At 39.1% G+C, this 72,089-nt stretch overlaps 2 protein-coding genes and 1 pseudogene across 7 annotated transcripts; 1 reads left to right on the top strand and 2 right to left on the bottom strand.

The window, feature by feature from the left end:
* Nucleotides 1-14,520: 14,520 nt before the first annotated feature.
* LOC120489322 (uncharacterized) lies at nucleotides 14,521-37,600 on the bottom strand. 2 transcript variants are annotated; one of them, XM_089118450.1, is made up of 8 exons: nucleotides 37,380-37,600; nucleotides 36,998-37,131; nucleotides 36,850-36,900; nucleotides 17,642-17,752; nucleotides 17,320-17,436; nucleotides 16,636-16,743; nucleotides 15,472-15,534; nucleotides 14,521-15,265 (listed from the first exon to the last, which is right to left on the bottom strand). In XM_089118450.1, exons 6-8 carry the CDS (start codon nucleotides 16,718-16,720, stop codon nucleotides 14,673-14,675), a joined length of 741 nt encoding a protein of 246 aa, XP_088974576.1. In that variant the 5' UTR covers nucleotides 16,721-16,743; nucleotides 17,320-17,436; nucleotides 17,642-17,752; nucleotides 36,850-36,900; nucleotides 36,998-37,131; nucleotides 37,380-37,600; the 3' UTR covers nucleotides 14,521-14,672. The 2 variants fall into 2 exon arrangements, with proteins under 2 accessions (XP_088974576.1, XP_088974577.1); XM_089118451.1 differs by lacking the exons at nucleotides 36,850-36,900; nucleotides 36,998-37,131; nucleotides 37,380-37,600 and adding an exon at nucleotides 31,859-31,985.
* Nucleotides 37,601-41,858: 4,258 nt separating this feature from the next.
* On the bottom strand, nucleotides 41,859-56,911 carry LOC120481374 (SNW domain-containing protein 1-like). Of its 5 annotated transcripts, XM_039675016.2 has the most exons (23): nucleotides 56,817-56,911; nucleotides 53,838-53,991; nucleotides 53,044-53,205; nucleotides 52,869-52,949; nucleotides 51,635-51,741; nucleotides 50,294-50,398; nucleotides 50,145-50,214; nucleotides 49,923-49,988; nucleotides 49,718-49,816; nucleotides 49,237-49,378; nucleotides 48,860-48,962; nucleotides 48,245-48,398; nucleotides 47,676-47,765; nucleotides 46,437-46,543; nucleotides 45,086-45,190; nucleotides 44,937-45,006; nucleotides 44,716-44,781; nucleotides 44,493-44,609; nucleotides 44,012-44,153; nucleotides 43,635-43,737; nucleotides 43,129-43,246; nucleotides 42,433-42,545; nucleotides 41,859-42,223 (listed from the first exon to the last, which is right to left on the bottom strand). In XM_039675016.2, the coding sequence occupies exons 1-23, from the start codon at nucleotides 56,828-56,830 to the stop codon at nucleotides 42,031-42,033; spliced, it is 2,481 nt and encodes an 826-aa protein (XP_039530950.2). In that variant the 5' UTR covers nucleotides 56,831-56,911; the 3' UTR covers nucleotides 41,859-42,030. The 5 variants fall into 5 exon arrangements, with proteins under 5 accessions (XP_039530950.2, XP_088974578.1, XP_088974579.1 ...); XM_089118452.1 differs by lacking the exon at nucleotides 47,676-47,765; XM_089118453.1 differs by lacking the exons at nucleotides 44,493-44,609; nucleotides 44,716-44,781; nucleotides 44,937-45,006; ... (1 more) ...; nucleotides 46,437-46,543; nucleotides 47,676-47,765.
* A 6,102-nt stretch (nucleotides 56,912-63,013) lies between these two features.
* Nucleotides 63,014-66,138, top strand: LOC120481114 (uncharacterized; annotated as a pseudogene).
* The last annotated feature ends 5,951 nt before the right edge of the window (nucleotides 66,139-72,089 follow it).

The raw sequence follows: 72,089 nt of genomic DNA, 5'->3' as shown, positions 1-72,089 counted from the left end.
AAAGGAAATCAAAGGTCAAAACCACGTCCTTAGTGGTAAACTTGAGGAACACCCAACAAAGTACAAATGTGGGAAACAGTCGTTTCACAAAAGTGGATCCCTACCGTCAGACAATGCAAAGACGCATTACACGCATAAAAAATCCTGTGGAACAATTTTAACTTTGGCGTCATTTAGCGCAACGCTACATGCAACGCACAATTAGCGCATCGTTTTTTAGCGCAACGCTAAAAAAAATGAGCATGCCTGCGACACACGAATGGATTGAAAGTGTTCAAGCATACACGTGTGAACGCAGCATAATGATGTACCTTTATACCAGTGATCTCAAACTCAATTCCTGGAGGGCCACAGCTCTGCACAGTTTAGCTCCAACTCGCACCTCATGTAAGGAAGTTTCTAGTAATCCTGAAGGCCTTGATTAGCTCAATGGATCTCAATGGATCTGGATCAGGTGTGTTTGATTACGTTTGGAGCAAAACTGTGCAGACATGTGGCCCTCCAGGAAGTGAGTTTGAGATCACTGCATACCTTTCTGGGGCTTGAAAGTGGTGAGATTTTCACGGTATGATAATCGTCTCAGAAAATATCACGGTTTCATGGATTCACGGTATACGATATTAAACTATCATTATAATAATAATAATAATATATTTTATTTGTAAAGCACTTTTCATAGTTAAAACAATCCCAAAGTGCTACAGAGTATAAACAAAGATAAAAACCAGGAAGAAAAATTAAAAAGTTAGCAAGAATTAAAAAATGATTGCTTAAAAAGCAGGGTTTTTAGTCCTTTCTTAAAAGAGTCTATGGCTTGAGGAGCCCTTAGGTTTTCTGGAAGGGAATTCCAAAGACGCGGTGCGGCTGAGCAGAAGGCACGATCCCCCATAGTACAGAGCTTAGTTCTCGGTGGTTGAAGAAGGACCTTGTTTCCAGAGCGGAGATGACGTGAAGAGTTTTGCTTTGTGAGTAGTTCCTTTAAGTACGGTGGAGCGTTGCCGTGGATGCATTGATGGGTAAGTAGGATGATTTTATAGTTAATCCTGTATGAGACAGGAAGCCAGTGAAGAGAGTGAAGGATGGGAGTGATATGTTCAATTTTTCTTTTCCTCATTAAGATCCTTGCAGCACTGTTCTGAATGTATTGTAATTTTTGAAGGCTTTTGCCAGGAATCCCAAAGAGGAGAGAGTTGCAGTAGTCCAGCCTCGATGATACAAAAGCATGGACAAGTTTTTCAGCATCTGACAGACCAAGTGTGGGACGGAGTTTAGCAATGTTCCTGAGGTGATAGAAGGAGGTTTTACACAGATGTTTTATGTGGGCGTCAAATGTGAGTTGAGCATCAAATCTTACGCCCAGGTTTAAGACTGTTGATGATAGAGGAATGTTTTGACCAGAGAAGGTAATGTGGGTTATGGGTGATGACTAGGGCTGGGCGATATGGCCAAAAAAAATTATCACGATAATTTTTTTTATATCAGTCGATATCGATAATTATCACGATATATGTCAAATCTTTATTTCTTTCAAGTTTAAAGGCAGATTTTTGTTCCTAAGTGAAAGTTGTATTAGCCAGAGCGTAAATTGTGGTTTCAGAACATATCATGACAAACACTTATGAGGTAGAACATTCAAACTTTTTTCCTTAAAATAAATATCTCAATTAGGGTTGCAACGGTATGAGATTTTCACGGTATGATAATCGTCCAGAAAATATTACGGTTAGGGCTGTAATGTTGAGTGGCTCAATAGCGCGATATGCGGTATTACCGCCATTTATTTATTTATTTATTTAATTTATAAGTATTTGTTGCTATATAAATAAAGTTTACGATGTGGACAAAAACGAGGTCATTTAACCAATAACCGAAACTAAACAGCGTCTATATGCGCACTGAAAACATGATTGAAAGGCTTTCACTCAGCACGCATATTGTTATGACAACGGACTTTGAACCGTTCATTCAACTAACACGTTCAAAGAAGCTGATTCGTTAAAAGAGATGTAATGAAACAAGATGTTAATTATTTTTAACTTTGAGTTCCACTTTTCAAGGCTCAGCTGATCAGCAATGCGTCGCATGGGTAACGTGGAAGCTGATGCTTCACTTATTAGAGACCAATATGGCATTGATTCACTGCGTGACTCTGTGATATTATTTTCTGCGGCTTCCTCGCGCTGTGGGATGCTGACCAGCGCTGCTGCTGACGTGCATTTGTGGAAAATACCCGTGATGTGAAGCTTAAAATGATGATACGACAAATATTTCGCTTTCCTTTGACACGGCAACCTTTTCACGACTTCAAAGACAGACGCAGGTAATCGCACGCGCTCTGCAGATCTCTCTCATTCACTGTGTGAAGCCTCTGTAGGCTACACATCACCAAGATAAACAGTCTTGTTATCATTATGAACTTGTTTAACATTCAATACAAATGCATGAAGTTCAAAACAAGCCTTATAAAAAAACGTGAATATCGCGGTTGCTGCGGTTACGTGCAATCCTCTGCGGTTTACTTGTCAGAAGCGCGGTACTGCAATATTGCGGTTATCGCGACAGCCCTAATTACGGTTTCACGGTATACGATATTAAAACTATCATTATTATAATCAGCATCAGCTACAATGGCCCTTAAATGAATAAAAACAGATATTGTTTTTGGTTGAACATGGTTTATTGTAACAAAGGTTTTTTCAATAGAGTCTTTATGAAATGTATATTTATTTCCTCAGAAATTCTGGGTTGTCTGAAATAACTGATCTGGATTCTGTGATTGAATACAAAATGTATTTTTGAGAATGCAATTAGATAAAATGTAACAACTTTAGTTTGTCTACACAAGAGAAGTTTAATAAATTAAAACATGGACAAAAAAACTATACACAATAGTAATATATTTTAGTCATAGGCTAAACCAAACTTTTTTTTCCCAGGTTGTAGGGGAGAGCGGGGCACAACCTAACGCTTTTTGCTTTTGGCTCAATTAATTAAAAAAATAATTAGGTTAGATTAATACTTTTTTTTACACAAGCAACATGCACATCTCTGCTACAAATGAACACTTAAAGTTTTTTTCTAGGACCTACCATTTTCGTACAGTTGGACTGAAAGTGTCAGAAGTGCAAATGTTACAACTTACCCCATATGCGGGGTTAATTGTAACAGAGACAGGGGTTAGTTGTAACACTTGTGTGTAACACACATAATTCAGTACTATTTTATTTGTATAGTTTGATATTGTTTGTGCATCTGTATAGACAGATATCCATACATATCCCTCATCCAATCATCCTTCTATTATGGATCAATATCATGGATAGAGACATAGAAAAGGGCTGCATAGTTTTGCAATAAATAATAATAAATAAATTTATAAATATTGTAATTGCAATTAAATTAGATTTGTGTGTGGCAGCTGCATGATGTACAATTATTATTATTATTAATAATAACAGTAATGATAATACAAATTAGCTTAAAATAAAAATTTAAAGGGTTTATTGCATTAATAACAGGCCATATTTTTAATAAATAAACAAGTTATCATTCATAGAACACTAAATTTTAAACATTTTAAATCCCAACATTGTTTGTGAACGTCTAACAAAGTTAAATGTATACTCAAACCTGAAAAGTTGTGTGGCTCCGTTTTCATTTGATTATCATTGAGGCTTAGTTGTACCACTCTGTTAGAATTAACCCCGCTGTGTATTACATATTTTAAACCTAGCTAACAGTCGCTAGGAATTGCTGACATGTTTCAAAACGGAGCTATGTTTGAGCCAACAAGACAGTGATTAAGGCAATATAAAGTTAGATTTGGAAACGTATACACCCAACTCAGAAACCGAAAAAAACCTATGATGAAAAAAATTACTTTCATGGTGTCAAAACACTCTTTGTCCAGTATCTTCACGAAATATAATCAAAACTTTCCGCAAATTCGCGGGAGACCGTCTTCTGGCAGCAAGAGAAAAATAGCGGAAAGACAGCCTGCTTGATCCTGACGAACTGTGTAAACGGTCCGTGTTACATTTAACCCCGCGTTAACACCTACTGAACACCTATGAGTTTCAGTCAGTGTATTTGATGATTATTCTTTAAAAAAATAATTATAAAGTGCACATTAAGTGTTCTCTGTCTAGATATGTTCATGTGTTCACGTCTTCGTAGTGGCTGAGACAGCTTTAAAAACCATGAGCGTCATGCGTACTTGAGTGTGTACTAGATCTACTAGACGAAACATTCAGAGACACGCTGAAGGGGCTTGCACACCAGTCTTTTTGCGTTGTATATTCACAGACACGCACATTACGATTTGATTTAGGCTACTGCATAGCTATATTTTGCTTTATTCATCCATCTATCTTTTTAAATCGCACATTTTACGTGGCATCTGTTTTGTAACGCAAAAAGACGGATGTGTGCGTCTTTTTGACAGACCGGGATTCCCTCAACATGACAGAAATAATATGGCCTTAAGTTATAAAAGTTATGAATAACCTTTATCTTCACGGAGGGATGGTGTTCCTGAATATGGGAGAACATGTTCGACGTGTTCACTCCTTTTGCAGCCACTCTTCGTCCACATATCTTGCAAACTAGATATCCATCTTCAAGGACAACACCACGATCGTTTTTCGGATATAAGTTACAAAATATTCCCATACTGCAGATTTTATTTATTTTTTCGGCGGGAGATAGAGATTCGCAGCCTCTGTCTCGGACATTTTCAGCGCTGTACGGATATGGAGTCTAAGCAGTCAAGCTGAAAGAAGTTGCATGCAGCAGTGCAGGTGAATTCTGGTTATTTTTTAAACCGCGGATAAGCAAATGTGCACGATATGATAATCGTACATGTCAATATCGCGATAAATCGCCATACCTGTATACCGTTACAACCCTACTGTCAATGTCAATGGAGGGGCAGGAAGCTCTCAGATTTCACTAAAAATATCTTCATTTGTGTTGTGAAGATGAAAGAAATTCTTACAGCTCTGATTTCTTTTGATTATTTTAATTTCTTCCATGTAAAGCACTTTGAATTGCCACTGTGTATGAAATGTGCTATATAAATAAACTTGCCTTGCCTTACATGTTTGGAACATGAGGGTGAGTAATTAATGACAGAATTTCCATTTTGGGTGAACTAACCCTTTAAGAATAAATTTAGACACCCACCTTAAGAAATCTCCCTAATAGTCAGCCGCCAGAAGAATCTGTGTTCCTTTCTTGTGGCTGTGGTGTTGGACAGGTGATAGGCAGATATTTCCTAGTCAGTGGAGTCTAAAATTAAACCGCAAGAAAACATCTACCTGTCAAGTCATGAAAACAATTGGTTTGAAAACTAATTTTAAGTAAAAAATAAAAATTACTTTTGTAAAGTTATTTGACTGGACAAATTCAAAATGAGTGTTATGAAACACAGAAAATCTTAGTTACACCAAATAGCAACAAAGCTATGATTATGTTTTATGTTTGTGCCCATGATTCTCTCATGTTATCTGTTAAATCTTACCATCACCAAGTTCTAGTCTGTACAGTCTTTAAACACCAAGCCTGGTTAGCCTTAGCCCCTCGGTGCATCATAGAAATGCTCCTAGAAAACACAAATAGCTAAAATCAATAACTTACATTTAAACATGAAAGCATACCACCCAACATCATTTTGCATATTTAATCTGAAATAATTAATTACCCATTCTAAGAAAATTGGTCCTCCAAAAAAAGGACATAAAGTGACAATTTCAGGTGCATTGTTGGTCTGCAGTCTGTGGAGTTGTTCTTTGGTTTTTCTGTTATGGTGTGCTGGTAAACGAGAGTAAAATATAGTTTGAGGAATACATACTTTTAATATTTGCACATCACAAATATTGTCAAACAATATAAAACACGTATTATAATGAGTTAAAACACTTACTATTTGTTTTTGCTGTTAAAAGCACTACTCCATGTCTGCACTGCGTCACGAGTCAAAGATGCAGGCCTAGTCTGGGAGAAAGGTTTAAGCGCACACATCACATAAATATTGTTGTTACAAAACAATATAATGCCATGAAATATATGTTGTAGATTAGATTAAAAACACTTACTCTCTGTGTTTTTCCTGTTAACGTTACAAGCAAACCTCCCTCGTCGTCAGCTCAGTAACGTTAACGTTATTGAGTCAAAGAAGATAACGTTAAGTCACCTTAGAGAAAATATTCGGCTCGTTTAAGCGCACAAAGCATTTAAATATCGCTATAAATCAATAAATTATAAAATACATATTGTAAATTAGATAAAACACTTACTTTCGCCTTCCCTGTTAAAAAGCAAACGAATCCAGGTCAGCTCTTTTTTTTTTTTTAATCCTGGTCAGCTCTGCATCGGGCGTCGACGGAAGTGCCCCCTGAGAGCGGTTTAGCCACGCACAGCACATACACATTGTTATAAAACAATAAGACGTTATACAATGCATATATAAATGCGATAAAACACTTAATCCATGCGTTTTCCCTCATCGAATTCCTTGCATCGCAAATCAAAGAAAATGGCGTCTGTGTAAAAAGTCTCTGCGCGTTTCGTCGCGCTCAGCGAATAAAAGTCCCGGATGTAATATCCGTCCTAAATAGTATTCGAAAATAGTATTAGTACGTCCCAAATCGTACTATGTTGAAATGAGTGTTTCAAAGATACCGGATGGTCTACTTTTTCCGGTCAGAATCCGAAGTGTAGATCGATGCACACTCTAACGGCTGATATTGCCCACAAACCATTGCGCGTTGGACGAGGATTCGGTTAGAACTACAAACACGAGTAAAAAGTGTTAAAAAAAAATACAGACACGTAGTCGATACGGAGGACGCGCGAGTCCCCGCGGTTGTGTAGAGAGGTTTAGATAAAGAGCTTTGAGTGATTTATCAGTATCTAACCTGACGAAAATGAATTTATTCAATGTTGTCCACATTATATTGCATTTGCAACCGCGTTGTGAACTTTTGTAAAGACACGTTTAGCCATTACGTTTTAAATGCATCATTATTCAAATTGCAAACATGAGGATAGCATGAAAGACCCACAACTGGCAGATGAACGTGCTCTCCGAAGCGGTAGGAAATAAAATTAGATACAATGGAGGATTTTAACTGTGACAAGATGATTGACAGGGCAGTTTACGGTGACAGGATCATCATAGACGGTCATAGGACAGGATGCACAGCATGCGACAGAGCTGTCCGTTAAAGATGGCGTGATAGTACGTCCCAAAGCTTAGTGTTCGACATCGCCTGCGGCTGGATGCAACCGATCGGCGAGAACAGCCGCGTGCAGGCGGGGAGGAGCTGCAAACGGAGACGTGAAGTCGGACAATTTCTGGTTCCCGTAGTGACGGCTCACGTTGTGTTTGCATGCTTATACCACAGCTGAAGTGAAATAAATGCAACATTTGCCAAATAAACAGATATTTTAGATATTTCAGACACATTTTCATTCAATACTTTACTGCTTCATACAGCATCTGTTTGAACTAGAATAAAGTTCAAAATAAGCCTATAATCAATGACGTGGAATCAACGTTTTTTAATCAGTTTTATTTTGATAAACATGATAAACATGACACAATATAACATTGCGACTACAGAGTGTTTACTGTTATAAAATACTGATTTGTGAGCTTTAGTGGAACTAAACGTGTGAGAATAAACACGAAACGCACGTGATCGTTGTAATGCGGTGAATCCGGCGAATCGTGGAACAGCTGTGACATCATCAGAGCTCGTGCAGCCGCTCTTCAGAAGCTGCGCTGGCCTGGTCCTGCGGCTACTCTCGTAACGCTCTCGCGGTACTTTGATGGCATATGTCACAGTCACGTGGAGTCAGCGCTGCATCAAGTCGGACAAAATTTCTAACCGGCATGCACTGTTTCAAGTCAGCCGCCGATCGGTCTGCGCAGAGCTGCATGAAGTCGAACAAGCCTCTTGTCTACTCTTTTGCTACACACTCAAAAGTATGTACTTTTTCCTCACAAAAAGAGTACATACTTTTAGGGCGTAGTATAAGTAGGCGAATTGGGACGCAGGGCTAGAGTCTGGTTGAACCAGGCCATAGACATATACACTAGACCTCACCTGGGGGTTCTTAGCATGCGTCAAAACCGCCGCCATCTTGGAACAGTGGTCTTGTCATAGGAAGTAGCTAGGTAACGCTGCTATCTCTGCCTTTACTTCGAATTCATTGATGGTGGCGGACTTTTGTGCAGCGTATGAAGTTCACGGATGAAATCTGAACTAGGAAGAATGTTTTTTAAAAAAAATAAAAATAAATAAAAAAAAAAATTCTTTCTGGAATCAATGATAAATACATGTCTGACCGTTGGAACAAACCAAAAAACAAGAAAAATCGCATTCATGATGATTTATGGTGATTTTATTTGCGTTAGACCTGTGTCTACTACATTGACGCTGATGCATTAAAGTGGAGGGGCTCCCCTGTTTCAAGATGGCGGCTCTATTGACGCATTCGTTCTAATGAACTGCCGTATCCAAGGTGAGGTCTAGTGTATATGTCTATGGAACCAGGCTAGCACGCAGCACGCGACAGAGCTGTCCGTTAAAGATGACGTGATAATATGTCCCAAAGCTTGCCTACTCTTTTGCTACACACTCAAAAGTATGTACTTTTTCCTCACAAAAAGAGTACATACTTTTAGGGCGTAGTACAAGTAAGCGAACTGGGACGCAGCAAGAGTGTTATTTAACCCTGGAGAACCCACGGGGTAAAATTTGACCCCTGTTAATTGCTGCTACCCAAAATAAATTTTTTTTTTTTAAAAATTTAATTTAACTTCAAAGCCCAGAGTGCCACTTCTGGCCACTGCATAGAGACACCTAGTGGATGAATATTGAACTCACATGTGTCAGAGTGGTAAAGATGGCTGATTTGGCATGTTTTGTTGAGCTGTAAACCTGTCCAAATAAAATCACCTTCTCAGCAAACCAGCAATTGTTAAAATTGTATATTTTTTGTTAATCTGTTTAGTATTAGCTTGCAGAATGCCTAGAAGTACGTTTTATATTCTTTTTGGATAAATTGGTGACTCTGAACTAGTTAAAAAAACAATGGGCCAAAAATGACCCTCTGGGTGTATGGGTTAAACAAATGTTGGGTCAAAAATGACCCTTTGGTTCTTTGAGTGACTATGGAGAATGTTGACAGTCCTGTATTTGGCTAAAGCCTTGAAATAATTTCATTTGTATAATATATTTTACTAAGTTACCTCAGTAGGACAGGGCCAGAGACTAATAAAGTAGTATATCTTTTCAGGGAGTATGACCACTCCGGCACTGTGAAAAATGTGCAGTTCCTCTCTGCATCAACAAAAATAAACAAATTTCAAAAATTTCAAAGACTACCAAAATGTCTAATGAGTTCCTCTCTCTAGCAGAACAGATTTTTGGATAAGCACGACCCATGATGTTAGTTTTTTCAGGTAGTGATTTTGGCCTTGTGTTCTTGTTTCCATTGGCCAAAGTGTTTGTACGTTTGAAATCCAGTTCTAACATGCAACAAATAAAGCAACAGAAAAAAAAAAAAACATTGTTAAATGTAGCTGTGTGGTTGACTGATTATTTTCCTAAATGTAAAATAGTTTGCATTGACAGAATTTGTTATTGTGATTTTTTTTAAATAATACGCCTAAAGCCCAATGGGTCAAATTTGGACCTAATCCTAAATTAGGGAATAAAGGGTAAAATTGAAAAAGTGGATATTTTGGTGTTCAGTGAACTTATAGCAGTAATTTCATGCATTGTTTCATGCATAATTTCCCAAGTTCTCCAGGGTTAAATATTTAAATCAGAGGGTGCAGCAATTTAACAAAGTTGCGTCAAATAGGTTTCTAGAACAGTGAATAAAATGTTGAAAATTAGCTAGAATATATTTTTGTATATGTGACAAACTCTGGTGGTGATATGCATAAGAATAACTTAAGGAAAGTTTTATGTTTGTACAGGTTAAGAATAGTATTTTATTTTATTATAATTTTTTTATTGAAAAAACGTTAAAGGGAAATACAAAGACATTTGAATCCGTGAAACAAAAAAATCTCAATTCTGCATGTTATTTCACATCAATCATCTTTCTAATACATTTAGTTATCCTTTTCAGGTTAAGAATAGTAGATGTACTAACTTAGTAGGCCTACTGTGATAAACTTTAGAGAAATTGTCACAAATGAAAATTAAATTTTGGTGATACAGAATTTAAAATAAAACTATTGATATGTAAAATATTCAACTGTATCTTGTAGAATACACTCTAATAAATAATTTTTGTAATTTAAATGTGTGCTTGTGTGTGTAGTTTTAAATAGTTTTCTATTAAGTTTCATCAAATGTTGATTATACAGTATATGAGCATGATTGACTATAGGCATAGGGCTCCACTTAGGGCTCCATTGTCACGGTGTGGCTCAGGCAAGGAACGAGGAGTCCGGAGTATCGGCAAAGATCAGGTTTTAATATATACAAAACAGGCAGGAAGACAGGAACACGGGCGCCACACGGGCTTACAACAAACATCCATAGACAACGACCGACCAAGACAGAATGAAACTGAGGGAACTAAATACACAGAGGAATCAGACATAATGGGGTGAAAACAGATGAAACAGGACGCTGAACGGGAGGCTGATGAGGGAGTGAGTTCAGGTGTGCAGACGAGAGGATCATGGGAAGTGTAGTGCAGGAGACGCAGACAGGATGGTGCAGACGCAGACTGTAACATCCATAAGATAAGAGCAAGCGCTTGAGTGAACTGCAGCATTACACTGCTGGTAAACTGCACTGTTTTATTACTTCACTTTCAAAAAAAAAAAAAACTCTGATGTCAAAGATATCCATGTCTTTCTTTCTTCAGTCGAAAATAAATTAGGGTTTTTGAGGAAAACATTCTAGGATTTTTCTACACAGACTTCAATGGTAACCAAAAATTCAAATTTTCAAAGAAGGTTCAAATGTCCGTCTAAATGTAGCTTCGAAGTCTCGACATGATCCCAGTCAAGAAGTAAGGGTCTAATCTAGTGAAATGATCGGTCATTAAAAAATAATAATAATAAAGTGTATATATATATATATATATATATATATATATATATATATATATACTTTTGAAACTTCTTTGAACATTTGAATAGTTTGCTATCGAAGTCCATAAGTGATACATGGATATCTTGGATGACATCAGGGTGAGTTTGAAAGTCAACTTAATACTTTAAGACATATGCTGGACATGAATATTAAATTAGCATTATTTTCCTATGTTTTTACATCAAGAAAATCTGGTAACACTTTAAAATAGTGGTCCGTAGTTAACAAGTAGCTATGCAGGAAGTAATAGGTAGTACTGCATTAACACCGAACTTAATACTATTAACTAATATGGAAGCAATATTAACTAAGCAGTAAGTAATAGGTAATTTAGTACAAAGGTAGTTCCTTGGTGTAGTTCCTTCTCTACAATGAAGATTTTAAACCCGGAAGACGAAAAAAGCGGAAAAAAACTCAAATTTAACCATTTTAACCTTATTATTAAATCTAACAGATGCTAACATTGTCTTCAATGGTGTTCAACACACATACCTCTGTTATAATCTCAGAAAATTTGGTTTGGGGTTTCATGACCCTTTAATAGCCTCAACCCATTTGGCAAAGGACACAAAGCGCCCATCAAGCCAACTACTAAACACAGTGCTAAGGGTATTTTAGAAGAAACCGAGTCACTTCTCCTTGGGCTCAAAATGAAAGGTAGAGACAACACACTTGTACATGTGCATTCCACACAGAAAAAGACACCCATCTATGGTTTCATTGCTTGTGGCAGAAGTGTGATGGGCATCTACGAAGACCTGGTAGAGCAGCCAGCTGCCCCATGCCGATACCTTCTGACCTACAAACTCAGTCAGGACCACTTGGAGTTGTTTTTCTCTGCAGTCAGAGCGCGTGGAGGTTACAACAACAACCCCAATGTAAGGCAGTTCAGAGGGGCATATAAGCGCCTCCTTGTAAGGCATCAGGTGAAAAGGGGCACAGGCAACTGTCTCCTTCGAGACAACACAACCATCCTTGACTCAACAATTGCGACTGTAATCATCGCTCGCCGGGTGGATGTGGAGCCTGTGGAAGTCCTTGTGCCTGAGGATGACTCCCTCTGTGAACTTCCAGATGTTGACAATCTTTCTGAGTACAAGGAAGCAGCAATCTCTTACATCACAGGCTTCATCGTGAAAAAGATGAAAGAGAAGGTTACTTGCATGCCTTGCTCACAAGCACTCACCTCAGATGACTTGGTGCATCGATTCATTCGTTTGAAGGACAGGGGTGGCCTACAGAAACCATCTCCAGGCATCACTGCAGTTTGCCAAGCTACAGAAAGATGCTTTCAGCGGCTGCTAAAAACCAATGAGGGAAGGGCTCCACAGGGAAGAGGAACAACAGCAACCACTGTCACCCAGGTTCTTTCTGATTGTTCTGAGAAGAATCTCTTCCCACAGCTGCACAATCACATGTTTGACATGTGTGTTGAAGCTAACCATGTCCATGTTCTGGTGAAGATGGCTTCTGCATGGTACTGCAAAGTTCGATTAAATCATATAGCAAGGCGGACGACAGATAAAATTAAAGAAGGCAAGGTGGTCCGAAAAAAACTCACAAAATTAATCAATTTTTATGGAGATTAAGGGAAAGGTGGTTGGTAAGGTGTGTGTGTGTGTGTTTGTTTGTTTGTTACTGTACAGTATGTTTTTCTATGTGTATGTCAGAATGTAGCCAACTCTCTTTGGAAACATTGTAAATGTTACTTGGAGCCTGCATGAAAGGGGCCTAAGTAACATTCAATGTCTGCTGTAAAAGAAGTACTATATACATGTGTTGTTGTTATTGTATATAGAGTGTGTACAGTGTGTATATATGTATACATCTACATATAATGTAAATTGTATATTGATTGTATATACTGTGTGTGTATATATTTATACATCCATGTAAGTGATTATTTTATTGTGGTCTGTTCTTCTTTTAACATTCCTCTAAGCTGCTGTGCCTGTACTTGAATAAAGGAACATCTTATCTTATCCTATCTTATACTGATGAAGCGCTTCAATAAAGAAAACCCCATCGCTTCCCAGGATGATTTTCGGTTGGAGTCCGCATGAACGGGGCCCGACTCTTACAAATCACATGCTGCGATGCAACAGTAACATGCAATATTGACGTAGTTGTAAGTTGTACATAGAGCCTTTATACATAGTGCCTTCCTTAACTCACACAGATATCACTGATTAAACTTATAGTTTCTATGGGCTTTCCCATGTCACATTACGGACTGTTCAATATCTCTTAGAGTTCGCATGAACGGGGCCTAAGATGATATTGATAAGTTTGCCATTTGTTATGTGAAATACATAAGCAACCTCCTTGGTCAATGTTTTTGTGTATAGTTTCTGGAATTCTGTGTCAAATTCAAGGATCAGTTCATGACATATTTACAAAAAAAATCTTAACAAAATGTGTGTGTATATATATATATATATATATAAGTATTCTCTCATGTTAAGTTGCTAGCTTAAAAAAGTAAACATCCATGGTTGGTTTTGATTTTATATTACATATATTGAGTTATTGAAGTGTTATGGTAATACATGAATATAGTATTTTAAGTTATGTTATAAAAAATATCTTTAAATCTAATGGCCATTTTCATTAAGGGCTGGGCAAAATGTTCATTTTTGTTCCTATCCCTCAGTTTTCACCATTGTGTATTGCTTTTCCAGCATTGTATCGGTCGCATGTTCTCTATTTTTTTTCATGTCTTGTGCCTTTTGTTTTGTAGTGTCTTGTAAGTTTGTCCCGTTATATGTTCTCACTCCTGGTCTGCACCTTGTCGTGGTGGGTGGGCTTTAAACCAAGACAGGCCATACTGAATGTATTCTACTAGTATTTTTTAACCTTGTCATCTTTCTCTCATATATGGTGTGTGACATCCCCTACTTTTGTGTATGCTTTGTCAGTAACCGTACTCATGCTGTCTGTTGATGTGCCAGAGGAGCTGATTCCAGTATCCACGAGGAGCGTTCTGATCCCAGCTTCCATCATGGCTCTATATCTTCTGTCATTGCCTGCACTCTTTTTCTTTGCTTAGATTTTTGTTGAACTTGTACTCCCCCCTTATCCTATGTTATCCACACACATTCACATTATTAAAATGTTTAAAATACCGTATCTAAAGTTGCAGTTATGCTGTTTTTCTTTAAATAACCCCATGTTCATGGCAACTCATTTTTGATAAACATTAAAACAATAATCAAAACATTTTTCTAAATTTACTTCATAAAACAATGAAATGAAAAATCAATGCATGCCTTAAAAACTGCTCAAACAACGGTGAAAGATTGAATCTCTTTTATTAAAAGGTTCTTTCCAGATATTGCTGCAGAGACCATGGGATGGTGGTGGTGGTGGTGGGATGGGGGGGGGGGGGGGGTGTGGGAAGGGGGGGTTTAGGGATGAGGAAGAGCAGAGGTGGTAACAGTGTTATGGCTACAGGTATTTCTAAATTAACATAAAAACCTCAACATTAGACATGATGGTCAGGGCTATATTTGAGCCTTACAAAAATGGCCATAAAGGCAAAATTCAAAAGCAGTAACACTGCCAACTGTACGCAGTTTCCTGCATTTGAATGTGGCCTTTAAGGCAGTTAGCTAATGTACTTAAAAACATATCATTTCCCCTAGGTGTGAAATGAACTCCATCTTTCAAAAATAGCCCAGGACTGTCATGTCTAATGCAAGGGTGCTCAATCATGGCACTATTTAAACTACGAACAAATGTAGCCATAACACTGTTAACAAACTTTCTCGCCTTGTCAATTTTAACTGGATTGGCACCAGCCTTCCACCGGCACCTCTGGGTCACAGCTGAAAACATGATCTTCATGCCAGGGTGCCGGAGTTTATGCTGGAGCAGGTCCTCCTTCATGGTGTTCACCAGCTGGACGCTGCTGACCACCCCCAGGTCATTGCCGCCACAGTGGATGAGGAGGACATCCGGTGCTGCTCTTCCTCGCAGGGAGTGGGAGAAGAACGGAAGAAGTCCTTTCCACCGCAGCCCACCACAACCAAACCAACAGACACGGACGCCTGGCAGACTGAGGTTGGTTCCCATGGTCTCTGCAGCTCTCTGGGCACCACGTCTGACATAGCTGTCACCAATGATCCACACTGTGTCTATGGAAGGAAAATAAATGAGTTTAATAAATGCATGAGGTAATGAAAAATAAGAATTTAACAATGAAATGTTGCTCAATTTTTTATGTTGACAATTCTGTCACATGTGGGAGAACAGAAGGGAGCAACACCTCAAATTTAGATGACAATCTGATTTGTTGTCCTTTTAAGACAGACATTATAAGCTGTCAAATAGCAGTACTTACAGTTTAAGCTATGTGCAGACGTGGTGCATTTGTCGCGGGTGGCCATCACCTCAAAATCGATCACTAAAAAAAAAAAAAAAAAAATACACAGCTTGTAAAAAATACGCTAACTAATGTACTGTAAATGGGTAATAACATTTTTAATGTTAGCTAATCCGATTTTAATCTAAACCGATCTTAATAACGTTATATTCAGTTGACATCCAAATAGGCTACACACTCATAAATGCAGGTTCAGTGATTTGCTTCAAGTTGTTTCTTTGAGATGCACGTTTTTAAATAAAGTTATAACGTAAATTTTTATTCATGACAACTATTAACGTTTTCTGCAAGTCATCTAATGTTGCAAATAAACGTTACCACATGTATTATAAGTGCTGCAGCGTTTTAAACTTTGTTTATATTAATACCAATAACATATAAATAGTTATTTCAAGTTTGGTTGTGTAGGTTCAGGTTCATTTACCTCAAATTGTAAGCTTGGTTTGATTCGGTTCAAAATCCAACCGCCAATATCTTCCATTCAAAGACAACTTGATAGCGTCGAGCTAGGTGGGCGTGTTTTCAGCAGCAGGTTCCGCGGCTCCACCCACGTGCCGCCTAGTTCACCATTTTCGATTTTCCGGGAGTGACGCAATGCCAAGATGGCGACGGTTGGCTACGCCCACTTTAGGCTTCAAAAACGGTCTTCAGAAACCTACGGGTGACGTCACGGATACTACGTCCATATTTTTTTACAGTCTATGGTTTAGACTGGTACTTAATAATAATAATAACCCAGTTAGTGTATGGTTAATAGTAGCCTATTGAAAAATGGATTTAAAAGGCTGTTTGTTTTACATTTTTTTCCCAATATGACTATTCAAGCTGTTAGGAATTAGGAAAATTAGGAATGTTAAATAGGCTTAAATGTATATTGCAGCACAGGATGAAGTCAGTATGTACATTAACGACGATTTGAGACAAATAAGTGCAAATTTAATATAAAACTATGCAAATGGCGCTCTGTGGCGCGGCAGGGTTTTGAACACGGTCCTGAGCCGTAGCTGGGCGGCGCAGACAGACGCCGAATGGCGCCGCCGGTGTGTGTACACACATAGAGAATAATGTGTTCAAATTTTGAAGACATGGTGTGCGACCCCCTTTAGTGTTTGTGGAAGTTACCATTCATCTGTCGTCTTCTCATAGCACTCCACATCACAGGTGGTGCTGATTCCATCAAACCCTCCGACAGCAAACAACCGACCATTAACTACCTGGATTTTGAGGAAGCTAAAAAGGAAAATAAATAATGTACAGCTAAAGTCTTTAAATTTACATTAATAAATCTCATTATAGATGCAACGCTTCATTTAAAGGGATACTCCGCATTTTTGGGAAATATGCTCATTTTACAACTCCCTCAGGGTTAAACGTTTGAGTTTTACCGTTTTCTAATCCATTCATTCTGGTATTTAGAAGAATATCAGTAACCAGACACTTTCTGGTCTCATTGACTTCCATAGTAGGAAAAAAATACTATGGAAGTCAATGAGACCAGAAACTGTCTGGTTACTGATATTCTTTTAAATATCATAAAATCGGTTGAATATATTCGAAAACGGTTTAACTCTGGGGGAGTTGTAAAATGAGCCTATTTCCAAAAAAAAAGTGGAGTATCCCTTTAAATATCATTAGAATGTTTTGACACACATTGATCTTTGACTTTTAAGACAATTTTAGGGTGCAATTATTGTCAATATGGGACCAAATACATTTTCCCCCATATTCATTATCATCAAATCATTTTTGTAAAGTAAGTTATTTCATAGTTTCACCAGAGACAGATATTAACTGACCACATCTCACCTCAATGCCAAAGTTGCTGCTTGGATTGTACATTGCTGCCACGTCATGCCAATTGTTGGTCTGTGGATTGTAGCCCTCTGAACTACGCAAATAATTTGTTCCATCAAATCCACCAACCTTTAAATAAATACACTTTTTATTTATCTATTCTGTGCATTTGTATATGCACATTGCACAACCATGCATGTACTTACTTAAGTGCAACCTTTAAACTGTGATTGATCCATATTTCTGTAATGGTTATCATAGTTAATTAAAACTAAACCCTGATATGTGTGTGTGTGTGTGTGTGTGTGTGTGTGTGTTTGTGTTTAATACTCACAGCATACACAAGATCTGCATAAGCAATTGATGCCACATCATGCCAATTGGTTGTCAACGGATTGTAGCCCTCTGTACTTCGCAAATAATTGGTTCCATCAAAACCACCAACCTTTAAATAAATACACTTTTTATTTATCTATTCTGTGCATTTGTATATGCACATTGCACAACCATGCATGTATTTACTTAAGTGCAACCTTTAAACTGTGATTGATCCATATATCTGTATTTGTGTTATGGTTATCATTGCTAATTAAAACTAAACCCTGATATGTGTGTGTGTGTGTGTTTAATACTCACAGCATACACTAGATCTGCATAAGCAATCACACCAACAACACTGCGGCGGCTGCTCATGGGAGCGATGAGAGTCAACTGGTTCCAGTGGACTCTCATCGCTCCCATGAGCAGCCGCCACATAGGCCGGTCATTTTTGACCAGGAACACCACAAGTGTGACTATGTGCCATATTTTTTACAAAACAAAAGTTTCAAAACAAAATTCTTGGTGAAAATGTTAAGTTGACTAGTGTGATCAACAATACCAATTTTCTTTAGATTTTATTTAATATTTCCAAAATTATTCAAATTTTTTTTAAAAAAAACACTCAAACAATGAAATACCTACTCTCAAATAAATGAGGCCTATGATTATTCAGAGCCAAATCAAAATATAAAACCAGTCCTAATAGTGAAAATATGGTATAATGAGTGATTTATACGTTTGTTTGTTTTGTTTTTTTATGAGAGGCAGTCTAGTTCTTGGAGGCAGTGTGGTTCTCAGAGACAGTGTGGTTCTGAGAGGCAGTATAGTTATTGGAGGCAGTGTGGTTCTAGCCACTTTCCGACCAAGTAGTTACAGGAACTTAGTTATAGGAACTGTCCACTTCTAAACAGTTCTAAGAACTACTCTCCCCCAAACTCGGTTTTTCTGCTTGCATTCGCACTGGCCAAGTGGCCATAGGAACTGGTAGGAGGGGTAACGCAAGCACGGCGTCTTTATCACTAGACGTAGCGCGGCCAATACAACAACAACAAACCAGCATGGAGGAGGCTATTATTGCAATGTTCCTGTTCTGCCTTGCTGGGACCTTAATTAACGGAGAACGAACGGTGGAGTTCAAAGATTATGCTTGAGTTCTGTAAGTTACAGAGAAACACGGAAGACGAAGGCTCCAGCGTAATATGATATTAACCCTCAGGTGCTCTTCGGTCATTTCTGACCGAAAAATTTTCTGTTTTGAAATTTAAAAAATCACAGCTTCATCGGAATGTTACGAAACTTGGTGACTTATGGCATTGAGTATGTGAACACACAAAAAATTGAGGTAATGATCCGAGCAGGCTAAGTGGTCGTAAAAAAAAAAGTCACACTTGTGCTCTTTGGTCAAAAATGACCGACCATAGGAAATGAATGGGAAATTGACAAAAACACAAAAACTTTGAGAATTTTTGTGTGTACAATCTACAAATCGGCCACGATGCAGAAAAAAAGTGCTCAGCATTGAAGGAGTGACACTCTAAAACATCAAGAGTGTAAAACAGACATACCCACCCCTACACACACACACTTTAATACACAAAAAATACCAATAAATTGTTATTAAAGAAATCTGTTTTGAATATTTAAAAATCACAGCTTCTTCAGAAAATTACGAAACTTGACTTTTATGGCATTGTGTATGTGAACACACAAAAAAATGAGGTCATGATTGAGCAATTTAAGTGGTCGTAAAAAAATGAGTCACACTTTTGCTCTTCTGTCAAAAATGACCGACCCATAGGAAATGAATGGAAAATTGACAAAAAAAAAAAAATTCTCTGAATTTTTGAATGTACAATCTACAAATCGGCCACAATTCAAAAAAAAAAAGTACACCGCAGGAAAGGGGTGACACTCTACAACATCTAGAGTGCAAAACAGACACACCCACCAACACACATACAAACACACTTTTATACACTTACACACCAATACATTTTGATTATAAAAAGTATGTTTTGAATTTTTAAAAATCACAGCTTCATCGCAATGTTACGAAACTTGCTGACTTTTATAGCATTATGTGAACACACAAAAAAAAAATGAGGTCATGATCTGAGCATGCTAAGTGGTCTTAAAAAAATAGTCACACTTGTGGTCTTTGGTCAAAAATGACCCCCATAAGAAATGAATGGGAAATTGTAAAAAATGAAAAAAAAAAAAAAAAAAAAGTGATTTTTTTGTCAAATTTTTTAATAAGAAATAGTTTTTGAGATTGTTTCAACTATATATTCAAATCCACCAACAACAAAAAAAATGTGTTCATAAACAGCTGGGGAATTCACATAGAGAGCCTCTCCATAGAGAGCTGTACATGGCATCAAGTGGTTACATGCTTTTTCTCTATACTGTAACCAGATGGTGCTAATTTTCTTCAAAAAATATTTTTTTTCTGAAGGCCTAGACTCTATATTAAACTAAAATACTGCGTTAATATTATATATTACATAAATATTAATAAATTCAATTAAATTGTCTCAAAATACTAAATTAAAAAGAATAAATATTATAGAACAAAAATAAATTGCATTAGTTTTACTGGGATGGACAAAGTTTCATTTTTAGGTGTCCGGTCACTTTTGACTGGGAAGATAACAAGTGTGACTCCGAAACGAAGAGCACCTGAGGGTTAAGTAATGTGATGGAAGAAGATAAAAGAGCAGAGCGCAGGGGGCAAACAAAACGACGGGTAAGTTTAGCTAGCATTAGCAATTAGCTGGTTGAATGTGTTATGTTTGTCTTAATCCTCGTTGTAATGTTTTGCAAAAACACACAGCGTATGGCAGACAGCGCGCTACAAGTTCCATGTTGACAGTGGGCATGGTTTATAAGTTGAACCAATCAACGTAGACCTAGGGATAGGAAACTAAAAAAGTCCTCGCTCTAGACTAGGCACTGAAAGAGTTATAGGAACTACGGTCTGCGGAACTAAAAAATCCCCAATTTAGTCCGGTCGGAACACGAGAAAAAAAAGGGTTATAGGAACATTAGGTTCTAGGAACTGCAAAAATCCCTCCGGTCGGAAAGCGGCTTCTGAGAGGCAGTCTAGTTCTTGGAGGCAGTGTGGTTCTGAGAGGCAGTAATAGTTCTTGGAGGCAGTGTATTTCTGTGAGGCAGTGTCGTTCCCAGAGGCAGTGTGGTGGTTCTGAGAGGCAGTGCCATTCTCAGAGGCAGTGTGGTTCTGAGAGGCAGTGTGCAGTAGCGGAGTGGCAATCGGGAGAGTCGGGACTTTTCCCGGTGGGCCGGTATTGTTTTGAGGCCGTGAGGTCCGGTCGGTCTGATAATAGTTATACTTAGGGATGCACCGATACCACTTTTTTGGAAAATGAGTACGAGTACTTGCATTTCAGTACTCGCCGATACCGATACCGAGTACTTAATAAAAATAAAATAAAAAACATGATTTAAATATTTTTATATACGGGTTTTTAGGTCCTTGATTAAATTACTTGGGTAACACTTTACTAACTATAAGTAACTTTTCAATTACATGTCAACTAACTGTCATTAGAGTATTAGTAGACTAGAGTATTAGTACGATCAGCTTAATATCCGATAACACTTTATTTATTTGGTCCCCCAACAGACATTCAACTGACTATAAGTAACTTGGCGACTACAAGTAAACTTATTCTCCTAACCCAAAGCCATTCACTTTGAAATTGTTCCACACCAGTGATGCACGGGTTGATCCAAAATGAGCGGGTGCCTGCGCCGCGGTCACCCGTGGTTACGGGTCATCCAAAAATATTTTTAATGATATTCGGGTCGCGGTCGGTCAGGTCTTTTGGAAAAAGATGCCGATTAAACCTTTGCATTTATATAGTACTAGATACAATTTTCTATGAAATATATAGGCCGAATTTATTTATTGGCTGAATAACTGGCACGAAGATGACACACAAGCTCAGTCTAAACAGTTCTCTGTTCTGTACTGGTGTGATCCGAGAACCGCTGTACCTCTGCGTTCGTTACTATGCGGATGCGCAGTATCAGCTGCTCGTGCTCATCACTTCTCTCAGCTGTGGCAACAACATGTCTTAGTTCAGTGAACTGTTAGAGTTACTGGAGTAAGATATAATTCGGGATATTGGTTTATTTCAACTCGGGGGGACTGTCAGGCATGTCTGAAAGTGAGTAACTTTAGTAACTCGTGGATCAGCATTGACGCAAGACGTGAACTGTTGCGAATGATTCAGTTCGATTTAGCGTACTGGTTCGACCGGTTCATTAAAAAGAACCGATTCGTTCACGAACCGGCCATGTCTATGATCACTAGTCTGCAGAGAGATGGAGGCGGCAAGAGAAAAGGTGAAGACTGGGGAGTGGAAGCTCCGCAAATACACAAATAGAAAGAGTAAGTGTGGGAGACATTTACCGAAATAATGAAAGATGATGACCAAAGTGCTGCCTTTGTTATATGTAGGCTACGTCTTCTTGCGATGCTATGTTGTTACACGTTTATGGCCCAATGACGCTACGATGAGCATGTACTACTTTTAAAAAATACGGTCAGGAAGAGGGTCGGGTACAAAATTTTCTTAATTTTTTTGCGGCCCGAGTAGCGGGCGGGTAGTTGAAAACGTTGGTAGTGTGCGGGTTGTTTATACATTGACCCGCGCATCACTGTTCCATGCGGCTGACATGTCTCCCCATCTCCCCGCTCTGAGCTGCAGCCGGAGCCTGGGGGTGGGCACTCGGCACCTGTGATTAGCCCATTTCTCAGAACATGGTATCGGTCCCCGGTATACGAGTACTTTAGAAAATGTGGTATCGAGGCCGATACCAGATACCGGTATCGGTGCATCCCTAGTTATACTAGTGTCTGATATTATATTATTAGCAATACCATCTGGCGGCAGGCGGCCTGATGTGCGGCCGCTTCCGCCGGTCAAACTGTCACTGTGCAGCCTCTCTGTCTCCGCTCAACACTGTGCGCACTGCGAAGCTCAACCCGTTCAGCAGGTCCAACCATGTTGGTCCTGGATTTTCAAAAACATAGGGGGGTCAGAGCGCGGTGGCCCCTCCCTAAATGGTATAGCCTGACGGCCGGCCTTTGATGTAAGAAGCCACCGAACACCTCTTTTCCCGCTTCATGTTTTGAAAGTTTAACGGACGGTCGGTGTGAGTGAGTAGCTTAGTACTACTGTACTGAGTAATGATGGAAGAAAGGCAAAAAAGAAAACTGAAAGGTGGCGCTGAGAAGGTCAGACTCAAAAGAAAAAAAAATAATGAAGGAGGAGGAGGCATGGAAATGCTCCAAAATTACAGACATGTTCCGGGCAACAACGAGCAAATACACTACAGGTGAAATAAACTGAGTCTGAAGCACTTGTTGTTGTCGTCAAAGCTAGGCACAGATGGGAATTAGCATCAGCTACCACTACCAGCTAGCCAAAAGCTTGTGTAATTTGAAAATAGCTGTGGTAAATTAGACAAATTAATAGATTACTATTGGTGACTGACTCTTGAATTTGTCCTTCAGTGGTTGGCAGAGTAACAGTTAACTTTCCGTGACTGCTGCTATGTTAACATTAAGTGTATACGGATCATTATGTTAAAACCAGTCTATGATTAACTAACTCTAGACGAAGCTAACGAGCAAGTGTCGTGACCGAAGCTAACGAGCACGGTGTCGTGACCATTTTATCACCTGATTCAACAGGCCTGCCGTTAGGCCCTTGGGCTGAGAGGTTTTGTAACGTCGTTAGGCCCACAATAAAAGTCTAACGTTAATGGCCACCAGAAATAAATTTCTCTCGGGGAGATATAGCCTAATGAAGACAGTATTCCATGATGGGCTTAGTAAAGCAAGCCTCAGGCCCTCAACTATGATTTTATTATATTAAATTCTAATATTAAAAGTTTTATTTTATTTTTAAAGGGTCATGAAACCCCAAACCAAATTTTCTGAGATTATAACAGAGTTATGTGTGTTGAACACAATTGAAGACAATGTTAGCATCTGTTAGATTTAATAATGAGGTTAAAATGGTTAAATTTGAGTTTTTTCCGCTTTTTTCGTCTTCCGGGTTTAAAATCTTTATCGGAGCGGGTGACGTAGCCATGCACTGCACAATGCGTTGATGACTCATCGCTGTCTCATAATTATTAATGAGACTGAGTTTTCTTATCCAATGAGAAGACACGGCCTCTTAATTATTCATGACACCACGTGGATCTTTCCAACGACAGACATGTTAAACTATCGCGTACGCGTAGTAACGTTAGATGAGAGAGGCAATCATGGGACGCAAGTATTTATTTTCATGGTGCAAAGTTCAAGTGCGTTGAATATGTTCCCCGCGATATTGCCAGGGCTAGACTCTGGCTCTGGATGGTTGGTTTGCCATCAACCACGGACACATCTAAAGATGATCTAAACTATAGTGTGTGCCGCGAACATTTTCTCGAGAGAGCTGCGAGAAGTGGAGAATGGTGGACTTCGCCTTGTTGACAACTAATCCAAGTGCGTCTCGCGAGTGCAGTATCCCGAGGACTTTCTATCCCTTCAGAGAGGTGTGTGTGTGTGTGTGTGTGTGTCTAAAATGAGAATTCATCCACCTCCGCAGAGCCATCTTTATTATGAGGGTTCAGAGGGTGTGTAGACTATACACAGAATGTTTTTTAAGCGGAAAATTAATATTTTTTTTCTGAAATGTATTTATAGTGTCTATATAAACCACTATATATTTTATAATGACATTATAATTATACATGTAGCCTACATTAATATGTTTTAAATAGAATTACGATTACTGTAGGCTAATATACACTCACTGGCCACTTTATTAGGTACACCTGTCCAACTGCTCGTTAACACTTAATTTCTAAGCAGCCAATCACATGGCGGCAACTCAGTGCATTTAGGCATGTAGACATGGTCAAGACAATCTCCTGCAGTTCAAACCGAGCATCAGTATGGGGAAGAAAGGTGATTTGAGTGACTTTGAACGTGGCATGATTGTTGGTGCCAGAAGGGCTGGTCTGAGTATTTCAGAAACTGCTAATCTACTGGGATTTTCACGCACAACCATCTCTAGGGTTTACAGAGAATGGTCCGAAAAAGAAAAAACATCCAGTGAGCGGCAGTTCTGTGGGCGGAAATGCCTTGTTGATGCCAGAGGTCAGAGGAGAATGGCCAGACTGGTTCGAGCTGATAGAAGGGCAACAGTGACTCAAATAACCACCCGTTACAACCAAGGTGGGCAGAAGAGCATCTCTGAACGCACAGTACGTCGAACTTTGAGGCAGATGGGCTACAGCAGCAGAAGACCACACCGGGTGCCACTCCTTTCAGCTAAGAACAGGAAACTGAGGCTACAATTTGCACAAGCTCATCGAAATTGGACAATAGAAGATTGGAAAAACGTTGCCTGGTCTGATGAGTCTCGATTTCTGCTGCGACATTCGGATGGTAGGGTCAGAATTTGGCGTCTACAACATGAAAGCATGGATCCATCCTGCCTTGTATCAACGGTTCAGGCTGGTGGTGGTGGTGTCATGGTGTGGGGAATATTTTCTTGGCACTCTTTGGGCCCCTTGGTACCAATTGAGCATCGTTGCAACGCCACAGCCTACCTGAGTATTGTTGCTGACCATGTCCATCCCTTTATGACCACAATGTACCCAACTTCTGATGGCTACTTTCAGCAGGATAATGCGCCATGTCATAAAGCTGGAATCATCTCAGACTGGTTTCTTGAACATGACAATGAGTTCGCTGTACTCAAATGGCCTCCACAGTCACCAGATCTCAATCCAATAGAGCATCTTTGGGATGTGGTGGAACGGGAGATTCGCATCATGGATGTGCAGCCGACAAATCTGCGGCAACTGTGTGATGCCATCATGTCAATATGGACCAAACTCCCTGAGGAATGCTTCCAGCACCTTGTTGAATCTATGCCATGAAGAATTGAGGCAGTTCTGAAGGCAAAAGGGGGTCCAACCCGTTACTAGCATGTGGTACCTAATAAAGTGGCCGGTGAGTGTATGTAGCAGGACATTCAGTTACTTTTGAAAGGACAATAATAAAGTGTCAGTGTATTTCATAAGACTTTAACTTTGCCAGCTATATATTAAAATCTATCATTTCCTCACGTTTTACCATTGCTTTTTAGTGACAGTCGATATGCATGGGACAGTGACGTGATGGCCATACCACACACACTCCCTCCCTTCTTCTCACAGCTAGCCACGCCTATTTCAATTGCATTTTTCAAAAAGATTTTGAGCTAGACTTGAGCTGAAAGAGGGGGGTTTCATGACCATTTAAACTATGATATTAGTTATTGATGTATTTTAAATGACTAGCTAATACTAGGCTTATTATACATGTGCATTGCAGTTTTAAAATGTATCTAATATAATACTTTATATTATACATTACATTACATTATTGCTTTTATTATTATTTTACTGACTTGAAGTTTCCTCTTGGCACTGCACATGTAAAATACCCCAAGTAGCAAGGTTTTTATGGGAGAAAAAAGGGCTGTCTATTGGCGCCAAGTATGCCTAACTTTGGATAACTAGACCTTTTTTTAAAGAACAGACAGAGCTTATCCAAACTCTATCTGTTCTTTTAGGCAATAAAAATAGTTAGGTTTAGTGATTCACCGATGTGAAAATTTGTGGCCGATACCGATAACCGATATTAACATTAGGGATGCACCGAAATGAAAATTCTTGGCCGAAACCGAAAACCGAAAAAGAGGAAACCAAGGCCGAAAACCGAAACACCGAAAGAAATTATGCCAATTATTAGTATCATTGCATTTATGGCTATGACTGTGTACAAACTTTACTAAAATCAAGGCATTGCAATTGCATAAATTAATATAACATTTTCAAAGAATAAATCAATTACAAATTATGCAAATATTTATTTAGCACAATGCACAGTATAAAATAAAATTCAAACTAAAATGTTTAACTTGACCCCACTCATGTGTACACTAAATAATAATAGGTTTTAAAGAAAGGTTTTAAAATGAAATGTTCTCTCAAAAACAAAGCTGAGCGCAAACTTCTCATCACACTAGCACCCAGTTTGCATGTCTAAATTAGTTACATTTTAAAAATTTAGCATACAATAGCATAAAAAGCCTTTTTAAATGAACAAAGGTCCATGTTTAATACAAATGTACATGAAACTTAATGAAACATGTTTAGTGAATGTAGAAAATATTTAAGAGAGCATTAATTTAGTTCTATACATACATATACATAGTTCCCAATCCCATATACATATTTTTTTTGTAATGTCACAAGTAATAATCTCAGGGTTTACTGGGTTTTACATGATTATTTTTGTATTGGTGGTGGAATACTAAAAAATAAACATTGTCATGTATTTATCTGTCTTCTTCTCACCGATTACTGATGGTTAGAGGACAGTTACCCTGTCGTTTCAAGGAATAGTACAAAGGAGAGCGCGTCAAGTATAAACACCTCGACCGTTTGGAGCGGTGCACGCGCTGTTTGTGGAGACTCGCGCTGCCTTGTTTACTTTCGCCTGCCTCCGCAGCGCGAGTCTTATTTATAATTTTTAATTGTTTCATCCACCTATATCTGCTCTAAACAATGCGTGCCGCCATGACGACGACTCCGGTTGCGAGCGGGTCAAGAGCGGTGCGCGCGCTGTCTGTGGAGACTCGCGCTGCCTTGTTTATACTTTCGCCTGCCTCCGCAGCGCGAGTCTCCACAGATAGCGCGCGCATCGCTCTTGACCCGCTCGCAGCTGGAGTCGTCGTCATGGCGGCGCGCATTGTTTAGAGCAGATATAGGTGGATAAACAAGGTTTCCGTCTCATCGCGGGTTCAGATACACTGAAATACGTCCACACCACAGACATGTTGCTTCAGACAAGCACGTGCAGGTCGCGGTTTCTGTTTGCGTCATCACAACATTTCGGCCGTATTGTTTCGGTGATAAAAGTCTTTCGGCCGAAAACCGAAAATGCACTTTTGGGTCATTTTCGGCCGAAAATTTTCGGCGGCCGAATATTCGGTGCATCCCTAATTAACATTGCTGTTATGGCCGATACCGATATTTACCGATGTCGATATCCCTGTATAGAAAACACATAGCGAGGATTAGGGCTGCACGATATTGGTAAAAAATGACATTGTGATATTTTATTTTTCTGCGATATATATTGTGATATAAAAACAATTTCACCAGATTACTTGAATTGCTCTATTTGGAAAGAATGAATCATTCTAGAATGACTGGGGTAGTTTTGTCATGGAGTAAATCCGCATAGAAACTAATATTAATAGAATGTTAACGAAATTTGTTAACATTCTATTAATCTATTAACCTTACACTTTACAATAAGGTTCCATTTATTAAAGTGTACATTTAATGTACACTTTAATAAATGGAACCTTATTGTAAAGTGTTTCCGATTTATGTATCTTGAGCTCAGTGTTGGACAGATCCGTTGTTTTAACCATTCATTAAAGTGAATCGGTTCAAAGGAGTCATTAGTTCGCGAATCGGACGTGTCATTAACGGAACCACGGCACACGTTGTGATTATCCAGGCAGTTTAGAACATCGCACGAGATTTGTCTAAACCTATTTTTACAGTCTATGGTCTCGACAGTCGACACAGAAAACATTTCATAAACAGATAGATTTTTTTTTGTTTTATTGAAAGTGTGGTTTCACAATTCACAACCGGTAGTTCAGAAGAAAAAAACTTCGGTCTTCCGACCTTTTACCATCGTGTATTCTCAAAGATATTCAGTCAACTCAATTCATAAACATGCAGGAGGGAGGGAGAGAGAGAGCAAGACATTTTGAAGACGGCGCGTGTGACCGGTGCTTTCACTCTCTCTTGTTCCCTCAGTTAAACAAGCGCAGCTGTCACTCATCTACATCACTTACCGGTCAAATATGGCTTTGGCGGGACAAAAATACGCATTAGGAACAATAAATAGTGCATACTTTTTACTTTTACTTCGTTACATTTTGCAGCAATTATTATACTTTCTACTCCACTACATTTCTACAACTTATGTTACATTTTCTGATCAGTTTTTCCCCTGCCAAAACGTAATCTGACCATCCGTCCGTTGCACGTTTGTCTCACCAGTGACGTTTGGTTGCCATAGATACAGTATATCAACCCGGTCACACTAAATGCGTCTCGCACGCAGTGTGTTTATCTTGCAACTCATACGCAAAAATTTGTTTTTACGTGCATAGGAAACACACCGTGTGTAATATATGTTTGGTTTGGTTAGGATTATGGCAAGCCAAGAGGTTCAGAATTACACCATAAATTAATCGCGTTTACTGCCAAACATAGTTATTAACATATAGTAAGGATAAGCATGTGTATATTGCCTAATTGCAAGCTTGTTTCAGAAATGGTGACATTTTTTTCCATCATTATTGAACATCATTATAGGAGTAGGCTATTAGGTTGAATGAGTTAGAATTAAATGTTTTATTAATCATTAGAAAATAGACATTAAGATAAAAAATTGTTATGCAAGTACTTTTACTTTTAATACTTAAAGTACATTTAAAATAAAAAAGTACTTTTTATTTTTTACTTAAGTATGGTTGTCATTGTGTTACTTCTACTTTTACTAAAGTAAATATTTATCTGGGTATTTGTACTTTTACTTAAGTACTGAGATTCAGTACTTCCTCCACCACTGGTCCTGACCATGTTCTTTTTACCTCCCACAGTATCAGAAGAACTCAGTCAGACTCATCCCAGTGATGAAACTGGTGATGACGAGACAGGGCTAGGAGGAGAAACCACAGCTACAGTCACAGGTGTGCACACTGCACAATGTTATTGATTGGTAGAATCATTAGCAACAGGGTAAAATGTAGTTCATGAGCAAAATGTAATATTGCAGAAGTGCATTGCTGAACATTTTTCATTAATGCAGTTCTATTTTTCATCAATGCACTTCTCCAATATTATATTTTGCTCATGGAAAGTGAAATGAATGAATGTAGCATATATGTATGTAGATATATAGAATGTAGATATATAGGTAAAGGTGTGCTATCGTAGAAAACAAATCTGAATTGTGTTCTATTATAACATCATTATGGTTGACCCTCTTGGAATCAAAGTCCCAGCTGTGTTTTAAGTCACACTTTGTAGTCCAGACTAAAAGAAGACAAACATTCATCCGACCCTATCCCCAGACAAATTATTTGTTATTAAAGCATTAACACACAAACGACTGTTAATTTAACATAAAAGCAAGCAGCAACTGCGTGCATGGTCTGGCATGCTAGCTTGTTTTCATATGACGTCACGCCACTGCATTGCCATGGCGCAAAATACAAAAGGAGGGCAGGAAGTGATTTTCTGTATTTAGAAAGCACTATAAATGGTTACTTGAATCGATCAAACAACAAAGAGTTTTTATCGTATACCAAAAGTTGTTGTTCATTGTTCATAATGCAAGAAACTGATCGAAAAACTCTGGAAAAACGGCTTGCAAACCTGTTTGCGTTCGGGAGGAGCCGAATAGGATAATGCTTGTGTGTATAACGTTAGTGATCACTTCGTCAAAGGTGAGTTAATACAACTTAAGTGACTGTGTAACTTAGTGTAACGTGTTACGTTTCCGAACTTTGTAAAGTCAAAGTATGTCTGTAAGACGAGGTAGTTACTGATATCTACAGCCTCGATGGCTGGAAAATATTTCAATTCAGTTGAAAAATCGCTCCTCTTCGTAACGTAAGGATCACGTCCAACATATGTTTGTTTTTTTTGTTTATTTCTTTCTCTTGTAATAGCGTGTAAAGTAATACGGACTTTCCTCCATCTCGCTGACAAAAAGCTGACAGTTCATCGCAATCTCACATATCTCTGTTATTATCAATGAAGCTGACTGCACAATGAATCTTTCATAATATCTACACTTTGTTTGTTATAATTCGAGGATTTGCCAACATACAGAATTCAGCACTGAACAAAAAGTCCATTTTGAGCGGTGAGGGGAGTCTATCTTAAATGTTTCTGATTGGCCACCATTGTGTTCGAGAAATCAACACACATATCTGTGATTGGCTACATCGCTCAACACTTCAAACGTGTTATAAATAGAAACTCTGGCCTGTAAATCGTTTCTGTTTTTTTTTAGCTCTTGTTGCTTTTCTGCAACAGATGAATACAAATCTATTTGTTTTTATATCTTTTATTCATAAATTTTGAATAAAGGGAGTCCCGCGAATTGTTGTATTCTCTCGCAATCCACACACAGAGTGAGCGCATTACCGCCCGCACTCGGCCATCAAATCTAGTCCCACACTGCACTCTAATGCGTTGGCAGTGCACGTCTCTCAAGGGCCCGGCACGACCCAAGGATCGTGACAGGAAATATCGGCCCGACCCGCTCGGGCAGAATAAGCTCTAGTGACAACAGCAATCTTCCGCTCGAGTTAAAATTGTCCAAATTGCGCGGAAGATGTTCACGATAAACGCATCACCCAATTCGAGTAATTTGCGATGCCCGGCGCAAATGATGCTTCTATTCGCATCTTTGCATTGACTTTGTATGTAATCTACTTGCGCAAATAATTAAATTCGTGTTGAGTGTGAACACACCAATAGTCTCAAACAACTGTTGTTTAAATATTGTGTTTTTAACTATGTAGTAGTAATACTGTTGATGATATCTTTTTTATTTTATATAATTTAAAGCAGATGTAGATGAAGATATGTCAAGCAGTGCAAGGGACAGAGACGTTTCTATCTCAGGGTCCAGAGTAAAGACTGAAACAGGAAGAGAAGGATACAGAAAGAGTAGAGACTGAAACAGGAAGAGAAGGATACAGAAAGAGTAGAGACTGAAACAGGAAGAGAAGGATACAGAAAGAGTAGAGACTGAAACAGGAAGAGAAGGATACAGAAAGAGTAGAGACTGAAACAGAAGAGAAGAGAAGGATACAGAAAGAGTAGAGACTGAAACAGAAGAGAAGAATATGGAAGGAAACAGAAAAGATCACGAAGTGAATGAGGAAAGCTTTGATTACTTTGCCCAGCCCCAGTCCAAAGACCTCAGTTTATTTTTGCAATTCCACCCCCAACAAACCCCAAAAAGAGCCATACCAAATATTTTTTACACAAAAGATGGGCTTAATCGTAAGTGGCTGACATATTGTGAAGCAAGTCATGCACTTACTTTATTGCACCGTTTGCCTCGCTTTTTCAAAGCCTACTGTATCAGAGAGTCCTTTTATCCAAGGTGGCATGCAAGCCTGGAAGCATGTTCATCAGAGGATTGAGGAGCATGAAAGTGCATAGGGACTAGGGGTGCACGATTCAGAAAATGTCACGATTCGATTCGATACCGATTTTTTGTCTCGAGATTCGATTCAAAATCGATTTTCGATTCAAAAACGATTCTCGATTCAAAAAACGATTCGCAGGTCTACATAAATGTAGTTTACTTTTTCCTATGTGATTGATTGCAGTAGACATAATTTAAAAGAAAAGTTTGATATTACTTTATATGTCTTCATACAAAAATAAAAACTTTTGCAACTAAAATGTGCGAAGTGCCAAGCTTTGGCCAGCTTTTAAATACATTTAATTCAAGTTTAAAATAAAACTTAAATAAAAAGCTTTTACATTTAGCTTTAAAGTGCTGTAGTCAGATCAAACAAACAATTATGCTAAATGTGGTTTAAGGAGTAGGCCTACTTCAGCTACCAGGTTGACTGTTGAAATGAACTCGACTGGGCACATTGAACTCCCTAAAAATATATAGGCTACTAATTTCATAGAACCCTTGCGAAAATATTTTAAATGGATTTAAAAAAGCCACCGCTACTGGTAACATCTATGGTTAGATTGATTTGTTTAGATCCAGTGAAGTCGTTCATAGGCGCTGTAATTTGCGGGTATCTCCAGTTTACTAGCAGAGCATTCATTTAGTTCGCTATTAAATAAGAGACCTGTTGTTTTTGAAATCAAGCTGAGCGCTCGTGTCCGCTGCGATCAGTGTCATGGATACAGTGTTCTCTGTGGCTCGCGCAGTCTTCTCTCGGACGCGCGCTTCAATCTATCGCCGTTGTGGAGACTCCGGTGAAATCACAAAATAAAATGCACACAAACGTGATGAACATATTCGGTTTTGATGAGAGAGAGAAAAAACTATACGAGTGCGGTTTAGAACCCGTCACCTCTGACACGCTTGGCAAAAGATCTACAGAACTCAAACATAAGATCTGCGGATCGATGCATTTATTTACGGGTTGAGCAGAGTGGCTGCACAGTTTGACCAGCGGGCGGCAAGAACTTGCAATAACTATTTATCAGACCGGCCCTCGCAGCCTCGAAACCATAGAAACACTACCGGACCACCGGTAAAAGTCCCGACTTACCCGATTGCCACTCCGCCCCTGCACGCCATTAAAAAATATAGCCTATGAATCGATTTTTGGAATTCTATGAATCGATTCTGAATCGGTAAAGATTGAATCGCGATTCAAATGTGAATCGATTTTTTTGCACACCCCTAATAGGGACTGTGCAGAGGCTTGTTTCCTGATGGCAAGTAAAGGAGACATTGTGAGCAGAATAAGTGGAAACCAGCTTTCATTACATCGACAACAAGTGAAAATGAAACGGCAGGTGATGGAGCGTGTTGTTAATGCTGTGAAAGTGTGTGGAAAGCGTGGTCTCAGCTACAGGAGATCAAAATCAGAATCTGCCTACACCCTTGAAGACAACACTATTGACCATGGCAACTTCTTAGAATTGATACTTTTCCTGAGTAGATATGACTCCTGCATGCAACAGCACGTCACAGAGTGCATTGAAAAAAGTAAGAAACAACATGAGGTTGGGGGGAAAGGCAGAGGGTCACTAGTCACTCTGCTCTCAAAAGACACAGTGAACAAAATCATCACAATTATCAGCCAGTTAATTAAAGAAACAGTTGCTAATGAAGTCAGAGCAGCAGGGATGTTTTCGGTGCAAATCGACACCACACAGGACATAGTATCCAAAGATCAGTGCTCTATCATCCTCAGATATGTTACAGATGCAATTTATGAGAGATTGGTTGCTGTGGTTGACTGCGAGGCCTCTACTGGGCAGTATTTTGTTTAACTGCTGAAAAAAATTCTGGAAATACTCAATCTAGATATAACATGTTGTGTGTGCAGTGCAACGGATGGTGCTGCCAACATGCAGGGCCAGTACAAAGGTTTTTCTGCCTTTCTCAGTGAGCAGGCCCTTAACCAAATTCATGTTTGGTGCTATGCACACATTCTGAACTTGGTGTTGTTGGACACAACAGGCATTGTACTACAGAGTGCATCACTGTTTGGTTTACTAAATGATGTTGCTGTCTTCCTAAACGAGTCATATAAACGGATGCAGAAGTGGCACGATATAACGGCAGAATCCGTGAACCGTCAAAGAAGACTTTGTCCAATTGGGCAAACACGCAGGTGGGCAAAGGATGCTGCTCTGAGAAACGTGTTTGGTTGTTTTGGAAAGAATGAAAGTGCGTGGAGAATGGAGAATGTTCATTGACCTGATCTTGACATTAGCAGCGATCGTAGGGGACAAAACGATGCAGTCAACTGCTAGGGTTAAGGCTACAGGATTCATGGAGGGCCTCCTGAAATACGAGACCATTCTCACAGCTCAAACTTTTCTTCGGGTTTTTGAGCACACTGGATCAAAAAAAAGCACAAAATATCTCCAGACAAGCGGGATGGATCTAGTCACAGCACAGCGTCTGGTTGTGGGGACGGCAGATGGCTTAAAGAAGTGTGTGAGGGATTTCAGTGGTGGTCCAAAAAGCTGCAAGCCAATTTGTGGAGTGGGCCAATGACAAGCTTCTGGAAAAGGACTGTGAGATGGTGGTGCAGGATAGCCTGGTAATACCAGACTCTGCTACTTCACTTTGCTTCGTAGACAGAGTCTGGAATGGCATAATAGAGAAGTGTTTTCTCTATTTTTTCGCAAGGGGGCGCTTCTCTGAAGTTTAAAATCATTGGTTACCCGTAAGCCAATCAGATAAGTTTACTTATGACGTATGTTATGCGCCGACACGGCCGCATCGAGACATTATGCATCGAACTCAAATCTATGATCAAACTTCCACTGTAGACAGGGAGCGGCGCTTTTGTAAGGGCTGCAAAATGTGTGCCAACCGGGAATGAACAATTCACAAACTAGGTTATTTATATGAATTACTGAGTTGCGGCCGCCCCGCAGCATCGGCTTGTCCTGCTCTCACGAGCCATGACTGATTTAGCTTCCGCCGCGCCGCGAGGACGAGCCCCTGCTCTCACCCTTTACTGTCTATGGCTCTCACGAGTCATGAATGATTTAGTTTCTGCCGCCCGAAGCGCCGCGAGTCATTTTGTTTATTTAAGTGGCTTAATGTTATAATTTTAACAGCCAAATTCCCCGATCACATCCACCTAAACAATGTTGATCATATTCTGAATTAAGAAATCAAGAGATTAAAAAATGATTTACAGGGAACATAAATAATCACTTTACCTTGCTTCCGAGTCTTACGTTCATTTGTCACGTGACATACACAATGAACAGATTGTTCATGAATCAAATATCTGGGACTAATGCAGCAGGATGTCGAAACGAAATATAGGGGATTATTATTATGATAATAAGATGTTATCATAATAATATAATATTATAATGTTATGACTTGTTATAATGATTTGCAAAAATAAAAACGTCTGCACACGCCGGTCCTAGCTGTAAAAAACACTGATGATGCGAGCGAAATACTGGAGTGAACATGGCTGTAAACGACTTTTGCTTCAGTTTGAAAAACCCCGGAATGTTCTCCATAACAGAGCGAATTGCATCCCGTGTCTTGTTTCCCATTTCTGCGGTTGTTTCGGTATTCGGTTTTCGATTTCTCTAACCTACAATGTACTCCTCGGCGCTTAGCGGCTACGTCACGGCTCTCAGCCCGCCCTCTGTTCGTTGATTGGCCGGCTGTTTTCAGGCCAGTGGAAAACTGAAAGATAGGCCGCTATCTCAGACTGACTACAGGAGCGAAATGAAATTAGCGGAAGTAGGAAGTCTGACGTAGTCAGGCTAGTGTAACCCCGGCATCCTGGCCAAATTTGCCCAGTGGCCTCTGTCCATCATGGCCTCCTAATCATCCCCATATATACTAATTGGCTTCATCACTGTCTCCTCTCCACCAGTAAGCTGGTGTGTGGTGAGCGTTCTGGCGCACTATGGCAGCCGTCGCATCATCCAGGTGGATGCTGCACACTGGTGGTGGTTGAGGAGATTCCCCCCTCTATGTGAAGCGCTTTGAGTGTCCAGAAAGGCGCTATATAAATGTGATGAATTATTATTATTATTATATTAAACGCGACGCGTGCTGGTCTAAAAGCGACAGGAATAAATAGTACTGCCGCTTGTCATTAAAGGGATAGTTCACAAAAAAAAAAAAAAAAAAAAAAAATCCGTCATTATTTACTCACTCTAATGTTGTTCCAAATGTTGTTAACTACAATTTTTTTTTAATGTGGGTAACCAAACAGTTGCTGGTCCCCATTAACTTCCAGGAGAGAACCTATAAAAAAACTATAAGGGGACCAGCAACTGTTCGGTTACCCACATTATTCAAAATAACTTTTATTTTCAACAGAAGAAAGAAACTTATTCAGGTTTAAAAAATCTTGAGAGAGTAAATTAAGACAATTTTCATTTTTGAGGGAACTCCCTTTAGTGTTAATAAAACAAAAAAAAAAAACACAAGGAGAAAATCACTCACTGACTGAGAACTTTAATATAGCTTTAATAAGAATCAATTTATTCAGTGAAGTCTATGTGGTGTTTTAATTTCATATTTGTTCATTTAATTACTTCAATGCTACTGCTAAATACACCTACTGCATCTGAAAAAAATAAAGCACTATTTATTTAATATGAATATTAATTTGTGTAATAATGTTTATCTTGTCTTATTTTTTATTTATTTTTTTCATTACAGCATTACAGATTACATTTCATTACATAATCGTGATTTTCCTAAAAAAATCGTGATATGATATTTTTTCCATATCGCCCACCCCTAGTCAGAAGGGTTTGAATCAGTGTGCCTTTCAGCAGAGTTTACATGTTCTGTCTCTATTTCATGTGTATTACTATGGCAATACTCACGCATCTGAAGATCGTGTGGCTAGATAACGTTAATATTTTTTCCCAAAATTCCTGGATCATGAGGGAAACAGACACATATACACAGGAATATTAGCTATTTGTTTTTACTAACAGAGACATTTACAAACGCTTGCAAAAGTTTACTCACCAGCTCCAAAACATTTTAGAATGACTCGTCATTTTGACTGATCAGTTGCTAGGCCATATCCCGCGATCAACAGTAGATTCAAAAATTCTTCTAGGTGAAGGATTGTGGTTCGAGTTCCTTTCTGTCTCTAAAAACTAAAGACAATGTTCTCGTTTAATTTATTGTAAAGCTCCCATGGAGGAGTATCTAACGTTAAATCATCTGACAATATTTAACGTTACACATGCTAGCAACACATACCATACATACGTTAACATTAGCCTAATAAGTTACATTGAATTGCGTCAGGATTCTCAACTTAACACACTATATTTTTATTTAACGTTAACGTTACCAGATTTGTTTTTTCCATAAAATGAAGTGTTACTTAACGTTAACTTACCTTCCGCAGATTGCATTATGTCCGTTAGCTACACGTTGTTAAAATACGTTGTCCATATTACATTTGTTCTTTATTTTACATCCCGCAACTCACTCAAAAAAAAAATGTTGCTGTCCGATGTAAAACAATCCATGTTTAAACAATATAAAAGCCACAGAACCGAAGTAACGTTGTCCAGAACCCGCGCAGTAGCACACTCACTCCAACTGAACTGAACTGACGAAATTCAAACTGAACTGAAGGCGCGCAACCGTGCATAGTTGTCATTGGCCAAATTCCTGTATGACACTAAAAATAACCAATCATGGCAGCTCAAAAACACTTGCAGGCAGCCAATAGTGTGGTAACATTGCAATTACTGGAAAATAAGTCATGTTTTAAAAGAAAGAATAGAAAAAAATACACGTGGTTAAATTGTGTTTTCATTGAAGTGCATGGTTAAAATTTTTTGGTAACATATACCATAAAGTGCCGGTGTAACGCTTCATAAACTATAAAAAAATATATTTACCACTGCTTTGCTAAACAACAATTCAACAGAGCAAAGATATATTTAACAGAGAAAACACTGCATATTTATTACTACTTATTTACTTCTCTTTTCATTCTTGTTTAACTAAATCATGTCTGGACTATAATTGCAAAGCATTCCTGACATTTAAATTTACTTTAGTCCACTTTCTTGGAATGTAAATGCTTTCACTTTCTGTGACATCACTGATTGTGTGTGTGGCCAGAAGCACAACATGACTGAAAGTTTCAAGAGACTACGAATTGTTTAATGCAATGATAAAAGTTTTCTAAAATTTTATATCGACAATAACAGAGTTTATATGTAAAAATACAATTAAATGTAAAAATAATAATATTTACTTTAAAATGAATGAATGAATGAATAATTTATTTCTTTTCATTTCCTTTTCCTCTTCAGAACATGGTCATTGATAACAGAGCATATTTAAACAAAAAATAATAAAAACAAAATCTCAGCATGTTCAAAAGAGAAGAAAAAGAATATAGAAAAAAAAGGAGAAGGAAGAAGCTAACTTATGTTTTCCTTCCCCTTTTACAAATCTGGATTTGAAACGGCTACTGTTTTCTCTTTACAAAATATCAGAATTTATCCTTTTTGAGAAACAACAACAAAAACAAAAACAACAAAAAACAACTTTAAAATGACAAGGAAATATGTTAGATTGTAAGTATGGATATAATAATAATAATAATAATAATACATTTTATTTATAAAAGCACCTTACATTTTAAAAGAAAAACCTCAAAGTGCTACAGGTCTGACCATAAAAACAAAATCTAGACATATTTAAAAATCATAAGATCTGCTAAAAAGAAATGTCTTTAGACCCTTTTTAAAAGTGTCGATGGTCTGTCGTGCCCTCAAATGGTCCGGAAGGGCATTCCAAATCCGGGGAGCAGCAGAGCAAAAGGCACGATCACCCATTGTGCAGAGTTTAGTTTTTGGAATTTTGAGGCGGTTTGAGTTTTGTGATCGGAGGGATCGTGCTGTAGAAAGAGGGGTAAGTAGTTCTTTCAGGTAGGGGGGTGCGTTTCCATAGATGCATTGGTGAGTAAGAAGTGAAACCTTGTATTCGATCCGAGCAGAAACGGGAAGCCAGTGAAGAGTGCGGAGGATGGGAGTGATGTGTTCATGCTTTCGCACTCTCATCAGGATCCTAGCAGCGCTGTTCTGAACGTACTGCAGCTTTTGCAGACTTTTGTTGGGGATCCCGATGAGAAGAGCGTTGCAGTAATCCAGTCTAGAGGAGACGAAGGCGTGGACCAGTTTTTCAGCATCAGCTAATGTAAGTGTAGAGCGGAGTTTTGCAATGTTTCTGAGATGAAGAAAGGAGATCTTACAGAGATTTTTGATATGGACTTCAAAGGTGAGTTGTGGATCAAATCTCACACCGAGATTGGTAACTGTTGTGGAAAGCGGGATGTCTTGGCCAGAGATAGTTATTCCGGAGAGTGAGGATGACTGAATTTGGTGCGAGGTGCCTATGAGAATTGCTTCAGTTTTGGAACAGTTTATTTGGAGAAAATTCTGTTTCATCCACCCCTTTATCTCCTCGAGACAGGCAGTGAGTGCTGGGGATGGAGATGATGTTGGCGATGCTGCAGTAGGTTGTGGATCGGATTTCATGTACAGTTGTGTGTCGTCGGCGTAGCAGTGAAAAGATACTCCATGGCGGTTGATGACATGTCCGATTGGCAGGATATAAATGATGAAGAGAATGGGGCCAAGCACCGACCCCTGAGGTACTCCGCAGGTAACTGTATGTTCCCGGGACCTTGATTTTCCAAGCGAAATGTATTCCTTTCTGTCCGTCAGATATGAATTGAACCAGTCCAGGGCTATTTCACTAAGTCCAGTGGTTTGATGCAGCCGGTTGAGTAGAATGCCATGGTCCACAGTGTCAAAAGCAGATGACAGGTCGAGCAGTATGAGAAGGGAAGGTGAACCAGCATCAGCTGCCATTCGTAGATCGTTTGTGACTCTGACGAGCGCTGTTTCTGTGCTATGAGCTGTGCGGAAACCAGATTGGAACTTTTCAAATAGGTGGTTGTTTTTGAGGTGGTCCTGGAGATGAGTGGCAACAACTTTTTCCAAGACTTTTGCGATGAACGGAAGATTTGAAATTGGCCTATAGTTTGATAATATATCAGGAGCAAGAGTGGGGTTTTTTTAGGAGTGGTCTGATTATGGCGGTTTTAAGAGCAGATGGAACAGTGCCGGACAGTATAGACTGGTTTATTACAGTGGTAATGAGAGGGCTTAGAATAACGTAGTTTCTTTTGACAAGGGCAGTAGGAAAAGGGTCGAGGGCACAGGTGGTGGGTTTCATCCTTGTGATGATCTTCTCGACCTCCTGATTTGAGATTGCTGGAAAGCATTTCAAGCGGTAGGCGATTTCAGGCTGTAGATGGACAGATGGGGCAGATTGGATTGAGGATCCATGAATGGAAGAGCGGATTGAATCTATTTTAGTTTTGAAAAAGTCCATTAAGTTATTGCAGCGTTCTTCTGTGTTATAAACCTTTTAACGTAGACTAACTATGTTCCGTCGTATAACGAGCTTCATATTTAATTACACATTATTATTGTAATTTTACACAACTTTGTATGTAATTTAAGAAAACAGAAACATGCTGTATAAAATAATACAGTAAATGTTCAGTATTAAAAATAAGCAGTAGGCCTACTGTAATTTGCAATTCATGATAAAAATCCTTAAATAAACAGTCAATTCATTAATTTACAGACATTGTTCGTAATTTTACAGTATTCTGAATATAATTTTAAATAACAGAAAAATACTCTAAAATTTTTAGAATTATTTTCTGTAAAATTAGGATTTTTTTTACAGTGTGCTTTGCTTTACAGTGGAGCTTTGAGCAGGACAAAAAGTCCTCTGTAAACTTGCAGATGCCAATGCAGTTCTCTGGGCATACATTTTTATTTTTGGCCTTGAATGCAAATCCGAGATATATATCTTGTCCGTCTTGAGCCAGGGATTACAGTGGTGTAAAAACCTTGAAGCTAAGTCAAACCGTCTGGAGTTATGAGCAATTTAGTACCTATGGGCCAATCGGGCTCATACTCTGCTAGGTTCTCCTCAATTTGAGGCCCTACCATCTGGCTGAGTTTCAAGTCTCTAGGCCTTACGGTTTGGGCTGCACGATACGTTTTAGGGGATTTTTTTTTTCTTTCTAGCAAATATTAAGTTTTCATCACTTCGTGCTTGAACACCTAATAATGAGAGACCTTTTTGACGATTATAGCGCCACCTATGATCCGATCCTCATGAAACTTTGCATGCTTCCTAACCATGTTAGGACACATATGCTCATCGATGTTTGTGAAGTTGTGACTTTTTGGGGGGGATTTATTGGCTTTTGGCTGTATTTTATAGCCAACCAAATACAAAATTTCAACTTTTTTTTTTCTCGATAATTATTTATTTAGACAGTCCAGAGAATAGGACTGGTTTGGTTCCGATCAGGTAAAAGGGACTAGTTCGCAAAAGTAGGTTTTGGACAAAATTCGACATAACTTTTTATTTTTGGCATTAAATGCAAATTCGAGATATACATCTTGTCCGTCTTGAGACAGGGATTATAGTGGTGTAAAAACCAAAGGGCCAATCGGGCTCATAGACCAATATTACATCTTGTAAAAAAGGGGCATAATAGGTGCCCTTTCATAGAGGACCAATTTACAGATTATTTTTGCATGTAATGTAAGCTATGCATTCTTTATAAAGCTCTCAAACTAACCAAACAATACTAATCTTCCCCTTAAACTCAAGGAGAGCTCATGTTTGTTCCCGCAGATGCACTGGATTTAAAAGACTAATGGAGAGAGTCATTAAAAATTCATCTCATCTTGTACTCAAGTAGAGCACTGTTCAGAGATCACTTTAGACAAATTTCATAAATAATCTTTCACATTCAATGAAATCCTCTACAAGACATTTATTTGAATGGCTTTGCAGTACAACAGTTTGAAGAAACACGACTGGGTTAGGGTTAGATGAAACGCCATATGACTAATAGTTCATCATTCACTTTACAGCTCTAAAAAATAGGGGGAGGAGGATTTGACCCAGCATTTGTGTACAGTGGAAGTGTCTCACTCCTTCCTGCGTTTCTTCACGTGGTCGTAGTCCTTTGAGCGGTCACTAGTGGACGCCCTCTTGGAGCCTCCGTGCTGCTTGGCTTCCTCCAAGAACTTATCCAGACCGAAAGGATCCTCCTCGAACTGCACCGGGCCGTAGCGCCGGGGGCCATGGTCCGCACCCGAGAACTCCCGATCAGGAACAAACCTGGAGAGAGAAAGGGGATCATTCAAGTGCGTGAACGAGGCGGCTATAATACAATAAACAAACGTGTCAAAGAGACCCAATACACATCTGTTGTAATTCTAACCACATTCAGTCGGGCATAAAGCAAGTTGATAAGATTGTAATGATATCCTTTGTATTTTAATTTAATGTGTCTGATGTGTTTTTCTGTAATGCAGCTGTCTCCATACCTGCTGCTCCCAGGCCTGTAGATATTCTGTGCCATGTCTCGGCCACTTCTGAAGGGCTGATCATACACATTATAAATCTCATCCGTGCCACCGGCAAAACCACTGTCCATCCCCTGAAACACACAAACAAACAGTGAGATTTATACCTCACAGCTATGAAAAGTGCATCTTATACTCATTTGTATTGATTTTTTAAAAACATTTTATAGTCAAAATATTATTATTAAAATAATAATATTATTATATGTAAAACTAAAAAAATAAATAATAATATACACACTAGAGATTGCCAATAATTCCCCACGTTCTGAAAAATCATAATTTCTTTACCAATCAATACAAGTTCAATACATCAATCACACCAACAATACTCAAATGCTGTGACCAGTCCCAGTTAGTCAAGCACAGTACATGTAGAAAGGTTTTCTTTTTTAAAGAGATATATAGAATACTAAGTGTTAGTATTAATGAGTCTTCAGTCGTTTCTTATTAACATATTAATATGTTCCCTGCCAAACAAGGTCTAAGATTCATCAACAGAAAAATCACAGAGGCAGAAAAAAGAGGGAAAAGGATTCTCTTGGACTTAACCACTTTATTTCATGCGTTTAATTGCGCACTTTAACGTTACACTGATGAATTTAAATCAGTAAGGTGACCAATTTGAGATCAGCAAAGCCTGAGGGGGTTGATTACCTTGCTCTGATTGAAGAGTCGCTGGTCATACTGAGCCTCACTGGAGGTACGGGGGTTCGGTTGTCCCAGGGCAATGAGCTCACTGATGTCCCTGTCCTGATCTCTTTGTAGCTTCGACCTGGACGGACCAAAATTACACTGACATCAGCGAAACCCACATTAACACCTGACACAAAGAGACATCACGCTGCATTACACGCGTCTCAAACTGGGAGTTCAGGGAATTCACAAACGAACTTTTTTTGAGGAAAAAGCATGAATAATTCAAGCTATTACAACCACAGATTAAATATATTATAACAAGCATGACAAAATGGGTCTGAATACGGGATGTGTCAAGTTTGTTTCACTAAAAGGTGCCTGATGTAAAAATGAACACCGGTGGGACTTGTGTGTGATCAGAGCGCAGAAAATAACGCAAAACCACGTACATTAAAATGGGATGTGTGCACTAGTTCTACCGGCCCATGAATGATTCAGGGCAAGTGTGTATAAAATGCATGTACCTCTTATCAGGGGCGGCTCTGGAGATGTTCCTGTCGTGCTGCCTTTCTCTCCTCCTCTCGTGACGGATCTCATCACGCTCCCTGACTTCTGTCTCTTCACCACCTGAGAGAAAATCAAAGACATCCATGGTGATCTCACCAATAGTGACAGCACTCTGATGACTGAAACAAGGGCTGAGACCAAATCGTCTCCCTTTTCAATTCATCAATTAGAAAACACATTTAAAATAAATATGAACTTTAAACATAAAATTGATTTCAAACAGCGATAGTTAAAATATCAAATGTTTCAGAAAAATACCACATATGCTGTGTATGATAACAAGTACAAGAGTAACACATTGACGTTCAATGATGGTGTGAACGTCTTCTTGTACCTTTGTCACCGTGGGATTTGACTCCAGCTCTCCTGTCTCTGGCCATCTTAGCCAACTCTCTCAGCTTCTCTTCTTTCTTTTCTTTTTCTTTCTGGGCCATCTTCTTTTCCATTTGAGCTCTCATCTCCACAGCCTCTCTGGCCTGTACACATCACACAATCAACAACATCAGCATAAAAATAAGTCAAAATATTTACCAGCTCTAGAAAGAACTTAATTATATTAAGGATTAGGATAAGGATCCTGAGGATAAGGATTTATTTGCACTGTGGCGAGCATTCCCAACCAAAAATAAAGCTAGACCTATAAATGCTCTCCAAATTGATCAGAGGAGGCATGTTTTTTTTGTTTTAATACAGATGTCATCATGAGATAGTGTTACTCTCAGATAGTGCTGAAGGCTTCTTTACTTCTTAAAAGGCAGAAAACTTAGCAATTTGGGAATTCAGAGTGTTCAGGGATGCAGGAATACACAGTCTACCTTTTTTTCTGCATTGTCCAAAGCCTCCGCCAGCTTGGCAAAGTTCTCATTGATGTGGACGGTCTGCAGGCCTCGTCTGTCAGCAGCCAAACGCTTGTCCAGAGGAATGGTGTAACCCTGAGAAGCAAAATGAGAGGTGAGAGAAAGCAACACGGTTGTATCCATAATCAATATTTTAAAACAACAGTAAACAGCTGAATAACAGATGGAGGCTTAGCGTTACCTTTGCGTTCTTCCAGTTGGAAATACAGGGTGGAATCTTCCACTTTTGCTGTTCTTCCACAGTCACCTACAAAAAAAAAAAAAAAAAAAAACGGAAATAGGAGTTTTATGCTTGAAATATTATGTTTAGTTGAGATGTTTCCTCCAGACAGGTTTCTGTGAGTGTAAACAAAGCCGACTATCAATGTTGAGATCGATAGTTGGTGGAAACCAGACTCCTACTTTTCTTCTTGGAGATCCCTTGACTGGAGCAGGAGGGGATGGAGGTCCAGGAGGAATTTTTTTATTGATTCTGTAAGAAAACACAAACATTGAGTTTCTTGTGCGTTTTCCACCCAATTTCACTCAAGTCTCAGGTTAAGGTCACATACTTGAATCGCGGTGGTTCCATTGGATCTTTCTGCATTTCCACCATACGGATGACCCTCTGTTTCGCTCCAGAGTTAAACGCGAGTCCTTGCTGGGAGGGTGTGTACCTTTAAGAAATATATAAACAATTTATGGAACTTTTGCGAACTCAAACACAAACTCAATTACAAACTGCTGTCAACCTCTTGCAATGCAAACACCATCGCACAGAAACTTAAATCAAAAGTTATATGTTTATAGCAAAATTAGACCATATTTGTTGTTTTCTGTTTCAAAAACCTATCTTCATGCCCTCATTCTGTCTACTTTGTCATATTGTTTACCTTTTTGGTCACTAACAACAGATGAGATTATTACACTAGTAATAAGACTTTATAATAGAGCTCATAAGATCCATGTCAGGCTCCCAGGCTGGACTCACCACTGTACTGCACTATCTTTGTGTAATGCCTTGTCATTTCAGAACTATAAAATAAGAAATGGGATAAACCTTTCATCAAATCTCAAATGGACACACTGTAACTGCTCTAACCGAACTGGTTCCAAGACTTAGCTCAAGGTCTGAGCGCACTACGAGATCTTTTATAAATGGACTTTTGCCTTTACCGGCTTTTAGAAACTGTTAATGAAACAGAGATCTTTTTTTTATGTGCTTACAAAAACCTGGAATGAGATCCCACAGCACATCAGAAATATCACATCAAAAAGACTATTTAAAATAATATTTGCTCGCCATTTAATGGACAGGTATATCTGTGAACATTGAGACGGCTTTACACCCCCTCTTGTTGCCCAATATCTTGGTTTGTGTGTGTGTTGTTGTCTCTTGCTGTCTAGTGTGTGAGCTTTGTTGTGTATGTGGTTTTTATGTTCTGCAGAGCAGGAACCTGCTGAAAATCAGTTTGAGCCAGCCCCGATTGTCCTATATCTTTTCCTGTTTTAAAACTATAAATAAATAAATAAACTCTCAGACTGACGTTAAAGGATTTTTTTCAGGTTCAATACAAACTCTGTAGGGAGTATCTGTGGCATAACATAGATTACAAAAGCGTTTTTAAAGCAAAAATTGTTACAGTAATGCAGTTAAAAATGGAAGCACAAAGGGGCAACTACTCCCACCTCATAACCGATGATTTAGACAGCTTTAATCGTTAAACAATAAATGGGTTTTTACTGAATAATTCATGCTTGTGCTAGAACAAAAATTCAAGCTGCACATTACACCTTTCAACAATGGCTTGCTTTACTTGATTTTAACCAAGGCACAAGTTTAAATCATTTTCTGGTCATCAACATCCTACTGTCGATATATCTCAACCCAGAACAATTATTTATTATAATAACTGGTCTTACCGAATATACTGTGCTGGGGCCTGTTTGTCTGCAGCACGTACAGGCATGGCCGCTGCAATTTTCTGCGAGACCAGTTTATTCAGAGCTGCTCGGGTCTTTTCTGTAATCTACAGGAGGAGGAAACTGGAACGTTAATTCATGCTGGCTTGGCTTCATCATTATTGAAAGTCATGAGGATTATTGTTTGATTAAAAACAACAACAACAACAACAACAATACCAACATTGTTCATGCCATTTTAACACCAGCTAACAAAAAAAATTCAAAGTTAGTAATCATGGACCAGCATTTATGCATTATACATTTCTGTGTAAATGAAGATAAACCTGCTTCTGTCGTCCACTTACTCCAAAGAATGCATATACAAAGCTTACCTTATTTAAAAACATACATGTAGAACTTAATTAGAATTAATATGATGTTAATAATTTAAACAAAGCAATCATTAGAATTCCATTTTTCGCTGGGATAGCGAAACTGATATTAATGATGATTATGAACTTCCGCTGGTATGGTATTAACTACTGAAATGCTGTTATTGTCAAAACCCCATTTCGAATATTCATCGAATTTAAAATTAAAATCCACATTTGAATGCAAAAATGGTTATTCTAAACAATGCAGAAATAGAGCAGCTCAATGCAGAGTATTCTGCACTGCTTTTCCATTGAGCGCTAGACAGACATCTTTGACAACTGCACTCCTGTCTTGCCCTTTTAAAACCCTTTTCTTCCCTGTTCCACTGCATCTCATGATTTAAAAGCAGAAGTACTTTGGATCTATCTATTGTAACTATGCATAAATACATAATGCTGCTTTGTTCATAATTTCTTATGCAGTTTTTGAAATTATATTTGATTTATAAATGTTATGCTTTCTTTTTTCCAGACAGTCATTCTTTTTGTTGCTTTGAAAAAAAAATTAGTTGCATTACAATTTTTCTCATTGCGTCCTCTTGTGGACACAGGAAACAAGCCAAAAGCGTTTCCCTTTAACTAAAATGATGCCTTTTAAATTCAAATATAATTTGATAATATATTTAATAATAAGAAGAAAAATTCATTACATTTATATAGCACTTTTCTCGGCACTCAACGCACTTTACATAGAAGGGGGAATCTCCTCAACCACCACATTTAGGTAAAAGAATCAAATGTAGTGTTTCAGCTATTTTGACAGCCCTATTTCAGCCTGTAGTAAATATCTACATTTAAACCTGTTCTTAGTCTCATATCTCACCGCTTTCACCGTCTCTTCATCTGGTTTCTGCAGCTCGGGATGATCTTCGTGAAGCATGTGTGTGTATTTGCTGAACACAACCTGTCTCTGCTAAGAGCAAAGCAGCAAGTAAAAATACTTAATTTATTCGGTCTTGCTTACTTGAGTGTCTACAGGTGACAGGAAGTGATTTAGAAGTCTATTTTAAAGTATTGGAAATCAAAATGTGTAAATAAAACTGTAAAAACGATGCACCGATATGAAAATGACCACTTAAAAGGGTTTGACTTAACCCGCTTTCTTAGGTTTGAGATTTCTCCAATTCTGAAAACCCAGAGTTTCCTTCATTTCGAGGTTAACATACCTTTCACTTAACCTCATTTCTGAAACAGGCCTCTGCAGTGCTAAGATGGATTTAGTTTACAGATTTACATAGTTTGAAGATTTCATTTGAATGGTAACAACAGCAATTTATTAATTCGGTTCCACTTTACTTTCAGGTCTCCTTGTGTATATTTATATATACATACATATAAATTCATCCAAAAATAATCTCTAATCAAATCATAAATAATCTTGTATTGCAGTACCTCTAGTGACCGGGGCACCCATGATTTCCTGGAGCCGTAGGGAGGAGGTTCTCTGCGAGTGGAGACCGAAGCAGTGGATTGTGACCCCTGAACACGAGACCTCTCCTCCGCCTCTAACTGGTCCTGGGACAGTTGGGTGGGTTCAGGGAGAAAACTACAAAATTGAGAAAAGAAATAAATTAGGCAAGTGATGTTAACAGAACTATTAAAACACCAGGTGATCCCTATTAATGTCAATTACAGCTGTATATGGATGGACGTTTACATCTTATTAACAGGGATCACCTGATGTAATAGTATGTGGGTTTATAAAACGGTTAGTTCGAATCCTTGATTCTGATCGGTCAAGAGCTGTGCTCAGGCATGTGATTGGCTAAGGACAAAAAAGCACGAAAATATACTGAGAGAACAAGCATGACAAAATGGGTCTGAATACGGGATGTGTCAAGTTTGTTTCACTAAAAGGTGCCTGATGTAAAAATGAACACCGGTGGGACTTGTGTGTGATCAGAGCGCAGAAAATAACGCAAAACTACGTACATTAAAATGGGATGTGTGCACTAGTTCTACCGGCCCATGAATGATTCAGGGCAAGTGTGTAAAAACTGCATGTACCTCTTATCAGGGGCGGCTCTGGAGATGTTCCTGTCGTGCTGCCTTTCTCTCCTCCTCTCGTGACGGATCTCATCACGCTCCCTGACTTCTGTCTCTTCACCACCTGAGAGAAAATCAAAGACATCCATGGTGATCTCACCAATAGTGACAGCACTCTGATGACTGAAACAAGGGCTGAGACCAAATCGTCTCCCTTTTCAATTCATCAATTAGAAAACACATTTAAAATAAATATGAACTTTAAACATAAAATTGATTTCAAACAGCGATAGTTAAAATATCAAATGTTTCAGAAAAATACCACATATGCTGTGTATGATAACAAGTACAAGAGTAACACATTGACGTTCAATGATGGTGTGAACGTCTTCTTGTACCTTTGTCACCGTGGGATTTGACTCCAGCTCTCCTGTCTCTGGCCATCTTAGCCAACTCTCTCAGCTTCTCTTCTTTCTTTTCTTTTTCTTTCTGGGCCATCTTCTTTTCCACTTGAGCTCTCATCTCCACAGCCTCTCTGGCCTGTACACATCACACAACCAACATCATCAGCATAAAAATAAGTCAAAATATTTACCAGCTCTAGAAAGAACTTAATTATATTAAGGATTAGGATAAGGATCCTGAGGATAAGGATTTATTTGCACTGTGGTGAGCATTCCCAACCAAAAATAAAGCTAGACCTATAAATGCTCTCCAAATTGATCAGAGGAGGCATGTTTTTTTTGTTTTAATACAGATGTCATCATGAGATAGTGTTACTCTCAGATAGTGCTGAAGGCTTCTTTACTTCTTAAAAGGCAGAAAACTTAGCAATTTGGGAATTCAGAGTGTTCAGGGATGCAGGAATACACAGTCTACCTTTTTTTCTGCATTGTCCAAAGCATCCGCCAGCTTGGCAAAGTTCTCATTGATGTGGACGGTCTGCGGGCCTCGCTTGTCCAGAGGAATGGTGTAACCCTGAGAAGCAAAATGAGAGGTGAGAGAAAGCAACGCGGTTGTATCCATAATCAATATTTTAAAACAACAGTAAACAGCTGAATAACAGATGGAGGCTTAGCGTTACCTTTGCGTTCTTCCAGTTGGAAATACAGGGTGGAATCTTCCACTTTTGCTGTTTCTCCAGAGTTATCTACAAAAAAAAAAAAAAAAAAAAAACGGAAATAGGAGTTTTATGCTTGAAATATTATGTTTAGTTGAGATGTTTCCTCCAGACAGGTTTCTGTGAGTGTAAACAAAGCCGACTATCAATGTTGAGATCGATAGTTGGTGGAAACCAGACTCCTACTTTTCTTCTTGGAGTTTCCTTGACTGGAGCAGGAGGGGATGGAGGTCCAGGAGGAATTTTCTTATTGATTCTGTAAGAAAACACAAACATTGAGTTTCTTGTGCGTTTTCCACCCAATTTCACTCAAGTCTCAGGTTAAGGTCACATACTTGAATCGCGGTGGTTCCATTGGATCTTTCTGCATTTCCACCATACGGATGACCCTCTGTTTCGCTCCAGAGTTAAACGCGAGTCCTTGCTGGGAGGGTGTGTACCTTTAAGAAATATATAAACAATTTATGGAACTTTTGTGAACTCAAACACAAACTCAATTACAAACTGCTGTCAACCTCTTGCAATGCAAACACCATCGCACAGAAACTTAAATCAAAAGTTATATGTTTATAGCAAAATTAGACTCTATTTGTTGTTTTCTGTTTCAAAAACCTATCTTCATGCCCTCATTCTGTCTACTTTGTCATATTGTTTACCTTTTTGGTCACTAACAACAGATGAGATTATTAAACCAGTAATAAGACTTTATAATAGAGCTCATAAGATCCATGTCAGGCTCCCAGGCTGGACTCACCACTGTACTGCACTATCTTTGTGTAATGCCTTGTCATTTCAGAACTATAAAATAAGCCATGGGATAAACCTTTCATCAAATCTCAAATGGACACACTGTAACTGCTCTAACCGAACTGGTTCTTAGCTCAAGGTCTGAGCGCACTACGAGATCTTTTATAAATGGCCTTTTTACCTTTACCGGCTTTTAGAAACTGTTATGGACAGAGATCTTTTTTATGTGCTTACAAAAACCTGGAATGAGATCCCACAGCACATCAGAAATATCACATCAAAAAGACTATTTAAAATAATATTTGCTCGCCATTTAATGGACAGGTATATCTGTGAACATTGAGACGGCTTTACACCCCCTCTTGTTGCCCAATATCATGGTTTGTGTGTGTGTTGTTGTCTCTTGCTGTCTAGTGTGTGAGCTTTGTTGTGTATGTGGTTTTTATGTTCTGCAGAGCAGGAACCTGCTGAAAATCAGTTTGAGCCAGCCCCGATTGTCCTATATCTTTTCCTGTTTTAAAACTATAAATAAATAAATAAACTCTCAGACTGACGTTAAAGGATTTTTTCAGGTTCAATACAAACTCTGTAGGGAGTATCTGTGGCATAACATAGATTACAAAAGCGTTTTTAAAGCAAAAATTGTTACAGTAATGCAGTTAAAAATGGAAGCACAAAGGGGCAACTACTCCCACCTCATAACCGATGATTTAGACAGCTTTAATCGTTAAACAATAAATGGGTTTTTACTGAATAATTCATGCTTGTGCTAGAACAAAAATTCAAGCTGCACATTACACCTTTCAACAATGTCTTGCTTTACTTGATTTTAAACAAGGCACAAGTTTAAATTATTTTCTGGTCATCAACATCCTACTGTCGATATATCTCAACCCAGAACAATTATTTATTATAATAACTGGTCTTACCGAATATACTGTGCTGGGGCCTGTTTGTCTGCAGCACGTACAGGCATGGCCGCTGCAATTTTCTGCGAGACCAGTTTATTCCGAGCTGCTCGGGCCTTTTCTGTAATCTACAGGAGGAGGAAACTGGAACGTTAATTCATGCTGGCTTGGCTTCATCATTATTGAAAGTCATGAGGATCATTGTTTGATTAAAAACAACAACAACAACAATACCAACATTGTTCATGCCATTTTAACACCAGCTAACAAAAAAAACACTCAAAGTTAGTAATCATGGACCAGCATTTATGCATTATACATTTCTGTGTAAATGAAGATAAACCTGCTTCTGTCGTCCACTTACTCCAAAGAATGCATATACAAAGCTTACCTTATTTAAAAACATACATGTAGAACTTAATTAGAATTAATATGATGTTAATAATTTAAACAAAGCAATCATAAGAATTCCATTTTTCGCTGGGATAGCGAAACTGATATTAATGATGATTATGAACTTCCGCTGGTATGGTATTAACTACTGAAATGCTGTTATTGTCAAAACCCCATTTCGAATATTCATCGAATTTAAAATTAAAATCCACATTTGAATGCAAAAATGGTTATTCTAAACAATGCAGAAATAGAGCAGCTCAATGCAGAGTATTCTGCACTGCTTTTCCATTGAGCGCTAGACAGACATCTTTGACAACTGCACTCCTGTCTTGCACTTTTAAAACCCTTTTCTTCCCTGTTCCACTGAATCTCATGATTTAAAAGCAGAAGTACTTTGGATCTATCTATTGTAACTATGCATAAATACATAATGCTGCTTTGTTCATAATTTCTTATGCAGTTTTTGAAATTATATTTGATTTATAAATGTTATGCTTTCTTTTTTCCAGACAGTCATTCTTTTTATTGCTTTGAAAAAAAATTAGTTGCATTACAATTTTTCTCATTGCGTCCTCTTGTGGACACAGGAAACAAGCCAAAAGTGTTTCGCTTTAACTGAAATGATGCCTTTTAAATTCAAATATAATTTGATAATATATTTAATAATAATAAGAAAAATTCATTACATTTATATAGCACTTTTCTCGGCACTCAACGCGCTTTACATAGAAGGGGGAATCTCCTCAACCACCACATTTAGGTAAAATAATCAAATGTAGTGTTTCAGCTATTTTGACAGCCCTATTTCAGCCTGTAGTAAATATCTACAGTTAAACCTGTTCTTAGTCTCATATCTCACCGCTTTCACCGTCTCTTCATCTGGTTTCTGCAGCTCGGGATGATCTTCGTGAAGCATGTGTGTGTTTTTGCTGAACACAACCTGAAACAAGAAAACAAAATAATGAAAATGTCCTCTTCAGGTGTGATTCACTGAATATATATTAACAATTCAACAACACAAGAAGACGAGGCACCTTGTCTTTGTTTTGACCTTGCCTAGCAATGGCGTCATATTTGATCTTGCCCTCTTCATCCACCTGCACTGCCAGAGCATTGGACGTCCTTTTCTTCCTACCCATTTCCAGAGGATACTGGGCCACATGGACCTCTGGAAAAGCTCCTCCATCTCCAAAATCCTTTAAAATAATATCATAAGATCACCAAAGCAATTAACAGTATGATTTTATCAGTGTAGGAATCTAACATCTGAAGCGAAGACCTAGATCTAGCATAATCTAGTGAGGTTAGAATGAATAACATGCATCTGTGCAGTATGTCTCTGCTAACAGCAAAGCAGCAACTTAAAATACTTAATTTATTCGGTCTTGCTTACTTGAGTGTCTACAGGTGACAGGAAGTGATTTAGAAGTCTATTTTAAAGTTTTGGAAATCAAAATGTGTAAATAAAACTGTAAAATCTATATGAGCTCATCACCGATATGAAAATGACCACTTAAAAGGGTTTGACTTAACCCGCTTTCTCAGGTTTGAGATTTCTCCAATTCTGAAAACCCAGTTTCCTTCATTTCGAGGTTAAGATACTTTTCACTTAACCTCATTTCTGAAACAGGCCTCTGCAGTGCTAAGATGGATTTAGTTTACAGATTTACATAGTTTGAAGATTTCATTTGAATGGTAACAACAGCAATTTATTAATTCGGTTCCACTTTACTTTCAGGTCTCCTTGTGTATATTTATATATACATACATATAAATTCATCCAAAAATAATCTCTAATCAAATCATAAATAATCTTGTATTGCAGTACCTCTAGTGACCGGGGCACCCATGATTTCCTGGAGCCGTAGGGAGGAGGTTCTCTGCGAGTGGAGACCGAAGCAGTGGATTGTGACCTCTGAACACGAGACCTCTCCTCCGCCTCTAACTGGTCCTGGGACAGTTGGGTGGGTTCAGGGAGAAAACTACAAAATTGAGAAAAGAAATAAATTAGTCAAGTGATGTTAACAGAAACTATTAAAACACCAGGTGATCCCTATTAATAGGATGTCAATTCTATTAGTCAAATCCTAACCCCCCCCCCCCCCCCCCCCCCCCCCCGGCAATCAAATTGGTGGTGGACATAGGTGGCGGATCTATATGGATAGTATGCAGGACCCATGACAACTTATTTTAACAAAAAAGTACATTTTTATTTATTTTACAGCCCATTTACAGATCATTTTTGTACAATGTAGCTAGGCAAGAAGCTGTCCCAAAGTTACCCAAGCATGAAAAGGGGTCAGGGGTGAAAAAGGTGAGAAGGATATTACCCCTATAGGGGGGTCCGGGGGCATGCTCCCCGCAAGAAAATTTTAAATATTCCATATTTTAAAGCATCAATCTGATGAATTTTGATATGCATTTTTGCCAACCTGGGGAGAGCTGGAGAAACTTAATTTCAGCCATTAGTCAAAAATATTATGGCCTCCGTAGCTAATAATTTAATTTTCCACTGGAGCTTTAGCTAGCTGGCTAACATTGCGTTCTCTCTGTGTTCAACGACTCAATTCATCAAGCTAACGTTAGCTAAGCCTATGTCAACAGTGCTCCTGAATTAACTTAGATGCTACCAGAAAATATTAGGGATGTCCCGATATTTTTTGGTATCGGAATAGATCGTTCAGAAAAAATGGTGAGTATCGGCCGATACCGATACCAGCACAGTTAAAAAAAATAAAATAAAAAATAAAGTAGAATTTCTATAACTGTGTGTGTTGAACTGATAATCTCTTGTTTGTGTGTTAAACACGATCTACTTAATACAGACAACTTCATTATAAAGAAAAACAACAAATCAAATATATATATATGATCATAACGACTACAATTATTTTATAAACTAGATTAGTGGGTAACTCAGCAGTAAAATTTAGTCTAGAAAAATCACAAGTGCACAATAATTGTATAAAATCTGAACATTTAGTGAAAAAAAATATCATTATTTAGTGGGAAACAAATAAAAGACAATAAGTCTAGCACTAAATCTGGTAAAACATTACACATATATTTGCTCTTTGTATTGTTGTAAAATACATAGGCCTATATATAGGCTATATATTAGCTAGGCCTATATATATTAGTCTACTCTAAAATTAAGACATTTTTTACATATATAGCAAAGCTGTTTAATGAGGCAGCACCATCGATAGGACAGAACAAAAAAGGCTATTAATAATCTTTCATTGCGCAAAAGTATAATGATATGATTATGAAAGACTCCAATACAGAGCGGCACAAAGCGCTCATGCGCATCCACGCTTGAAGCCACACGGAGTCACAGCACGCAGCTCTTCGAGTCCGCCGCATTGAAAAAGAAAGACATTTCGATGCATATTGACAGTATCTATCTGTGCAATAGTTTATTGAGCCTTTTCTTTTAACAGTTTTAAATTTTGCTGTGTGCGCGTGAGGAACAAGTGGGGGCTAACGTTAGTGTTGTGATCCAAAACTGACGCACGGTAGAAAAGAACATGATTAAGGTAACTTTACAGCAGTACAGGAAGATAGTCATTTTATGTGAAACCATAGAGCTTTATCTACAGATCAGGTATAATAGGCTATTATTAAGATTGAATCATCTTGGAGAGAGTTTCATCGTTGATGACTGCCGTAACCGAACTGTTGAACGCTGAATGGAGAATAACTGACAGCCGCAACAGAGGGAAAAGTTTACGTGAACTTGAATTTAAAGTAGGCCTATTAGTAGTAAAAAATCTGTACGCACGTCAGCCAGATGTCCTCATAGTCATATCCTCTCCTTTTCACTCCGAAAGATCTTTTTTTTTTTTTACACAGATCTGCAACACTGCGGTTCTATGTTGTTTTTATTTGAGCAGCTCAAATAAAAACAACATAGAACCGAAAAAAATAGTCCCCGAGTCCCTGAGACTATTTTTTATAGCGGAAGGACGGCTTTTAGTGATTTTTCTTCAAGAAAGTTGCACTAATATATCGTTTTTTACTTTAATATTGTGTGGCAACCGTTTTATAAAAGCAATAAGGTATGGCTACTCGAGGCAAGTGCTGTATCGTGAGAAGGGGTTACTCCGTTTCGCCTTACATCACGATACAGCACAGCCAGCCTCTCGTACCTTATTGCTTAGAAATGTTATTTATTTTGCTTTTGCTGTGGTCGTAGTATAGCTTCTTAGCACTCACTGATACAAAGAGGACAACACCGCAGGCCTCAGCGCACCTAATAACATAATTCCGTTAATAAAGAAGGCAAGGCAAGGCAAGTTTATTTAGCACATAATCATACACAGTGGCAATTCAAAGTGCTTTACATGGAAGAAATTAAAATAACCCAAAGAAATTAGAATAATTAAAACAGTTTAAAAAAATCATAATAATAAAAATAAAATACAGTAAATAATTAAAACAATTTAGAACAAAAAATAAAATGAAGTACAGGAATAGTCGGACGAACAGTGCACAGTGCTCATTCAGTAAATGCACAGCTAAACAGATGTGTTTTGAGTCTGGATTTGAATGTGACTACTGTAGGAGCACACCTGATCTCTTCTGGAAGCTGCATGGTTAAAAGCAGACTCTCCATGCTTAGTGAACCCTCGGTATTTCTAGCTGATGTGATCCTAATGATCTGAGCGATCTGTTGGGTTTATATTCAGTGAGCATATCTGCAATATATTGAGGTCCTAACCCATTAAATGATTTATATACCAGTAATAATACTTTAAAATCAATCCTAAATGTAACTGGCAGCCAGTGTTACAGTGCTACTTACCTTAACAGCGACATCTTGTCCGATTCTATGCTGTGCTCACGTTCACAGAATCACTTTTTGAGTTTGCCCCAGTTTGAATCACGCCACTGATATAACGTCTCGTGGAAAGCGCATTATTCAATTTGAAATGTAATATGCAAAATGACAATGCAATAGCCGTAAAATGGCATTGCATTTTGCATTTAAATTTACATTTTACATTACCATTCTAGCAAGGTTTGGTGCAAAATGAAAATGAAATGACATAATTTGCTATTTTATACACTAGTTTTAATATGCATAACGCTTTATAAGTGGCAAAATTAAAATGAAAATGCATTACAGAAATGATTAGATATGTAAATTATGAGAATGGGTTGAGTTTCTAGAAATGGTAATGTAAAATGTAAATTTAAATACAAAATGAAATGCTATTTTACATATTGCATTGTCATTTTGCATATTACATTTCAAATTGAATAATGCTATAAGCTTCCATAGTCTCGCGATGTTTGGAGACGAAAGCGAAGGGTAGGCTACTTTATTGAAAAACTGCATTTAAATAATGAATGAACGAAATACGAGGCAGAGTTCTTTTTTAAATTCATAAAAAGAAACAAGGAATAGCCTACTAGACAAAACCTCAAAGAAATGCCAATCCAGACCTCGGAGTAGAAATGAGGGAGAAACACCCAGTAATTCTGTGTCTTTTCCTGCCAAATGCTTGGATAACACACCATGTCTTCTTCCATAAATAATAATAATGTCTAGTGCGGTGGTTATGATATAGCTAGCTAGCCTTCCGTTGCCATTATTTGAATGACTTATCGCGAAAGGAAAAAAATATATATATATATATGTTTTAGTCGCATTAACATCGTTAATGGAATCGCCGTCATTTCATAATATTTTTTTTATTGACATTCAGAAAGAAAAAAACCCCGCAAAAGTTTTGTGCAAATATTTATTGACGCCACTTAACCGAGCAAAAAGGTTTCACTCCGGTTAACCGGTTAACCATGGACACCCCTAGAACCTGCATTTAAAGAAATGTATTTTAAATGTATTTTAAAAAGCATTTAAAATACTAAATAATATGTATAAGTTAATAATTGAATAACGGTGACAGTCAATGTGAATTTCCAGTAAAAGAGATTCATCTGAAAGATATTTACTCATAAAAGTAGGCCTATGTGAATATACTGTATAATATAATAGCCCATATTTTAATTGAAGATACATTAATAGCAACACGATAAATTCAAATGGAATGATTTAATTAAATTAGCTTTTCAATTAATAGCAAAGATGTTGAACTCATAGAATTAGGCCATTGAATATAATGCATGATTTACAATAAATATTAGATAAATTAACCTCAAAACAGTTTAATATTACAAATATTGTATCAGAATCAGAAAGAGCTTTATTGCCAGGTATGTTTGCACACACAATATTTTTGGCAGAAGCTTCCAATACAGAGAAAACAACAGTAGCCATATAGTCAAATAAAAATAAAGGTGTGAATGTGAATAAGACACACATAGGGTGAATACTGGTAAAGTGGGACAAGGTTCTTAATTTCTATCTTTACAAATGATTCCATAACTAAAAATCAGCACTGAGCTCACCATAAGCGATCACTTATCCGGGGATATGGCACTCCACATTTAACAACCTAGCAGTGAACTGTGATGGTAAAGTACATAAAAAAAACTATATAATTTTTTTTTTAATGTGCTTTTGACACAGTCCAGTTTGTCAATAGCGGATTGTTAAACTGGACAGGGTATTACTGGCTAACTGGCACAACCATTTAAGTCATTCTAATGGGGAAATTGAGTTCCCTTATTGTTAGCCCCTCATACATTTAGTTAGCTAGCTAGATATTTCAAAAGATTGTAAACTGCTTATAAAAAAAACAATGGTAATTCAAATAATAATAATAATCATAATTTTTCATATTGTTATTGTGCATTTATTTCACTGTTTGAATAACAATTAAAAGGGTCACTCCACCCATTTGCATTAAGGTTTCCATTGTTAGAAACCATAGACTTAGAAAACCAGTTATACTATTGAATGGTCGTGCAACACTCTCCTATTTTCCCCTGAGACGAGAGAAATCTGATATTTAACCTTTTTCACTTCCTCCTACAATGAAGCAAAAATCTTAATTTTACGTCATTGTAGGAGGAAGTGTAAGAGAGGGGGATTTCTGTAAAGACTACAAGTACAAGATCTCATCCTTTCAAACCTGCCCATAGGGGGTTGGGCCTAATGCGCAGATTAGACCTATCACAGATCAGTGCCAGTGTGTCTGATTTCACCGGCAGAAACGTTTTGAAAATATGGACGAAGCTGAACACGCAGACGGATGCATTATGGAGGATTAGGATTACACATAGTGTCAGCCATCTTTTTTGGAAGCTAAGTTAGCAGGCTCTTGTTCTGTGGAGAAAGCTGAGTGGGTTACCGTCCTCTTTTTCCCGGACATGTCCGGCCGTCGATGTCCGGGATTCAGCTTTTACTTTCTGCGGTCGCCATTCATTGTTTACATGCACACCTTTTGTTTCAATCTAACTGAATTCATTCTGATTGGTGAATCTGAATGTAGTGTTTACATGAACGCTAAACAAGTGATCGGTTGATGTGCGTTTTAACATTGCTAAGAAAATTCCCGCTCCTCAGTAGCCCCTTTTCCAACAAAGCATTTTGAGAGCCGGTTCGGAGCCGGTTCAGAGCCGGTGCCTGCGCGCGAACCAGTTCTTTGTATTTCGACAGCCCAAGAACCGGTTCTCGGCCGGGAACTAGAACTTGCTGGACTAGAACCATTCTTTTACCACGTCATGCTTACGTCGGGGTCTGGGGCGGGTTTAGATGTGTTCTAAACATCTTTTCTGACCGTAATAAAGGATCGCAAAGCCAAGAGAAACATTTGCAGAAACACGATGGAGTCCGCCTTTGTAACAGCTTTGTTACACACATACACACCCACACTCACACCAAATCACATACACACTTAGATCAAACACTTAAATCACTCTATGTCACTTCTGCAATTACAAGATGGCTCACTGCACTATGTTGGTTTGTATGTATGTTTGTTTAATAAAGAAAAAAAAAATATTGTTGCACCAATTAGATTAAAAAAGGTTAGAGAGAAAACTAAAGCACCCTGGTACTACAGTGCTACGCATGCTATCAAGAGACAGAATCCATCCATCGCGTTCTTTAAGATCACTAAATTCGAGGCTTCTGGTCATTCCTAGGATTTCTAAGTCCACTAAAGGAGGGAGGGACTTTTCGCATTTAGCTCCAAAACTCTGGAATAGCCTTCCCGATACGGTCCGTGACTCACTGTCACAATTTAAAACTAGACTAAAGACGCATCTCTTTAGCCAACCATTCACATAATGCTTACCTTTTATTCCTCTGTTGAATCAGATCGAATGCATTTAATACTATAAAACTTGAAGAGTCTGCAGGTTACTTGTATAAGTTGCATAGTATTTACAGTCATTACTTTCCTGTCTGTATTGCGTGAATGATGGGTGGTTGGACAGATACTGTGTTTTGCGGTAGGTGGTATGCCATACGGAACGCGTATGGTTGGGTTGTGGAGAGTTTGTGAGATTGTGGTTTTTAACATCTACTCCCATGTAATGGAAATCATTATGAACATCAGCTATGCTAATTATTTCCCATCTGCCTTTCTGCTGTTATCTCGGGACGCTAGTCCCAAGAAAAATGGCGTTCGTCAGACTTCAGACGACTCAACGCCTGTTAAGAGACGACTAGACGCCGGCGATATGTTATGCCCTTAATATTACATGATTAACCAAATGTATTTTTCCATGTACTTTTCTGAAATGCACTTTCTGTAAAGCTGCTTTGAAACAATATGTATTGTGAAAAGTGCTATACAAATAAACTTGAATTGAATTGAATAGAATTGAATTGAATTGAATAGATTGGGTGGTGTGTACTGACGAATGTTAAGCAGTTCATCCCTGGGGAAACTGATTGGAGAAGACAAAAATCCGGACTAACTAAAAATTCGTGCCATCCGCAGTGGCATCTTGTGCAGTTTGATTAAGATAAAATGACAAAATTAAGAAGATAATACGCATTCATCATACAAACAACTTTGTTCAGTACAGCCCTTTACACCACCAATAATGACATGACGTGCAAAAATGATTCTCCTAAAATGACGTGATCTTCTAACAATGATGTAAGATACAACTGAGAGAACAGATTTTCATAGCATCAGCACACCATTAACTGCAACAATCACATCTGTCACATCATGTCCCTCTTCCTGTCAGTCATCCCTTTCTGCCTGTGAAATCAATGTGATATCTTATTATGGGGACACTGTCATTGAGAATTCATGGCAAAAAAGTCAAGAAGTAAGAAGACCAAGGTGATCCAATTACTCAGGCAAAGCATTTAAACTGCTGATCAATCCAGTCTAAACAATTTGCTTAAGGTCAGGGCAATGATTACTTTCCATTTAAAACAGCATCAGTGTGTATTTCTCATTTGTTACTACTAACTGAATGTAATGGTTCTCAGCTGGTGGGTTACGATGTAAATGTGAAAATAAAATTGTACTCTGTTACTATGAATAGCTAAATATATTGATTTATCCATTTTAAAAGGAGAAAACTCTCCCATATTTTTTTACTGATGTCAAAGGTGAATTCATGACCTTTTGATAACAGCTCCTCTTATATTATACAGGTAAAAGTCACTCAAGTGAGGGTGGGTAGATGATTTTTAGTTTGTAGAAAGTGATCCATATGACTAGAATGGACCAAATTAAATATAACAATGTTTAGCAATCATCTTGATATTATTCCACAAGTTGCATTGAAAAATTATGCATAGGACATTTCTGCATTGAATCAAACTTTAATCCATGTTTATCCTTGTTGCATGTGAACCTGTAATCATTTACCTTCCATAGATTTGTTCATAGTTTTTGATGAAGGCATTTAATGCAAACTGCTTACCGGTATGCTAGTAACAGCCTTATGGATAGATTCAATACCACAGAGTATAGGGTTGTGCAGTGGAGCCAATATTTGTATCTAGCAATCTCAAAATTATTTGTTTCTGTTCCTGTATTTGGATAAAACTGGAAACGGGCAGTGTGTAGACCAGAAGTCTATCAAATTACACAAAAAGCCCATTTTAAATGTAATTCTGTTCCCACTAATGTTTTCATTTATCAAATATGCCCTGTATAACTGATATTTTACTGAACACGTTGTGTTTTTCCCAGTTTCAAATCTGGGTAGGCCTACTGATAACTGGTTTAGAAGTAGTTTCATCCAAAGGAGCATATACAGTATATATAGTATGCTAATTGCATACTAGCTCTATTTGAGGAACATGGGGCGAAAAGCTAAAAGTGTCTTGCTAAAAGTCCCTACCGTGTTTCTCTAATGGACCATCTGTGTCTGACCAGTAAACTTTTCATTACCAGCCCAGAGCCTTCTTGTCTTTTTGCCTCTTGTGAAGCAATTAAAAGTGCTATATAAATAAAGATATTTTTCTTGGGCCTACACCACAAAGCTCAGTAGGTCGAAGTTGTAATGCGCAAGTGTTGGCCATCACCTCAAATATGCGGCTGAGACTTCACCCAGCCATTGAGGTGAGAGCGATGAACCCATCGTATTTCAGACTTTCCCATCTGGCAACCCAGTGACTACTAGGAAAGACTAGTTGGCAACCATGAAAGGATGGTGAGAGCAAGGAGAGACAGCTGGCATCTGGGGAAGACCAGTTAGGGGTGTGGCGGCTTGGCAGGCCAAAACACATCTTCCGTGAGGAGGAATCCAAACCCTCGCTATGAACAAGTATGTGATAAGATACCCCCAAGGTTGGGCGAGAGCGGGGGAGGATGATCGACCTACAGGACGGACCATGGCAACAACCTCGGAAAGTGTAAATCGGACTTTGGCACAGCAGGACGGTACAGCTGTGGTTTGCACATGCGGGAAAGTTTGCAAGAATACGAAAGGCCTCAAGATCCATCAGGCAAAGATGGGTTGCCTGTATCCCAGTAGTGTGCAACACACAGGGCAACCTGGTGAGACGGAGGAGATGCTGGGACAGGTGGCCAACCACAGTACCCAGAATCTCCAGGCACACAGCAGAGAGGGCGCGGGCAATACCATTTCAGATGTACCTCTGAGGGCAACACTAGGGCAGAGTGGGAGCAGCCAGCAGCACTTGCAGCACAGCCAGAAGGCAGGGAAGCAAGCAATCAACTGGCCGGCAGCGCATGCAAGGAGGGATTGGGACCGATTTGACCGGGAAGTGGACAAGGTGTTGGAGCACATTCTCGGAGGGGATCTGAACTGGAAAATGAAGGCAATGGCAAGTATTATCTGGAATATTGGTGCTGAACGGTTTGGAGGAAAACAAATGAGATCTTGCCAATCAACACCTAGACAGCCGAGGGAGAATCGCAGGATTAAGGAGATCAAACAACTTCGTGCTGATCTCCGGAGGCTCAGGAAGGCTTTCAGGCAAGCTGAGGAGGGGGAAAAACTAGCTTTGAAGGAAATCCGGGACAACCTGAGAGAGCGCATAAAAACCTTACGCCGAGCAGAGTACTACAGAAGAGATAGAAGATGGCGGGCAAAGTAGAGGGAGCAGTTCACTAAGAACCCGTTCGCCTACCTGTCTAAGCTCCTGGGGGACAAAAGATCGGGTCAACTTCAGGCATCAAGGGAAGAGGTAGAGAAGTATCTCTCAAGCACACACAGCGATCCAGGAAGGGGCACCGAACTTCAGATCAGAGAGACCATGATGAAACTTGGGGAACCAACTAACAAGTTTGCTGACTAAGAACCCTCATGGAAGGAGGTTAATGACTTTCTCAAAAGGGCAAGGGCTGGCTCAGCACCGGGACCCAATGGGATTCCATACAAAGTGTATAAGCAATGCGAGCGGCTGAGAAGGAGACTATGGAAGCTGTTGAAGGCAGTGTGGAGGGTGAATCGTCGTCCAGATGAGTGGCTCATTGCAGAGGAGTGTTTTATCCCCAAAGAGGAAATCCCCTCATCGTACATAAAGCAGTTCTGTACCATCTCCCTTCTGAATGTGGAGGGTAAGATATTCTTTGGAATATTAGCAAGCAGACTCACCACCTTTCTGCTGAGCAACAAGTATATCGACACCTCAGTACAGAAGGGGGGAGCCCCAGGAGTTCCAGGGTGCATCGAGCATACAAGCGTCATCTCAAAGATAATTGAGGATGCAAAATGCAACCATGGAGATCTTGCAGTCATGTGGCTTGATATATCCAATGCATATGGAACGGTCCCTCACAAACTGGTGGATCTCACTCTGCATGCGTACCATGTCCCAGGGAAAGTCCAGCACCTCCTGCAGGAGTATTTCAACCGTTTCAGGATGCGATTCACCTGTGGGAACTTTACCACCAGCTGGCAGTGGTTGGAAAAAGGCATTGTAACTGGATGCACCATCAAAGTCATCTTGTTTGCAGCTGCAAAGAACCTCTTGGTAAAAACAGTGGAGAAGCCTAGAAGAGGTGCGGTTTTGGCAAATGAGCAGGCTCCAGTTAGGGCATTCATGGATGACCTGACCGTAACAGCAAGATCATTCCCAGAAGGTCAGTGAATTTGGGAAGATCTATGCAAGATCATTGCAGGTGCCAGGATGGAGTTTAAGCCAGCAAAGTCAAGGAGCATTGTGTTGAGGAAAGGACGCGTGCAGGACCAGTTTCGCTTCAGGATTGGAAAAGACCTCATTCCCACTGTCAGTGAGAGACCTATTAAGAGCTTGGGAAATGGTTTAGAGCTGAACTGAATGACCGAGTGAGTGTGAAGGAAATGCTCGGGCAGGCGGAAGCTTGGATGCGAGCCTTGGATAGGAGTGGGCTTCCTGGAAGATTCAAGCTCTTGGGCTATCAGCATGGTGTTCTTCCAAGACTTCTGTGGCCACTGCTCATGTATGAAGTGCCGTTAACAACAGTTGAAGCCTTGGAAAGGAGGATCAACACCTTCCTTCGCAGATGGTTGTCAGTCCCTAAATCCCTTTCCTCAATTGGCCTGTACAGCTCAGGTAGCAAGTTACAGCTGCCATTAACATCTGTGGTTGAAGAGTTTAAGGTGGCCAAATCCCAGCAGGTGATAATGCTTCGTGACAGTAGTGACCAATTGGTCCGCCAGGCAGATATCACCATCCGCACAGGACGGAAATGGTCAGCAGGCAGGGCTGTGGCAGACGCAGAGGCAAGGCTACGCCACAAAGACATCGTGGGGACGGTCAACCAAGGCAGGCTGGGCCTAGGAGTTATAACCAGAGCCAGGTGGAAGGATGCTCTGCCAAAGGTCACCGCAGTCTAGTCCAGGAAGAGCTCCGTATGGTGGAGGAGGAGGATAGGCAAGCGAGGGCAGCAGCCATGAAAAATCAGGGGAGGTCGACGTGTTGGGGCAGTGTCCAAGGAAGACCATTGGGGTGGAGGGATATGTGGGGCATGGAGGATGAGAGGATAAAATTCCTTCTGTGCTCCACATACGATGTACTACCAACACCAGTGAATCTCCATCGTTGGGGACTGGTTGAGAGCCCAGACTGCATGCTCTGTGGGAAACCGGCAAGCCTTGAACATGTGCTGTCCTCATGTCAGGCTAGCCTGGCTGATGGCAAGTTTAGATGGAGGCATGACCTGACCAGATACTTGCCATGCTAGCTGCAGGTCTGGAGGAAGAGAGAAGGAAGACCCACAAAAACACGAAGTCGACAGCACCCCGTTTGATTAAGTTTGTTAGAGCCAGGGAGATCTCTAGTGGGACATCCTCTGGCGCAGGAATTCTGACATCGGCTACTGACTGGGACATGAGAGTTGACCTCCGGAGACAGCTCAAGTTTCCAGAGGAGATTACTATCTCAACTCTCAGACCAGACATAGTTCTCTGGTCCAGAGCAACAAAACAGGTAGTGCTGCTCGAACTGACTGTGCCATGGGAGGAGAGGATAGAAGAGGCCCATGAGAGAAAGCGGGGGAAGTACCAACCAGGCGGATGGCAGGCATGGAACTTGCCAGTGGAAGTAGGCTGCAGAGGATTTCCTGAAGTCACTTTGGAGCATCCTGTCCAGAGTTGGAATAAGAGGTCCCAGCAAGAGACGGCTTATAGCGAACATCATAAGAAGAGCAGAGGCAGCATCAAGATGGCTGTGGCTAAAGCGCTGTGATCGATGGAACAACCCACAGGGTAGGGAGGGAACATTAAAAAGAGCACTGGTAGTCGAGCCCAAGGGGCCGAGGGGGCTGCCCCAGGATGCTGGGATTAGCTGACAAGCCCTCTGGAGGTGTTGTGGGTTAATTGACGAAACACTGTTGAAGGAGGGTACCCACCTGATAACCCGAAGAAAGCACCTTGGGCCTACACCACAAAGCTCAGTAGGGCGAACTTGTAATGCGCAAGTGTTGGCCATCACCTCAAATATGCGGCTGGGACTTCACCCAGCCATTGAGGTGAGAGCGATGAACCTATCGTATTTCAGACTTATTATTATAACAAACATTGTTGCATGATATACTTTGGGTCACATGCTGTTCACCTGTGTACTTTCTTGTGTGTTTGTGTATAATACAAACCATCTTCTGTGATACTAAACAATGGACTTTAAAGATAGCAGGTATTTCTTTGTTTTTAATTGTGGGTCACATGAGGGGCTAAAGGGACATGATAATGGGAGAAAAAATATGAGATAGGGGGAAAAAATCTTTTTAAAGCTTTTGCATTCACTCTCAATACGTTTGCTCTTTGCCAATGAGCGCAAAGTTTCTTGGGGAATGCAAAACTTTTTGCCAAAAAATGCTAAAGCATTCAAATATATAATTCTTCTCCCATTTCATGTATTTGTTCCCATCATCATGTCCCTTTAGTGCCTCTGTAGGGCTCTGACTGTTTAAAGAAAATAGAAAAAGGAGGGAGATGTTTATTTGTATTTTTTTTCTCTTCAAATGAAACACTTATAGTTATTTACATAGCTCGCAGCCTAGCTAAATCCATATATGGTAATCTGAAAAGGTGGTGATTTAATCCTATTTTGCTTTGAACAAATCCTGATCCTGCAAAACATGGGATTTCCACATCAGGATTATTCTGATCCAAATTAAACTATTTGAACCACTGGACCTTGGTTACATTATAGGACAGTGAGTTTTCACTGAGTTTTCTGAGTTAATGCTGCCATCTATTGGCTCTTTTTGACATTACACATACTATAAATGTACAATTACACTATAAGTACTACATTAGGTACAGTCAAACCAAAAAGTATTCAGACAGCAGATATAATTTTTCTTTATTTTTTTACTAGTGGGTGCAGGACACTAGTTCATTTAAGTAAGTGAGGATAGCATAATTAAGTAAATTGTGACATATTATACCAAAAAATTCTTCATACAGTGACTACCAGTGAAATTCATAAAAATTTGAAACCAAAATTTATTCAGACACTTTGACCTGACCAAGTTTTGCTAAAGTGTTTTTCTTTAATTGCTAATGTGACCTTTTTACACCACAGACTAAGCATTGCTATGTAATTGGTTTATCTAATTGTGTACTTAAATTTATCAGCCGACAGCTATTCAACCTTATTCATTTGTGAGACAGTCTAACAGAAGGATGGCCAAAACCAGTGAGTTCTCATCATATTGTATTACCATTTTCTAAACTATAGCGAATAAACTGTGATAATGTGAAAAATGCTGAAGGTGTCTATATAAATTTTGGTTTGACTATTATATTACAGATACTATTTTGAATAAAACCCACACAAAGATTATTCCACCCAAGTAATATTTATTAGAACTGATCTTGAATAAAATTCTAAACTCACCTAATGTGGTGCCATCCTCTCCCATAATGCACTTCATAGAAGCAATAATCTGCTGGGTGACTGGTGGGGACATTGAGGTAGCATAAACTGCACTGTGAGAGTGTACCCGGAGGTAATCGATCAGCTCCTATAAAAAAAGAGAGTGGGAATTATTCATTACGCCATTTATAAACTCTGGAATTTGGATTGACAGCTTAAACTGTGTGGACAAACCTTCTTTCCTCCGATGTATCCTCCAGCAGCACTAAAGCTCTTGGTGAAAGTGCCCATCATGATGTCAACGTCAGATGGATCCAGGCCGAAGTAGTCCACCACACCTCTGCCTCTTGGTCCTAGTGCCCCGATACTGTGGGCCTCATCCAGGTACAGGTAAGCTTTGTACTTTTTCTTTAGGGCAATGACCTCAGGAAGTCGTACTGTTGCTCCATGCTAAAAAAAAGAAGAACGCAGGTCAGATGTAACATTAATGCATACTCATAGATAGACTAGATATTGCAATATGTGAAAATGGAGTCTTTATGATGTTGTGCTTTTGAGCTATTTGATAGCCAGGAAGTAAACAATATTTTCAAAAGATTTGAAAATTCTCTGATTATATAAATGGTAACTTAAATTTCCATTTCAGCTTTATTTTTTACATTGTCCCATCCCATCCTCCTCTGCCATTACAATGTGCATGTGATAAATATGATATCATTATTATTATTTCTAGACAAAAAGAATGAAATGGCCTTCCTCTAAGCCAGAAAAAGTATGCAAACCAGCCTCCCTTTGCAAATGCTTTTGCACAAATCACATCAGGTCACACCACAGCTTTCTATACTGAGAAAAGCCAGAAAATGTATTTTTGGCTCATGTGGATGAAAGACACTCCCAGAATACACTTGCTTCACTGCCCTAGGAGGCCACGCCTACCGGTAACAGAGCGCAGTCGTTAAACAACAAATGTAGGCTACTAGTGAGTCTCCGTGATGAGTGAGTCTGCCCGAAAATGTGTTTCGAGATCACCCCAAAATGTCCGGGATTCGGCTTTTGTGTTCTAAAGTCGCCATTCATCATGTGTACTGTGGCGAGCAGGACGAGTGAGGGCCGCGGGAGAACGGCGCGAGGCCGGTGGCGTGATTACAGATGAGCGACACCTGTGAGACACACCGGTCTCGTATCGCACGGAGGAGCGGGAATTTTCTTAGCAATGTTAAAACACACATCAACCGATCACTTTTCATCATTTTTTTAGAGTTCATGTAAACACTACATTCAGATTTATTCAAATTTATAGTGGTCAGAAAGACGCAACCTAAGATCCTTTAATAAACTCTGATAATGTTTACTCCTGACTAGTTTGGAAATCAGACAAACTTGCATTTAACTGGTTTAGGGTATAAGACTAAACCCTGCTGATAAGTCTTAGATTTCAGATCATATCCTGGATATATCCTGGCAATTTAACACTCACTCAAAGGTCCAGTTGTAGTCAGGTGTGACCCGCTCCACCAGGTCCATCTTGGCTCCAGGGACGCTGCATATGGGCCTGTTCCAGTTATCTCTGATCCTCATCTACAGATTCCTAGAAGTTCTTAAAGTCCTGGTACAGTGGAACAAATCCTGGGAACACAGCAACAAAAGAACAATATAACAAGAGCCAGGGGTGTAAACTTTTGAACATGGTGATTGAGGTAAATTGATCTTATTTTGACCACAACTTCTAATTTTTTGTTTAGTAGTGCTCTACAAAAGCTACATAAGATAGTTACATGTTTCCCAGAAGACAATTTTAGCCTGTTGCCTTCCCGAACATCAATATTTACAGTCCTGCAATTGTCCTCAGTGTGAAAAGATTGATCTCAAAATCAATAACTACTGGAAATGTTTCAAACAACCCTGAGGATTTGTATAAAGAGCAGTGGACAGTTTAACTGATCGGGACAAAAATGGGACTCATGAACAACTATCACATTCAGGTGACAAAAATCATGTAACCTTTTGAACAGGGAATTGTGTGTATATTCAGTTGTTATTTTGTTTTGACTTAATTTAACATCTGTTATGTGAAACAACGAATCGGTTACCTAACGTAACCTCGGTTCTCTCCAGATGAGGGAACGAGTATTGTGTAAGCTAGCTTACGCTACGGGAAAGATTCATCTTTTCTGAGAAGATTAATCTTTTCTAAGAAGTTGAAGCCAAAATATTATCCTTTAATTTTGGATCCATTGTCAACACAGATCAACTGCAGCATACCATGAGCGGGCTAGCTAGCAGCTCATTGGTTCGCTCAGGGAGAACTGCTACAGCCTATGAGGGAACTCGGTTGAACTCGCGGCCAATGAGAAGCTGACACGCTCTCATTTCGTCAAAGCCCGCCAAAACGGAGTTGCCCGAGTCTATAAATAGTCGAGTTTCCTGCTGTTTTCTGGTTTTCATTGAATGAAGCGAGAACGCTAGTAGCACAAGCACGGCCGGGAACGCAATACTCGTTCCCTCATCTAGACAGAACCGAGGTTACTTTAGGTAACTGATTTGTTCTCTTATGAGAGGTTCCCTCGTATTGCGTAAGCTAGCTTACGCTACGGGAACAGCTTACGCTAGCTTACGCTACGGGACCCCGGGTGGACTCTTATGAGTGGGGAATATATGTATGTACTTGTGATAAAAAAGGCCAGCAGAGCGGGCCGGAGATTGTGTAGTACATAAGCATATGGGAGTATGCTTATGCACATAAGAGTATAGGGAAGAACAAAGCGGCAAGGCCGGTCTGTGTGAGTGAATCTTCCAACAGTGCAGCTCAACCAGGAGAGCTGAAGTATACTAGACTGCTAGTAGTTTAGCCTGCAGGGCGGGTACTTCCAGATTGTAAAATCTGACAAAGGTGGAGGGGGAAGCCCATCCCACTGCCACACATATATCATGAATGGAAATGCCGCTGGACCATACCCACGATGAGGTCATGCCTCTAGTGGAAGGAGCCCTGATGCCCAGAGGGCATGGCAGGTCTTTAGATGCATATGCGGTTGCAATTGCATCAACTATCCATCTGGACAGTGTCTGTTTCGAGGCGGCTAGACCCTTAGTGCACCCACCAAACGAAATGAAAAGCTGCTCAGAGCGTCTGAACAGGGCAGCGCGGGGCCCCCCTTTCGAACCGTTAGGTTCCGTGGACCTAAAATACCTCTCGCTCAAAACCGTCTTTCTGATTGCCCTGTCATCAGTAAAACATGTGGGAGACCTTCACGCACTCTCTGCTAGCGCTGCGTGTCTTGAGTCGGACCTAATGACTCTATAGTCGTTCTTAAACCTAGACATGGCTATGTCCCCAAAGCGATTGGTATCCCATTCAGAGCTCAGGTTATTTCCCTATTGGCTCTGCCCGTATCAGATAGCGAATGTCCCGTTCAGACGCTCTGAGCAGCTTTTCGTTTCGTTTGGTGGGCGCACTAAGGGTCTAGCCGCCTCGAAACAGGAATGATTCTTTGTGAGAGAGAGAGAGAGAGAGATCTTGCTGCCCAATATATTCAAACATGCCACACACACACACACACACAAATATATCCAAATATTGTGTTAAGTGTTTATGTATGTATATATGCATGTATATATATATATATATATATGTATGTGTATGTATATGTATGTGTATATATGTGTGTATATGTGTATATATATGTGTGTGTATGTATATGTGTGTATGTATATGTATATATATATGTATAGAGTATTTGTATATGTTGTATATGCTTTGGCAACATTGTTTGAAAAACTTTCATGCCAATAAAGCCCCTTTGAATTGAATTGAATTTGAGAGAGAGAGAGAGAGAGAGAGAGAGAGAGAGAGAGAGAGAGAGAGAGAAAGAGAGAGAGAGAGACTACTGAATAAAACCACTAAAACAATATTGTGACAAATTCAGGATGAAGGACAGTGTAACATTTGCTGATAGCCATCAATGTCATTTTTGCAGATTAATGCTGTTTATTCTATATATGTCACAAACAATGTTTGCATACAAGGGTGTTGTGTCTACTTTGAGCACTTTTATGTTTCAATCAGGTGATTAAACTGATTTTTCTTTTCATTAAAACTTTCATCATGCCTTCATCATTTATTTTTGCTATTTTTCAGATGCAAGAGTTGGACCAAAATTGGACAGTTGAAGACTGGAAAAATGTTGCCTGGTCGGATGAGTCTTAATTTCTGTTGAGACATTCAGATGGTAGAGTCAGAATTTGGGGTAAACAGAACAAGAACATGGATCCATCATGCCTTGTTACCACTGTGCAGGCTGCTGGTGGTGGTGTAATGGTGTGGGGGATGTTTTCTTGGCACACTTTAGGCCCCTTAGTGCCAGTTGGGCATCATTTAAATGCCACGGCCTACCTGAGCATTGTTTCTGACCATGTCCA

Source organism: Pimephales promelas, chromosome 13 (assembly GCF_988280905.1).
Source record: "Pimephales promelas chromosome 13, fPimPro1.hap1.1, whole genome shotgun sequence".
NCBI classification, from domain to species: Eukaryota; Metazoa; Chordata; class Actinopteri; order Cypriniformes; family Leuciscidae; genus Pimephales; species Pimephales promelas.
This window is presented reverse-complemented; position numbering and strand designations above follow the sequence as displayed.

Coding starts and splice junctions, on each gene's coding strand:
- LOC120489322 (XM_089118450.1), bottom strand. CDS start 16,720: ATGGTCGGTTGTTTGCTGTCGGAGGGTTTGATGGAATCAGCACCACCT. Junction 15,535..16,635: donor GAGAAGACGACAGATGAATG/GTAACTTCCACA, acceptor TTTTTTTTTTAG/TGATCGATTTTGAGGTGATG. Junction 15,266..15,471: donor GTCTGCACATAGCTTAAACT/GTAAGTACTGCT, acceptor TTCCTTCCATAG/ACACAGTGTGGATCATTGGT.
- LOC120481374 (XM_039675016.2), bottom strand. Junction 51,742..52,868: donor ATGAAGAGACGGTGAAAGCG/GTGAGATATGAG, acceptor CTCCTCCTGTAG/ATTACAGAAAAGGCCCGAGC. Junction 44,154..44,492: donor TGGACAATGCAGAAAAAAAG/GTAGACTGTGTA, acceptor TGATGTGTACAG/GCCAGAGAGGCTGTGGAGAT.